Source organism: Entelurus aequoreus, linkage group LG10 (assembly GCF_033978785.1).
Source record: "Entelurus aequoreus isolate RoL-2023_Sb linkage group LG10, RoL_Eaeq_v1.1, whole genome shotgun sequence".
NCBI classification, from domain to species: domain Eukaryota; kingdom Metazoa; phylum Chordata; class Actinopteri; order Syngnathiformes; family Syngnathidae; genus Entelurus; species Entelurus aequoreus.
The window spans coordinates 34,389,586-34,461,674 of record NC_084740.1 but is presented as its reverse complement, the minus strand read 5'-3'; the positions used below and the strand labels follow the sequence as shown (position 1 = coordinate 34,461,674).

At 39.5% G+C, this 72,089-nt stretch overlaps 3 protein-coding genes across 3 annotated transcripts; 1 reads left to right on the top strand and 2 right to left on the bottom strand.

The window, feature by feature from the left end:
• Positions 1-11,042: 11,042 nt before the first annotated feature.
• Positions 11,043-14,230, bottom strand: LOC133659357 (cytochrome c oxidase subunit 7A2, mitochondrial). The gene is made up of 4 exons (XM_062062117.1): positions 14,125-14,230; positions 13,794-13,880; positions 11,287-11,371; positions 11,043-11,218 (listed from the first exon to the last, which is right to left on the bottom strand). The coding sequence occupies exons 1-4, from the start codon at positions 14,137-14,139 to the stop codon at positions 11,160-11,162; spliced, it is 246 nt and encodes an 81-aa protein (XP_061918101.1). The 5' UTR covers positions 14,140-14,230; the 3' UTR covers positions 11,043-11,159.
• A 3,564-nt stretch (positions 14,231-17,794) lies between these two features.
• Positions 17,795-26,143, top strand: rnaset2l (ribonuclease T2, like). The gene is made up of 9 exons (XM_062060583.1): positions 17,795-17,836; positions 20,649-20,851; positions 20,985-21,052; positions 21,126-21,183; positions 21,245-21,312; positions 21,467-21,580; positions 21,654-21,702; positions 23,156-23,230; positions 25,605-26,143. Exons 2-9 carry the CDS (start codon positions 20,654-20,656, stop codon positions 25,782-25,784), a joined length of 810 nt encoding a protein of 269 aa, XP_061916567.1. The 5' UTR covers positions 17,795-17,836; positions 20,649-20,653; the 3' UTR covers positions 25,785-26,143.
• Positions 25,936-65,133, bottom strand: supt5h (SPT5 homolog, DSIF elongation factor subunit). The gene is made up of 30 exons (XM_062060582.1): positions 64,950-65,133; positions 64,664-64,762; positions 50,862-51,015; positions 50,714-50,782; positions 45,372-45,383; positions 45,220-45,289; positions 45,078-45,146; positions 40,936-41,001; positions 40,828-40,858; positions 40,694-40,762; positions 40,365-40,616; positions 40,176-40,265; positions 40,046-40,116; positions 39,835-39,940; positions 37,343-37,433; positions 37,136-37,272; positions 36,890-37,045; positions 33,619-33,765; positions 33,387-33,533; positions 33,192-33,317; positions 32,996-33,080; positions 32,803-32,910; positions 29,884-29,986; positions 29,697-29,803; positions 27,331-27,436; positions 27,090-27,248; positions 26,846-27,014; positions 26,562-26,759; positions 26,347-26,442; positions 25,936-26,271 (listed from the first exon to the last, which is right to left on the bottom strand). The coding sequence occupies exons 2-30, from the start codon at positions 64,742-64,744 to the stop codon at positions 26,131-26,133; spliced, it is 3,216 nt and encodes a 1,071-aa protein (XP_061916566.1). The 5' UTR covers positions 64,745-64,762; positions 64,950-65,133; the 3' UTR covers positions 25,936-26,130.
• Between the last annotated feature and the right edge of the window lie 6,956 nt (positions 65,134-72,089).

Here is a 72,089-nt window from a genome sequence, read left to right as displayed (position 1 = left end):
ATGCTTTTACAAATGTATCAAATTATGAGGCGGTGAATAAAAGCATTTTTTTTTAAATGATAAAAAAATGTATCATGAATTCATCTAATTTGCTTTGCTCCCTGTAACACAAACACATAGATGTTTCCTTCTCATAGCTTACAAAATATTGTACTGCTTTTAGTATCTTTCATGTGCAAAATGTATCAAAATGTGTGGACCCCCCCTGTACTAACCTCGTTGTTAACCACCGTCTGAAATGGACTTATACGGTCTTTAATCCAGTAGAGGTGGAGTCGTAATTGTATTTAGAGACACCTAGTGGCCATAAAAGTTCATTAAGTTGAGCTCGTGATGACGGCGATAAATGATGCGAACACTGTTGTTACTGGATACTTTCTGATATGCAACTTAGACAAACTTGAATGATCCACAAGGGAAATTGTTCTACACAGTAGCTCAGTTACAATGGATGGAAAGGGTAAGGACGGAAAGGATAATGCAGGTATAAAATAGACAACAAATGTATCGTAGTAGCAATATAAAATATATGTAATATTTACATAATATATATACAGTATATGATATATACTGATATATTATATAATATGTTTATATAATATATACATTACTTATTATATACGTTATTTGATACTTGTTTGCATTGACAAATGTGCTGTTATACACTGCAATATTATGTCTAGTTTGTGTGCTATTGTGAGCTTAGCTGTTGCGTAGCCGCTGGCTCCTGGTAGCGTATAGCCTAGCATGTTTACCTTTTGTAAATGACTTTAGTGCAGGCCTGGGCAATTATTTTGACTCCGGGGCCAAATTAAGAGAAAAAAAATGTGTCTGGGGGCCGGTGTATCTATTTTTAGGAACACTAATACAAAACCTCACAATAATTGTCTGATTGAATGCTAATAACGTTATGACAGACCGCCTTTAAAAAAGGATTGGAATTTTAAATTTTTTTTACTGAATGAGACACCCAGAATGTACATGAAAATAAAGAATGTGGGATTTACAATATTAACTATGAAACACTGAATATTGACAACATATGAACGTCACACCCACTCTCCGTCGACATATTTTTAAAAAATGCAACAAAACAGCGAAATATGAACGCGAAAGGTAAAAATAAACCCACCTACAATCTAATATATCACTAAGCTTTAGAACTTTGTTGTGAAAATCTCCTTCCGCGTCTGTCCCTGACACCGCATTTCAGGCTGACACTCTGTGGAAACGCTCCTCCACCCACACTGCTTGGTACCTGCTGTGACTTAGATTACCATAGTAACTAGTATATCATGCAAAAGCGCAGATTCCAACCATTGAAATACTTAGTATAGTTGAAGACTTACGGTCATTAGAAAACATCACTGCACATCATAATGGCAGCTACACTTTCCATCTTAACAATCTATTAAAGTTATTTGGGAATGTCCGGCGGGCCAGATTGAAAATCTTAACGGGCCGCATGTGGCCCCCGGGCCTTAATTTGCCCAGGTCTGCTTTAGTGGACTAGAAGGGACTGTGTGTGTGATGGAGGACAGGACTATGTTTACACTGCAGGCCAAAGCGGCACAAATCTGATTTTTTTATTTATTTTTTAAATCAGATTTTTGTCAAAACCTGATTTTTTTCCAGCTGACTGTTTACACCGCAAGTAAAATGTGATTTTGCAATTTGACTTAGAAGACGTAGCGAAGTGGCCGTGGATGTGTGGTAGGACTACTTCTGTGGACTTGCACTGCAGGTGTGCAGAAGGCGGCGTCACCTCTCATTAGTCTGCGCAAACAATGGCGCTTATGTAAGAACATTCCAGACATATTTGCACACAACTAAATGGCGGGAGTGAGGGTGCACGCAGGAAGTGTCCACTTGGATTTGCACTTCCTGCTCGGGCGACATGAACCGCGCGGGCTGCTGAACACACTGCAGAGGGGTCAAAGGTCACACATCGAGGAAAATGTCATGCCTTGAAATACTTTCACTTTGGATGGCTGACATTGTTGTCTTGGGAGCCCAAACAGAATTTATGTTGACCCTAAAACTCTTTTCTAAGCACGTCTGGCACTCATTTGGAAGCCTGACCTGACCTTGGCCTTCAGCCAGATCCACAGTGGGACTTCCTGGCTACGAACACCAACCATAAGAAAAGAAGAAAGCTTACATTTGAAAGTGAATCGCTCATTAATGGAGGAGATAACATAATTGTGTGAGGCCTGATAACTCACTTCCACATCCCAATTAGGGAAAATTATTATTATTATTATTTATATCATCATTTTTAAGATACTAACCTTTACAGAGACTGCTGAGAACACTTCTGACTCTTGGACAAATGAAACTGACTGCACAACTCAAATAGCATTCACTTGTACTTCATTTTTAATAAGTGCTATCATCAATTGATCATTTTTGTCATATTGTAAATTTATAATTGTAGTCCTATCATACATTCATAATTTTAGTCCTATTATAAATTCATCATTTTAGTCCTATTATAAATTCATCATTTTAATCCCATCATAAATTCATCATTTTAGTCCCATTATAAATAAATTATTTTAATCCTATTATAAATTCAGCATTTTAGTCATATTATAAATTCATAATTTTAGTCCCATTATAAATTCATCTTTTTAGTCCCATTATAAATTCATCATTTTAGTCCCGTTATAAATTCATCTTTTTAGTCCTATTGTAAATTCATAATTTTAGTCCTATAATAAATTCATCATTTTAGTCCTATTATAAATTAACCATTTGTCAGATTATAAATTCATCATTTCAGTCGTATTATAAATTCTTAATTTGATTTCTATTATAAATTCTTAATTTTAGTCCTATTATAAATTCTTAATTTGAGTCCTATTATAAATTCATCATTTTATTCCCATTATAAATTCATCATTTGTCCTATTATAAATTCATAATTTTAGTCCTATTATAAATTCTTAATTTGAGTCCTATTATAAATTCTTAATTTGAGTCCTAGTATAAATTCATCATTTTAGTCATTATAAATTCATCATTTTATTCCCATTATAAATTCATCATTATCGTCCTGTTATAAATTCATAATTTTAGCCCTATTCTAAATTCATCATTTTAGTCCTATTCCAAATTAATCATTTTGGTCCTATTATAAATTCATCATTTTAGTCCCATTATAAATTCATCATTTTAATCGTATCATAAATTCATCATTTTAGTCCTATTATAAATTCCTCATTTTAACCCTATCATAAATTCACCATTTTAGTCCTATTATAAATTCATCATTTTAGTCCCATTATAAATTCATCATTTTAGTCCTATTGTAAATTAATCATTTTAGTCCTATTATAAATTAATCATTTTAGTTCCATTATAAATTAATCATTTTAGTCCTATTATAAATTAATAATTTGTCCTATTATAAATTAATGATTGTAGTCCTATTATAAATTAATCATTTTAGTCCTATTATAAAATCATAATTTTAGTCCTATTATAAATTCATCATTTTAACCCCATCATAAATTCATCATTTTAGTCCTATTATAAATTCATGATTTTAATCCTATTATAAATTCATAATTTTAGTCCTATTATAAATTCATAATTTTAGTCCAATTATAAATTCTTAATTTTAGTCCCATCATAAATTGTATAGTCATTGAGTCATTAATTTCAGACCCAGGGGGATCCATATCACAGAAGAAAAAACATACTACAACGATAAAACACAAATAAAAGAATTACAAGCAGAAATAAAATAAATAATTGTTTTTATAAAAAAACAAACAAAAACACTCCACAATATTCAATGTCCAGTATTCAGGCTTGCTCGCCAATAGTTCCAAATTCATCATTTTAGTCATATTATAAATTCATAATTTTAGTCCTATCATAAATTATCCTATTTTTATCATACATGTTTCATTTTAGTTCCATCATATATTCATCTTTAATTTTTATGTAACGTGAAGAAAGCTTGAGAGGCATTTCTCCAGTCTATGTGCAAACGCCGCCCTCTAGTGTACAAGTGGTGTTACTACAGTTATATGGTGTTAAATGGTGAGTTGAATCGTCTCTTAAAACTGTCAATAATGTGACGTCACACTTCAGCGCATCAACATTTATTCTGCTTCAAAACGTTTGCAAACATGTTAGCTGCTTGAAAAACAAAAGTTGAACGCAAACAAGTGATTACAAGTCCGTCTTTAAGGAACTTTCTTGTCAGAGCACACACTTCCGGTTGGAATGTTGGGCGATACTAATAGTCGATACCAGACTGATACTTTTCTACCTAAAATGTCATAATTAAATAATTTTTTGCAAAATAACGACAAATATCGAATATATTTTGTGTAAAGAGTCATTATAACAAAGTTTGTGGTGTGTGAAAGTTAGAATCTATTTATGAAAATGCAACAAATACATGTTTAGGCATGTAGACCACATTAGTCCAGGTCCAGTTTAAAAATCACTGCATTGAAAATTCTAAAATCCGGACGAGATTATTCTACATAATCCGACGGTTCATAAAAGCAGTTTGAGATTTGTGAAAATGCAATAAAGACATATTTAACCCCATGCTAAATATTATTAACTTATCACTTCCCTCTGGCACTGTTCCCCTAGCATTCAAAAAAGCGATTATTCATCCTCTGCTTAAAAGACCTAAAATCGATCCTGACCTCATGGTAAACTACCGGCCGGTGTCCCACCTTCCCTTTATCTCGAAAATCCTCAAAAAAAATTTTTGCACAGCAGCTAAATGAACACTTAGTGTCTAACAATCTCTGTGAACCCTGTCAGGCCGGGTTCAGGGCAAATCACTCTTTGGAGACAGCCCTCGCAAAAATGACTAATGGTCTATTGCTAACGATGGATGCTGATGCGTCATCCATGTTGATATTAGTGCTGCTTTCGATATTTTATTAGAACGTATCAAAACAGACTTAGACTTTTCTTGGTTTATCTCCTATCTAACTGACAGGATGCAGTGCGTCTCCCATAACAATGTGACCTGAGAGTATGTTCAGGTAACGTGCAGAGTTCCACAGGGTTCGGTTCTTGGCTCTGCACTCTTCAGCATCTAGATGCTGCCGCTAGGTGACATCATACACAAATACGCTGTTAGCTTTCACTGGTATGCTGATGACACCCAACTCTACATGCCCCTAAAGATGACCAGATTGTAGTCAGCTGGAGGTGTGTCTTAATGAAATTAAACAATGGATGTCCGCTAACTTTTTGCAACTCAACGCTAAGAAAACGGAAATGTTGATTATTGGCCCTGCTAGACACCGACACCTATTTAATAATACCACCTTAACATTTGACAACCAAACAATTACACAAAGTGACTCGGTAAAGAATCTGGGTATTATCTTCGACCCAACTCTCTCGTTTGAGTCACACATTAAGAGTGTTACTAAAACAGCCTTCCTTCATCTCCGTATTATCGCTCAAATTCTTCCCATTTTGTCCACCACCGACGCTGAGATCATTATTCATGCCTTTGTTACGTCTCGTCTCCATTACTGTAACGTGTTATTTTCACGTCTCCCTATGTCAGGGGTCGGCAACCTTTAGCACTCAAAGAGCCATTTTAGCAAGTTTCACAAATCAAAGAAAGTAATGGGAGCCACAAAAAAAAATTTAAATGAAAAACACCGCATACAAAGCTTAAATGCTATGTTAACCAGGGGTCTCCGACACACGCACCGGCACGCTCTTCAATGTGGAAATTTGATGTTAGTGCAGACCGCGAGTTTCGAATGAATGGTGCTTGATAGGGTCACACTTGCCAACCCTTCTCATTTTTCCCGGGAGACTCCTGAATATCAGAGCGTGATGACACCGCATTTGGCGCCCTCTACAGTCTGCCCTAACAGTGTACCTGCTCGATTACATGTAGACTGCAATTTCGGCTTGCTCACGTAAGTGACAGCAAGGCGTACTACCTCAGCAGCCACACATCTTACACTGACGGTACCAATACCCAGAATCCCATGCAGCCCTAACTCTTCCGCTCAACCAACTCACGGAGAGGGGGGGGGGGGGTTGATGTGTGGGGGGATTTGGTGGTAGCGGGGGTGTATAATGTAGACCGGAAGAGTTGGGCTGCATGGGATTCTGGGTAATGGTTGTGTTATGTTTATGTTGTGTTACGGTGGGATGTTCTCCAGAAATGTGTTTTTCATTCTTTTTTGGTGTGGGTTCACAGTGTGGCGCATATTTGTAACGTAACAATGTTAAAGTTGTTTGATATGGCTACCGTCAGTGTAAGCTGGGTGGCTGATGAGTAAGTATGCTTTGCTGTCTCCTGTGTGTGCAAGTAATAACAACATGCAACATGTGGCTGGACTGGTACGCTGTATGTAAATGCTATAGAGGACAATTACTGCAGTGCGAGTAGGGCGTGCCCTTTATTTGGTAATTAGGGTGTAAATAGGATTATTTTTTCCCTGGGAGTAATATATGTATGAGAGGCACTGAGATCCATAAATCTCCTGGGAAAATCAGGGGGGTCGGCATGTTTATAGCTGAGCCGCATCAGAGTGGTCAAGGAGCCGCGGGTTGCCGACCCCTGCCCTATGTCTAGCAATAAAAGATTACAGTTGGTACAAAATCAGGCTGCTAGACTTTTGAACAAGAAAGTTTGATCATATTACACTACCTTTATATACATATATACCTATACTGTATATACCTTTATATACATATATATATACATATATATATACATATATATATATATATATATATATACATATATATATATATATATACCCATATACAGGTAAAAGCCAGTAAATTAGAATATTTTGAAAAACTTGATTTATTTCAGTAATTGCATTCAAAAGGTGTAACTTGTACATTATATTTATTCATTGCACACAGACTGATGCATTCAAATGTTTATTTCATTTAATTTTGATGATTTGAAGTGGCAACAAATGAAAATCCAAAATTCCGTGTGTCACAAAATTAGAATATTACTTAAGGCTAATACAAAAAAGGGATTTTTAGAAATGTTGGCCAACTGAAAAGTATGAAAATGAAAAATATGAGCATGTACAATACTCAATACTTGGTTGGAGCTCCTTTTGCCTCAATTACTGCGTTAATGCGGCGTGGCATGGAGTCGATGAGTTTCTGGCACTGCTCAGGTGTTATGAGAGCCCAGGTTGCTCTGATAGTGGCCTTCAACTCTTCTGCATTTTTGGGTCTGGCATTCTGCATCTTCCTTTTCACAATACCCCACAGATTTTCTATGGGGCTAAGGTCAGGGGAGTTGGAGGGCCAATTTAGAACAGAAATACCATGGTCCGTAAACCAGGCACGGGTAGATTTTGCGCTGTGTGCAGGCGCCAAGTCCTGTTGGAACTTGAAATCTCCATCTCCATAGAGCAGGTCAGCAGCAGGAAGCATGAAGTGCTCTAAAACTTGCTGGTAGACGGCTGCATTGACCCTGGATCTCAGGAAACAGAGTGGACCGACACCAGCAGATGACATGGCACCCCAAACCATCACTGATGGTGGAAACTTTACACTAGACTTCAGGCAACGTGGATCCTGTGCCTCTCCTGTCTTCCTCCAGACTCTGGGACCTCGATTTCCAAAGGATATGCAAAATTTGCTTTCGTTTCCACCATCAGTGATGGTTTGGGGTGCCATGTCATCTGCTGGTGTCGGTCAACTCTGTTTCCTGAGATCCAGGGTCAATGCAGCCGTCTACCAGCAAGTTTTAGAGCACTTCATGCTTCCTGCTGCTGACCTGCTCTATGGAGATGGAGATTTCAAGTTCCAACAGGACTTGGCGCCTGCACACAGGGCAAAATCTACCCGTGCCTGGTTTACGGACCATGGTATTTCTGTTCTAAATTGGCCCGCCAACTCCCCTGACCTTAGCCCCATAGAAAATCTGTGGGGTATTGTGAAAAGGAAGATGCAGAATGCCAGACCCAAAAACGCAGAAGAGTTGAAGGCCACTATCAGAGCAACCTGGGCTCTCATAACACCTGAGCAGTGCCAGAAACTCATCGACTCCATGCCACGCCGCATAAACGCAGTAATTGAGGCAAAAGGAGCTCCAACCAAGTATTGAGTATTGTACATGCTCATATTTTTCATTTTCATACTTTTCAGTTGGCCAACATTTCTAAAAATCCCTTTTTTGTATTAGCCTTAAGTAATATTCAAATTTTGTGACACACGGAATTTTGGATTTTTATTTGTTGCCACTTCAAATCATCAAAATTAAATGAAATAAACATTTGAATGCATCAGTCTGTGTGCAATGAATAAATATAATGTACAAGTTACACCTTTTGAATGCAATTACTGAAATAAATCAAGTTTTTCAAAATATTCTAACTTACTGGCTTTTACCTGTATACCCATATATATATATATATATATATATATATATATATATATATATATATATATATATATATATATATATATATATATATATATATATATATATACCTATACTGTATATACCTTTGTATACCTGTATATGCGCCTGGCTCACTTGCACTGGCTTCCTGTGCACTTAAGATGTGACTTTAAGGTTTTACTACTTACGTATAAAATTCTTAACGGTCTAGTTCCATCCTATCTTGCTGATTGTATTGTACCACATGTCCCGGTCAGAAATCTGCGTTCAAAGAACTCCGGCTTATTAAAGATTCCCAGAGCCCAAAAAACGTCTGCGGGCTTTAGAGCGTTTTCTTTTCAGGCTCCAGTACTCTGGAATGCCCTCCCGGTAACAGTGAGAAATGCTAGCTCAGTAGAAGCATTAAAGTCCCATCTTAAAACTCATTTGTATACTCTAGCCTTTAAATAGACCCCTTTTTAGGCCAGTTGATCTGCCGTCTCTCTTTTATGCTCTGCCCCCCTCTCCTTCGTGGAGAGGTAACCAGGTGACCACGGATCAGCCTCCACGGACGACGCGCTAGCTGTTCCAAGTCGGGACCCAGGAAGGACCACTCCTTATACATCAGTTGGTGACGTCTCAGCGAGATGTCATAAGCATTATTATTATATTATATGTAAGCATGTGTTAATCACAAATATTATTATTTATTTTATTTTTAAGCATTATTCATATTGTATATGGAAGCATGTGTTAATCAGAACAAATATTATTTATTTTATTTGTAAGCATTATTATTATTTTATATGTAAGCATGTGTTCATCACAAAGATTATTTATTAGATTTTTAAGTATTATTACTATTTTTTTATGTAAGCATGTGTTAATCACAAATACTATTAATTTGTATGCATTATTATTATTTTTTATGTAAGCAATTGTTAATCAAATATTTAATTTTATTTGTAAGCATTATTATTATTGATATGTAAGCATGTGTTAATCACAAAGATTTATTTTATTTTTAAGCATTATTCATATTTTATATGAAAGCATGTCTTAATCAGAACAAATATTTATTTCATTTGTAAGCATTATTATTTAATATGTAAGCATGGGTTCATCGTAAAGATTATCATTTATTTTATTTTTAAGCATTATTATTATCTTATATGTAAGGATGTGTTAATCACAAATATTTTTTATTTGTAAGCATTATTATAATTTTATATGTAAGCAATTGTTAATCAAATATTTATTTTATTTGTAAGCATTATTATTATTTGATATGTAAGCATGTGTTAATAACAAAGATTTATTTTATTTTTAAGCATTATTCATATTTTATATGAAAGCATGTCTTAATCAGAACAAATATTTATTTTATTTGTAAGCATTAATATTATTTAATATGTAAGCATGGGTTAATATAAAGATTATTATTTATTTTATTTTTAAGCATTATTATTATTATTATCTTATATGTAAGCATGTGTTAATCACAAATATTATTTATTTGTAAGCATTATTATTATTTTATATGTAAGCAATTGTTAATCAAATATTTATTTTATTTGTAAGCATTATCATTATTCTATATGAAAGCATGTCTTCATCACAAAGATTATTATTTATCACACACATAAGCCTTAGGTCAGGCTGTTTCGAAAAATAAATATTAATCAAATATACTGCATAAAAAGGACTCATAAATAAATACAGAAAAATGGTGTGATAATTTTTTTTACAAAATTAATAAGGTTTATGTTTCTTAACTCAACTTTTAATAAAGTGCAAATAAAAATACAGCATAACGAATTTAGTTATAATTTTTGCGCTAAATAAACTTCTCTATGGCTGGGGACGGCGTGGAGAAGTTGGTAGAGTGGCCGTGCCAGCAATCGGCGGGTTGCTGGTTACTGGGGTTCAATCCCCACCTTCTACCATCCTAGTCACGTCCGTTGTGTCCTTGGGCAAGACACTTCACCCTTGCTCCTGATGGCTGTTGGTTAGCGCCTTGCATGGCAGCTCCCGCCATCAGTGTGTGAATGTGTGAATGTGGAAATACTGTCAAAGCGCTTTGAGTACCTTGAAGGTAGAAAAGCGCTATACAAGTATAACCCATTTATCATTTAGCTTCAGACGTCTTCTGTTTGTTTGGTATTATCATTACTGCTACAAGTGGTGGTAAAGTGTATTACAACTGAGGACCACAGCTGAGAAACAGATATTTTTTTGGTGGCCCTCTCAGAAGCGCCCTATGGTTAAGAAACACTGCATTGATGCATTTTATTCTTACTTATTATTTGTGTATTTTTATCTAAATTTTTTTAGGTGAGGGAAAATTCAAACTAGCGACGTCACTGTCAGAGCATGGAAATATGGCACCACCTTATGGAATGTTTATAACAGAAAAACAAAATTATAGCCAATATTTCCAAATAATTACCATGCGTAAATTAAATTAATCTGATCTGCATCTTATCGTATAACTGATTTTTTTCCTTAATGAAAAAAACCTAATTTTAATAAAGAAGCTGTTTTCAGCCCGGTGGTCCTGGATTAGCAAGATAGCTAAATAAAGTGGTATTAAATGATGCAATGGCGCCCCCTTTCGCCACCCCGGGTCATAGCTAGAACCGAGGACTATCAGTAACATTTCTTTTAGGAAAAAAACACAAGACTGCAGCCTTAATGCTACTTTATACACGTCTGGAAGTGAACCAACCTAATAAAAGCACGACGACAATGACCAGGAGTCTTGTGCAGGAAGTAGACGCAGCCCAGCCTAGGCCTTCTTGCGAGGCATGGCGGCCACCAGCAGCCAGTAGAGGGAGTAACAACTTCCTGTCAAGACAACAATGAAGTACTTTCAAGTAAACGACATCATTGCTGGTTGACAAAAAAGTGCCGACCTGCAATAGTCAGCGTCATGGTGGCTCGGTACAGGAGGACGTCGACGACCCCTCCTTTGATGTGCACTGGCAGGCCGTTGTCCTCCTATTGCCATAGAAACCAGTGTCGTGTTTTAGACAAACATGGCCGCTGGAGGGAAGTGTGGCACACGTGACCTTATGGCAGGGGTGTCCAAACTTTTTCGGGCGAGGGCCGCATGAATGAAAGTGGAAGGCTTTCATACATTTTTCAAATCAAAGATACTAAAAACTAGGGGCAATATGGACGAAAAAGTATATCTCGATATATTTTTACTTAAACCCGATATTCGATATATTTTTCGGCAAAAGTATACATATAAAGATATTCATTTTTGAGCGATATTCAGTAAAAATTTAAGTGAATGAAAACTGTACTGTAAACAGTCAGTGGCACTTTTATTAACCCAGTTAGTCAAGATGGGTATTAACAGCACAGAAAACAAACTGTTTAAGTAGCACATAATTACATAACATAAATAAAATAGAAAAATATTATTTCTACGTATAATACATAACATAGCCGTGCAAATAATACAAAATGTATCAAACTCTGATAAAAAAGACATTTGCATGCAGGCACTTTGTGATTTCCCTTCCTGGTTCGATGACCCGCCCTATCTTGCCTCTGATTGGCCTGTCCCTAACCAATCGTGACTCATCATAGTAAAGAACCAACCAATCATGAATGTTCTTATACGTGCAAGCACGTCTTGGAAGGAGGAAGGGGAGGGGTTTAGTCGCCCATGGAGGGGGAGAACAAGGAACACAACAGATAAGCGGCGTTTGGTATTTTTAACACAAAATAAATTACATCGATATTACGATATTTTCTTAATTCAGATCCTGTTTAAAAATTCGATACATCTTACAAACTCGATATATCGCCCAGCCCTACTAAAAACAATACAATTTAGGTCAATCAATATATGCTATGTTGTTATCGTTAACAAAACAAATTCTACACAATTGTGCCTTAAATTAAGCATTTCAAGCATAAAAATGGCTAAATTAATATTAATACTAGAGTAGTATGGCCACTAGAAGAGACCAAACCAATGGGATTATGAAGTTCAGTATCATGGCCGCTGATTGGCTCAGCCTCAGCAGCATTAGGCATGCTAACTTTTGAAGCCAATTTTGCAGCCGAACGCCTCTGACTCATATAACTTGGTACTTCACATATGTTAATTGTTAGCATGCTAACTCTAGCATACTAACAAACTTTGTAAGCCAATTTTGCAGCCAAACCCCACTCATCGTTTTCTACCGCTTGACCCCTCAGAGTCATATAACTTGGTAATCGACACATGCTAACTGGTAGCAATCTAGTGTGCTAAAGTTTTTAACCAATTTTACAGCCGAACACCTCTGACTCGTATAATTTGGCACTTCACATGTTAACTGTTAGCTTGCTAATTAGCATTCTAGCATACTAACATTAAAAAGCTAACTTTTTTTAGCCAATTTTGCAGCCAAACCCCACCCATCGTTTTCTACCGCTTGTCTCCTCAGAGTCATATAACTTGGTACTTGACACACGCTAACTTTTAGCATGCTAAAATTTTTAAAGATAGTTTTACATGCAGTTTGCATGCTAAAATTAGCATACTAATTTTTTGTTAGTTTTTTTGCTAATTTTACAACCGTTTACATCAGAGTGATCTAACTTGGTACTTTACATACACTAACTGTTAGCATGCTAATATTAGCATTTTAGACACGTGCTAACCGTTGATACAAAAATTGCATATTTGTGTAATGTTCTAATTCGGGATGTTTTTATTTTGAATGGGGATTTTCTAAGTTCAACAACTCCCACAACCCACACACTCCACTCACCCTGGACATTTAAGACAGTGCCGTTTCCCGGTTCCGAAAATTCCCAGATTACCCACACTGACCAGGATTTTTTCACCATTAAAAATGAATGGGCGATATACAAACTTATACATATCCCACATTTCTCAACGGATTTTAAAGGTTCTGAAGTCAACATGCTCCTTGCTCTTGTTGGTCAACTGCTAGCATTCTAACGTCAGCATGCTTGAATGTTAATATTATCAAGCTAACTTTTTTTTTTTTTTTTTTTTTTTTTTTTTTTTTAAGCTACTTTTCCACCTACTTTCGCTGCCATACTCCTTAGACATATAACTCGGTACGTGACAGATGCTAACTTGTTTTGCTAATTTTACAACTGTTTACCTCAGAGTGATATAACTTGGTACTTTACATATGCTAAACGTTAGCATGCTAACTTTAGCATGTTAACTTTTTTGTGGGCGTACACCTCACAATCATTAAACATGGTATATGATGCATGTTAACTTTTAGCATGCTAAAGTGCTAACCGTTACTCCAAAAATGGCGTAAAAATTGTGTAATCTTCTAAACCCGGGATGTTTTTATGTCTTTAGAATGTGTCAGGAGCCAATAAAAAACAAGCTGCAGGCCACACTTTGGACACCCCTGCCTTAAGGGAAATTTACCTGGAAAAGTTTCTGGGCTTCCGGAACTTTGTTCCTCAGATGTCTGCTGGAGGTGCTGAAGGTCCGACCGAGCAGAACCGGAACTCTCTGGAAGCACAGAGAAGAAATATGCAACAATAAACACACAAACATTATTATTCAGTCATGAAAGTCATGTATAAAACGTGAATGTAGCTTTGTTAGCGTCACATTCTATTTTAAACAGGTGCCCCAGTGCAAAGGTCAACTGTCTCCTGTGTCGCCAAAACCTCATTTGACCTTCGTCAGATGTTTCTAGAAACATTCCACATTAGCCGCATGCACAAGGAGGAGCAAAATAAAGACGATTTACCCGGAAATTATTCATGTCTGCTAGTCTCAGTTGCTGTCTTTGCTTCACCCTATCAAGGACACACGCACACACACACACGCACACACACACACACACACGCACACACACACACACACACACACACACGTAGACAGAAGTGAATGTGAGACAGTGAACTAAGGTCCGTTGCAGAGGACAAACAACAACACAACTTCCTCTTATGTTGGTTTCCCTTTCATGAGAAAGCAATGTTTCAAGTTGTTTACAAGGTAGAATTATGGTATCCTCAATCTTATTATACTATATTACACCAACTTTTGTATTTATTAAACAACGTTTGTTAGTTAGTACATTCACTTTTGATTCTTTAATTTCCCTAAGACGGGGCAAACAATGAATTAATTGAACAATATATTATGAACACAACAAAATAGCTAGAAATATTTCCTTTTATTACACAGCAAAATAAGTCCAAACTAATATTGGCTGCCCTTAATCAAACAAACAAACAAAAAACAAATATTTGTGAAAATAAAAGAGCCAATATGGATATTTAGATGTGATGCAGGGGTGTTCCAACTGTTTCCAGCAGGGGCCGCATACCTAAATATTTAAAGATGCAGGCGCCTTTTAAATACATTTTGTACATGAAAAATATCAAAACCAGAACAATGTAGGTCAATATAAGAACAAAATATCCACATCTTAGCTTTGTGTTACAGGTAACAATGTAAATCAAATTAATTAATGATTATTTTTTATTACATTTTTCAATGATTTTAGTCACCTTCTCGTAATTTTATACATTTGTAAAGCATTTGGAATTGTCTTGCATATTAATTGTGCTCTAAAATGACCTTGACTTGCCTAATCTGACCCCCTTAAAATATACAATTTTTTTGTCTTTAATTATTCTTTACTAATACATATACTAATAGTCTCGAAGGACTTCCCAGTCAGCAATGGAGTGAAGCATGGCTGTGTTCTAGCACCAACCCTGTTCTCACTCTACCTATCAGCCATGTTCGAGGTTGCTTTCAAGGACACATCAAAGGGGGTCTACATCCGAACAAGAAAAGATGCAGACCTGTTCAAGGTTGCTCACCTTCGAGCAAAGAGCAAGACAACAGTAAAGGTTGTGAGAGAATTGCTGTTTGCGGACGACAGTGCTATAGTTGCGCACAATGTAGAAGACATACAAGATCTTGTGAACTAGTTTGCAGCAACAGCTAGTCAGTTCAGCCTCAAAATAAACTTTAAGACGAAATGCTTGTACCAGCAACCCAACTATGAGCCCACATCATCCCTACAAGGGGGGTTCTGTGTCATGGGAGACCCACTTGTGCAATGCCGGACATTCAAGTACCTCGGAAGCACAGTGACAGAAAATGCCAAGCTTGATGATGAGATCAGACTCAGGATGGGGAGAGCGAGTGCTGTGTTTGGGAAATTAAGGGAAAGACTCTGGAACAACAGGCATGTCTCTATTTGCGTCAAGTGCAAGGTGTACAGAGCAACTGTGCTAGCTACACTTTTGTACGGTGCTGAAACTTGGATCCTCTACAGGTTGCAAGTCAGAAAACTTCACCCCTACATGATGCGCCACCTTCGGACCTGAGATTGGTCGGGCATGTAGAGAGAATGAGTCACACATCGGCTCCCTCTGCATCTGCTCTACTCACAGCTGGAGGAAGGGAAACGAAACCGAGGGAGGCCAAGGCTACGGTACAAGGACACTGTTAAACGGAATTTAAGGGAACTGAAGATCGACACTGCAACCTGGCAGCTGAAGGCAAAACACAGGGCTGAGTGGAGGTCTATGATCCGACCGAAATGAAACCGTCATTGTCGCGCCTGACAGACTGCTATGATAAGATAATATAACTAATATTATTAATATACCCCCAAGTACATTTTAGCACACCCAAAAACTTCCCATATCTTGTAAGAAATGTGTAGACCTGATCATAACAGGGCGCGTGGTAATCATCAAAGATCGTACACAATGGTCGGTCATTTTGGTTTTCAGGTCCTGTTTTGGGGGGAGAATTGGTCCAGTTTTATTGTTTCTTAGTTTGCTTTTGTTAATGTTCTGATCTGGGGAAGTGTTTATTTTGTATTTAGAATACACCATACTGGCAAAAGTATTTGGCCACCTGCCTTGACTCACATATGAACTTGAAGTGCCATCCCATTCCTAACCCATAGGGTTCAATATGATGTCGGTTCACCTTTTGCAGCTATTACAGCTTCAACTCCTCTGGGAAGGCTGTGTTTATAGAGCGTGTTTATAGGAATGTTCCACCATTCTTCCAAAATCGCATCACACACTGATGTTGGTCGAGAAGGCCTGGCTCTCAGTCTCTGTTCTAATTCATCCCAAAGGTGTTTTATCAGTTTCAGGTCAGGACTCTGTGCAGGCCAGTCAAGTTCATCCACACCAGACTCTGTCATCCATGTCTTTATGGACCTTGCTTTGTGCACTGGTGCGCAGTCATGTTGGAAGAGGAAGGGGCCCGCTCCAAACTGTTCCCACAAGGTTGGGAGCATGGAATTGTCCAACATTTTTTGCTATCCTGGAGCATTCAAAGTTCATTTCACTGGAACTAAGGGGCCAAGCCCAATTCCTGAAAAACAAGCCCACACCATAATTCCTCCTTCACCAAATTTCACACTTAATGCAGTCCGAAATGTACCGTTCTCCTGGCAACCTCCAAACCCAGACTGGTCCATCAGATTGCCAGTTGGAAAAGCGTGATTCATCACTCCAGAGAAGGCGTCTCCACTGCTCTAGAGTCCAATGGCGACGTGCTTTACACCACTGCATCCCACGCTTTGCATTTGACTTAGTGATGTATGGCTTAGATGCAGCTGCTCGGCCATGGAAACCCATTCCATGAAGCTCCCTGCATACTGTACGTTCGCTAATTGGAAAGTCACATGAATTTTGGAGCTCTGTAGCAACTGACTGTGCAGAAAGTCTTTGCACTATGCGCTTCAGCATCCTCTGACCCGTCTGTCAGTTTACGTGGCCTACCACTTTGTGGCTGAGTTGCTGTTGTTCCCAAACTCCATTTTCTTATAATAAAGCCGACAGTTGGCTTTGGAATATTTAGGAGCGAGGAAATTTCACGACTGGATTTGTTGCACGGGGGGGATCCTATGACAGTTCCACGCTGGAAATCACTGAGCTCCTGAGAGCGGCCCATTCTTTCACAAATGTTTGTAGAAACAGTCTCCATGCCTAAGTGCTTGATTTCATACACCTGTGATTAGGACACCTGATTCTGATCATTTGGATGTGTGGCCAAATACTTTTGGCAATATAGTGTATGTTGAAGGCCAACAAAAAACAAGCTCCCGCCCTGATGTGACATACTTTAAATGTACAGTAACCTTGTTCCAAACTGGTCAAGTACTATCATACTTTATACTTATAAACACTAGAGAAAAAGCGCTATATAAATATAATTCACTTCACTTCACTAGTGTGAAACTGTGACCTTCATATTTACAAGCATAAAATCAATAGAAATACTTCCTGCTGTTTCTACTCTAAAGCGCTGCTAGATTAGTGTCTTCTTTTGTGAGAGTGCTCATTTCTGCCATGAAACATAATTCACAATAAAAAAGAGTGAGTATAGTCTCGATATTTTCCACTTCCCTTTTTTTCCTCGGAAGTGAAGCCAGTGTAAACCGGCACAAAGATCAGTGCATCAACGCCACATTTCTGGTAAGCCTGCTATTTCTTTGTCGTTTCATCTCGTCTTCATCAGACTTATTTCATTCTTTTTAGTGCTTCAAAACATGATTGTGCTGTTCTACATTTAACCCTTGTGCAACCCGAGGGCTCAAAACTATGGTCAAGGTTTATTGAATTATATAACACACTTTTAAAACAGTCACGAAAGAGCTGTACAGATTAAAAACAGAAAGGTAAAAATGAATAATAAAATTTTTTTTTTAAATAAAAAAAATAAAAAAATCACTATAAAATATAAAATAAAACAAGGACTTTCCATAAAAAAAAACATAAAAATGTCCAGCTCAGCTTGTGTTAAACACCAGCGCAAATACATGTGTTTTTAAGGTCAAAGTTTATTTATATATATATAGCACAATTTTAAACAGCACAACTAGTTCCTTTTGTAATACGACTGTTCATTTTGAAGAATATCGCCTGAAATTTTGTAATTTTTTTTTTTTTTAAATTGCATTTTTGATTCCCGCATTGTTAAAATAGGATATAAACAAAGTATACACACTTTCTCTTAGGAACTCCTTTGGCCCCATTGACTACCTTATAACTGCTATTTCTAAACATACTTTAATCCTGGTGTATTACTATGCTTTTTCCATGAAGCTCATTCATGCCAGTTGAAGAACAAGAAAATATGTTTTGGGTGTAATTGTGCCCCTCTCCCACCAGAAAACCATGATGCATAAGTGTCAGAGCTTTGATAAGCATAAATGAGTTCAACGGCCATTAAACCCCTGAAATGCAATGAAAATTATCTTGGTCATTTATATACTACATGGCTGATAGATATAAAAGACTTGCATAGCTTTCAGAGTTCCTCCTAGTTAGGTGGGACTTTTCTAAGCGACCAGGAACCTTTTCGGGGGCGGGCTGTGCTGTCGAACACTGATTGGTTGAACACAATTCGGAGCATTTCTAAAACTTCTCTTTCAAATACACAAACACCATTGGAACATTCGCGGCAACTTGTTTATTTGTTATTTCTTGTGTATTTCTATTACAACAAACTTGACAACGGAGAAAAAGAAGAACGAAAAGAGCTTTCAAAATGGAATAATTTTTGTGGGGCATCTTTGTGCTGAAGAACGCTGATTAGTAGAACTATCCTGCAGTGTTTTTACTCAGCTGTAATCTTTAAACTATATGCAGTTTATTGTTGTTTATTAGTTTAACAAACTTCATTTCCATATGCAAAGTTACGAGAAGTGGACACTCTTTTAAACGTATTTACCGAGGAGTATGAAGCCGAACTCAAAACGGTGACCTCAGCTGCTTACTACTCTCACTTTGTTGGATATATGTGGAAAAAAGGAGGCAGTACATGAGTGGAACGAAGGTAAATAACATCAAATTTTGACTTTATTACATGTTGTAAAAATAGTCAGTGACACTCCATTTGTGTCGTTATTAGCCTCAACCTGAGGGAACAGAATGCTAATGCTAACAATCTAACGCTAAAGCCGATGTGTTTGTGTTGTCGGCGTGAGATAAACCCTGACATTTATTATTTATATATTGTTATTTACGGATAAACACTGATATGTATAATTTATATATTGTTAATTACAGATAAACACTGACATACATTATTTATATATTGTTAATGACAGATAAACACTGAAATGTATTACTTATATTTTGTTATTTACAGATAAACACTGACATTTATCATCTATATATTGTTATTTACAGCTGAAATGGACCAAAAGGAATCGCCTGACCCTCATGAATTCATAATTTACCGAGAGGATAACTTTCTGACTGTTTGACATTGTGGACAAAAGCCTGACTTTTTATGAAACATTCGATAAACTTTATTTTTAAAATCATATCATCTTGTATATGATTGTTTTGTATTTCATTCACTTACTTTTTAGTAAAAGAACTGTGACTTAATATTGTCTGTTTATTTACATGGCATCAGTATAGATATATAGTAAACCTCTACTCCATACATAACCATACATAATTGTATAAACTACCCTGAATTGTGAAATGCAGTGGAAACACAAACCACATACTTTTACAGGAACCTACAGATCCAAGTATAAGAGGTTCCAGGAAACAAAAGTTCCTGAGAAGGAAAAGGGCCTTTTTAGACATTTTAAGGCAGGGGTGTCCAAACTACGGCCTGCGGGTCAAATATTGCTCTCGTTTGGCCTGCGAGACGTCATGAGTTTAATAAAGAATTTTACCCAGCGGGAGATTGCATTAATTTTATTATTCTGACACTTTTGATACTGCTATTATGTTGCCATCTAGTGGACAATGTGAGAAATACAGGTCAATGACCTTGAAATTGTGCGCAGCATTTACTTATATGACCCAATGGAAACAACCTTCTCTCATCATGGTGCCGGAAAATAAAATCCAACCAACACAAAATGTCAACAGACATTTCACTCATAACACAACGCATATGTACACATATTTGGCCCACTACCAATTTTTTTTTAGCCCAATGCGGCCCCCAAGTCAAAAAGTTTGGACACCCCTGTTTTAAGGCCTTAAATTGTTGGATTTAAGATTTTTTAAAACTTTTTAAGACCCTGCGGATACCCTGAATCAGAAATGGCAATAAATGCACATGCATCCTCCGTTGTCGCCATTTGTAATACATATTTGCGCATCGTTCAAACTTATATCTGTCAGTAGATTCCATTTAACATGGCTAACGTTGAGCAGATGCAGTCGATGACTGTTACGAAAAAAAATAGGACCCTTTGAGAAGGAATTTATGATGTAACAGTTTTTAAAATGTACCTTTTTCAAACTTTTGGAGTAGAGCCAATGAAGATGTTCTGCGCGCTGCTGCCTCTGCTGGTGTGTCTGAGTCCTGCAGCTCTGCTGTCTGACGTCACTGCCGCGCGGGAGGACCACGTGGAGGACTACAAACATGGCCGACCATACGAAGAGCTGAGCAACAAGACGCAGTGTTCATGGAAGTGTTTAATTTTCGCGCTGCAGTGGCCTGGTGGCTTCTGTCAGGTGAAGCGTTTGATCCTCGCTGCTAAACATAGATTTATAGCAAGTGTCGTGATGGCAGAGAAGATGTGATGTGTGAGGAAAGATGCATTTAAGATTTTTTTTAACCTTCCAGTGTTTTTTCTCCTGCTGATAGTCTCTAGACAACATCTCTCGCTGCAAGATTCCCCCAAGTGTCAACACCTGGTTGATTCACGGCTTGTGGTAAACATCACTTAGTCAAGGCCTCCCCTTTGACCTCCCCGGCTGACCCCGTGTTGTCGCGCTGCGCTTTCAGGCCCATGAAGACGTTAAGATGCTGCAACTGCTGGCCCTTCTTCATGTCCGACATCCAGGTGAGACGCTACCACTCCATGTTGACGTGCTGACAGACGACCGCTTCATGTCGTCCTCCAGGACGTGGAGAATCTGCTGGAAGAATATTGGCCAAGTTTAGTCAAAAACAGGTCCAACTTCCATTTCTGGTACGAGCCACCAGGCAAGATGCAGTGGGACACCTGGTGGCCATGTTTTTAGGAAGCATGTGACCACAGAGACAGGAAGTCACTTTGTGATGCACAAAGCCCACTGTGTGTGTGTGTGTGTGTGTGTGTGTGTGTGTGTGTGTGCGTGCACCAGGAGGGACGAATGGGAGAAACATGGAGTGTGTGCGGCGTGCGTGGAGGGATTGAATTCTCCGCTCAGATACTTCCAGACCAGCCTGAAACTGGGGCAACACTTTGACCTGCAAAAGTTAACACACGCACACAAGTTACCATGACAACTGCTGGACATGTCTTTTTAAAGGTGTGTGTGTGTGTTGCAGAGCACTGGACGATGGTGGGATCAAACCATCCTGTGATCGACCATATAAGGTGACTACAATGATCAGGGGCCTCATATGTCTTAAGCGTACAAATACCTGGCGTACACACTTTTTCACGGCAAAGTTGAGATGTATCAAGAGTGAACTGAATGAGGAAATGTGCGGTGGCTCACGCCAACTTCATGCTTCACGTTTCTAAATACTGCGGATAGCTTGGCGACACACAGACGTGGTCCTTCGGGCTTTGCCAACATTTGATTTCAACAATGTGAAAAGATCGATGCCAGGACACAAAATGTACTTTTTCACCAATGCATGTAATGCTTCATATTCCTTTTGATATGATATGATTTTCTCTAAAAAGGCTCAAAAAATGAATACTTACTAATTAATAACAACAGTTTTGTTTTAAACGTACATCCATCCATTTTACAATATAATTACAACACTTTATGTACATATTTATATACAGATTTGAACAATAAGTTATTCACTGAAATATATGTATTAATTGTGGTTCTTACAAAAAATATATCATGTAAAAATATAAAAGCTAAAATGTCTCTTAAAGCTCTGCCCCTTTAATTAGTGCATACTAAATAATTTAACTTTAGCCTACTACTACAACCATATTATTTACCAGCAACATAAAGTGAAACAAAAGCAGAGGTGTCCTGCCACAGTCAGTAACAAATAAACAGAAAACAGTCGTGGTGGTGGTAGATAGACACAAAGCTTCATCAAACATCTGATCCACTGAACAAAGAGCTCCAAAAATCTTGATCCTACACTTCTCTTTTGTAAAGTAAATCTGAACAGCCGATATGGGCATCTACATCAACTATATGATTTGCCCGAGAAGCTGGATACATTTATATACTTATACATATATAAAAATACACTTATTTACACATACACATATATACACACACACATATATACAGTCATGGTCAAAAGTTTACATACACTTGTGAACGATATTGTCGTTCCAATAATTTCTACAACTCTTTTTTTTTTGTGATAGAGTGATTGGAGCACATACTTGTTTGCCACAAAAAACATTCATGAAGTTTGGTTCTTTTATGAATTTCTTTTGAAAATGTGACCAAATCTGCTGGGTCAAAAGTATACATACAGCAATGTTAATATTTGGTTACATGTCCCTTGGCAAGTTTCACTGCAATAAGGCGCTTTTGGTAGCCATCCACAAGCTTCTGGTTGAATTTTTGACCACTCCTCTTGACAAAATTGGTGCAGTTCAGCTAAATTTGTTGGTTTTCTGACATGGACTTTTTTCTTCAGCATTGTCCACACGTTTAAGTCAGGACTTTGGGAAGGCCATTCTAAAACCTTAATTCTAGCCTGATTTAGCCATTCCTTTAGCAGTAGTTTAGACACCTCTGGGCTAAGATATTGCTGAATTAGTATTCCTTAGGGCTAAGAAATTGCTGAATTAGTATTCCTTTAAAGGCAGGTGTGTGTGTGTGTGTGTGTGTTGACAGGTGTCTGAGGTGTTGAATGTCCTGGTTCCTCTAATTGGCGACAAATGTGAGATCCAGTGTGTCAAAGACGAGAAGGTAAATTACATCTAATGTAATCCAATGATGCAAATAGCCTTCCTGTACAGCAGTGATTCCTAACCACTTTTCCGCGCCGCATTAGTGTACTGCGGGAAGTTACCCAATTTACTTAATTGGTCCCAAAATGACCATTTACGACAAATAATTTCTCTATGCCAGAGTAATAGCGACAGGCAGAACAATTAAATGCTCTTACACAAGATGGAAAAAACCCCACCTGCTAGCTAATATTATCATTAGTGCTTTATCAGAACATATATATTTTTTTAAGTTTTCACAATGACTAATTCTAGTGAAAAAAAATTGCTTGTCGGTCCCAGGTATTTATTTGGCGTTCAGGCTTGTCACTCACGCCATACGTACGTGCAGGGAGCGTGTGCACGCGCACAAAATCAGTCCCAGAAAAGCAAATAATTTGCAGTCATGTTACAGTGGGTTTGGGTTAGTTTTTGTCTTCTTAAAGGGTGAGTGAGGAATGCACTACCAACTTGCTAAAACCTGATAAGTCTGAAAGACAAAGATATGATACAGTATTATTTTCTCACAAATGCTACCTGGTTGTTGTTTGAGCACGCTGCAGCTAGTCCTGGATTGTCCCACTCCTTAATGCTTCAATCATGCGCAGGATTCTAACATGTATGAGGCAAAAATACTACATAAGCTACTGTATAATCAAGCCATACATTCAATGAATCCTCATTGCTAAGGTTACATATATTATGTAAATATTACATATACACTACCGTTCAAAAGTTTGGGGTCACCCAAACAATTTTGTGGAATAGCTTTCATTTCTAAGAACAAGAATAGACTGTCGAGTTTCAGATGAAAGTTCTCTTTTTCTGGCCATTTTGAGCGTTTAATTGACCCCACAAATATGATGCTCCAGAAACTCAATCTGCTCAAAGGAAGGTCAGTTTTGTAGCTTCAGTAATGAGCTAAAATGTTTTCAGATGTGTGAACATGATTGCACAAGGGTTTTCTAATCATCAATTAGCCTTCTGAGCCAATGAGCAAACACATTGTACCATTAGCACACTGGAGTGATAGTTGCTGGAAATGGGCCTCTATACACCTATGTAGATATTGCACCAAAAACCAGACATTTACAGCTAGAATAGTCATTTACCACATTAGCAATGTATAGAGTGTATTTCTTTAAAGTTAAAACTAGTTTAAAGTTATCTTCATTGAAAAGTACAGTGCTTTTCCTTTAAAAATAAGGACATTTCAATGTGACCCCGAACTTTTGAACGGTAGTGTATATGTTATATTTTATATTGCTTTAAGTCTATTTTATACCTGCATTGTCCTTTCCATCTTTTCCATCATTTGTAACTGAGCTACTGTGTGGAACAATTTCCCTTGTGGATCCTTAAAGTTTGTCTAAGTCTAAGTTAGCGGACAACACACACACTGCCGTGTTACGCAGGGGCGCATTTACATCAACAAAAATCCTTTTTAAACCTTGTGCAACTTTATGATACACACTCACATCCAAAACGGATGCGCTCAAAAAAAGTATTTTTATCTATTTTTGTAACTTTCAACTCTTGAAAAACAACTTCAGATCTATCTATTGATATAAAGTTTTTATTATTTGTTATGTTTTATGGCTAACCCTTCATCAAAAATAATTGTATAATGGAAAACATTAAATATTTCTAAAAATAAGTTGCAGAGTGGAATATTTGAGATGTGCGATACCACTGATTTTCTTTCTAATCAGATACCGAATAAAATTCAGGCTGGTAACGGCGATTTTATGGAAAGAGCATAGTATTATACCAGTATTAGTCTGTTAAAAAACAGCAGTTATAATGAGAGTCAATGGGACCTTTTTAAGAGAAAGTGTGTATACTTTTATATGCTATTCTAACAACATTGGAATCAATCAAAATGTATTTATACAGCCCTAAATCACAAGTGTCTTACAGTCTACAAACTCAAGACATCCCTTGAACTAAACCCACATTCGGGCAAGAAAGACTCAAACCCTAGCTGGGGAAAACAAAGAAACCTTGAGAAGGGACTGAAGATGTAGGGACCACCCTCTCAGTGATCAGCTGCAATGGATGTCCAGTGGGTAAGATTATTGAATTTAATCTTATTTTTAAAAACTTATAAAAAAACCCCAAAAAAAACTTCTCAGGCAAATTTTCAGACCTTTAAACTGAAAATCATATCACAGACATGCAATGCCTGTTTTGGGCCCTAGGAGTGCACAAAGGTTAACCTGTGAATCTACGGGTTGCCATTCATACATTCTGCCCTTGGCTGGAAGGTTGGGAAACACTGCTGTACAGTATTGAACAGGGGTAGTCCACGAGGATGTAGAAGAAACGTTGCTCACGTGGGATCCTCCCGTCAGGATCGAGAGGTGTGGTTTCAGTTGAAGATCTATCTGTCTCGCAACATGACACTGGGCTGTGATCACCATGACGACAACACGGGGGTCCAGCCCATGCCCAAAGGACACCCCTGCCCGGATGACGGGTCCTTCTACTTCTTCCCTATCGACCACCAGCGGCCGCTGCAACCCTGCGGATGACAACAGAACGCCAGGAGCCGCTTGCACATCGCCGCAACCTCGCAAGCGTGGTCAATACTTACACTAGCCTGATGCCCACCGGGTCACGTGACACATCAGTCACCTGACTTTTTGGTTCCTGTAGCAAGCTGATTAAAAAGATGACAATACGTGTTGGCCTACTGACAGTTTATTGAAGTCATGTCAGGTAACTAAAACCAACTGAGCTGGTAAGAGTTGAGTCAAACAAAACAAAACAAAACAAAAATAGAAAGATTCATAAAGTTTATATTGGTGGTAAAATGCTGATGAGCCACAAGAATCCATGTGACGCGTGAAAGGGAGGACACGACAAAGTGTGCGGACATCAGTGGCCCAGACATCCCAGGAACCTCAGGTTGAGGATCATCAGCTGCTGGTCCAGTACTTTGCGTACAATGCCGTCGTCGCCATCGATGCTCAACAGGATCCCTGTCGCCTCGCGATGTTCTCCCAGAATCACTTTCACCTGCAGCCACACAAACATCCCACACCCGTTACATGACACTTTCAAAAGGAGAATAGTTTGTCTGCGAGCACCAACTTTGTCGTTCTTGGTGGGGGTGACTGGCTCCAGGTGGTCACTGCTGACGCTGACCACCTTCTCAGACTCCTGCATGAACACGGAGCACATCCCGCCCTGCAAGACAAGACAAGTCCACTACTCAGTGATGCTGGTATTTATTCATCTCCTCCAGATATAATCAATGTTTTGCTGGGAAAACCGCTGGAACACTAAAACAGGAAGATGTTTCTCACTGTCACACTCCTGATGACGCCGGTCTGTCCCATCAGGTCCATGAAGGAGTCCTTGACTCGGACCAGGATGTCGGTGGTCACCCAGTCGCTGCCGCCCTGCTCGATGTTGGAACCTGGAGTGTGAGGGTTGTAGCCACCAGGAGAGGGCGCTCCGGGGGTCATGGGGCTGTAGCCGACTGGACTGGGACTCGGACTGGCCTGTGGAACAAGGGTTCCGTACGTGCACGGTCATCCTCTTGATGACATCAGCAGTCATTCAGACAACGGGTAAGGAAGGACATTACCTGGTAGGCCATGGGCGACGGCGTTGGGTGGTAGCTGGCTGGAGAGTGCGTGTTCTGGTAGCCTACGGGCGACGGCGCCACCTGGTGGTAGCTCTGAGGACTAGGACTGGGCTGGTAGGAGCCTTGAGGGGAAGGGGCAGCGTAAGGGGAATATTGCTCCGTGTTGTACCTGCATGGGCACATGATGACAGCTGTTTGGTTAGAGAGAAGGAATCCGAGCCAGTGTCCATCAGACAGTACTCACATAGCAGGTGTGCCAGGTGTCTGAGGGTTGTACTGATTGTTGACCTGTGGGGAGGGGACTTCTGGGTAACCTGGCGTCTGCGGGTTGGGCGTACCCCCATAGCCCTGAGGGGAGGGCGAGGGTTCGTCATCATAGCCAAAGTCGTACTCCTCATCGTTCCTGAAGGAACAAGAACAGGAAATCTTTGCATTCAAGCATTTTCAATCAGCCGTGAGAAGCTTAACCTGTGAGGTTACTTTACCTGGACGGCGTGTTGGGGTTGGTGGGGTCCCAGGCTCCGCTCTGACCAGGCGTCCTGCTCCCATCATGCAGTGGCGTCTGCGAGCCGCTGTGAGGTGTGCGGCTTCCTGACAGGGAGGAAAAGAGGGGATCATGCTATGCCTTTGTAGGGTCATATAATGTTGCGCAATAACAATATACAATATAAATGACACTAGAGCTTTTAATACTATAGTTATATAGTGAAAATGCACGTTGATAACACATTCTGTGTCCTGCAAATTTGACAACTACAAACGCGTCTTCAACGCAATATAATGTCATTGCTAGCAAGCAAGGGGCTAATGTCGCTCCATAGCGTAAAGCCGTTTCCAAATCACTAATCCTCATCTCAAAAGGCGGTAAGTAAAGGGTTTCTTACATGTATCATTATCACTGGAGGACGAGGAATAGCAAAAACATGCTACACTACTGTAGGAGGATGGATGAAGCCATGCTAAAGCTAGAGCTCTTGCATATAAACAGTGGTGGGCCGATCGTCGGTACAAATATCGACAGTGACATTATCAATCTAGTATAATAGCAGTATATGGTCGATACCACATGGATTATTTTTTTATATCACAACATCTTTTTTGGTCTTTATTTGGAGGTGTTCAAGGGCAAAAACCAAAAGATTTAAGTCAGAGCCAATAGTATTTTCTCATGTTTAGTTATTTTGCACTTTGGACTTTATTTTTTACAAAATATAGTACGTAATAAAAGAGAATAAGGAAACTATATAAATATTTAATTGATATATGGTTACACCGCCATCCTGTGTTATTGTCTGATTACAATTGTGATAAAAAATGTAATCCTTCAATGATCCTGAAAATTTGAAGTATCAGCATTGGTGTGATTGGTACTGGCCCTGTTGGATCAATACCCGCATTTGTGGTATCGGCCAAAACTAATGTGAAGTACTCAAACTACAGAAGAATAAGTGCGTATTACGTTTTAACAAAAGTGTAGATAGAAAAATCTAATGAAATTAGTAACCAGATATTAACATTATATTAGCGAGTAGATTAGTAATAGTTTTGAGAAAATAATACAACTGGAAATGATGCAATATTGTACTGCAAAACTAAATTAGGAGGCTCTGTAACCCATTTTGAAATGGTTCTATTATCATTTACATACCAACTAATATATTGTTATAGCAAGAGGCTGTAATATACAGTACAGTATATTGGGATTATTTTAGACCATATCCACAGCCACAATCACTTATGTGATTACTGTGATATTTTTCTTTTCTTAGTGTGCAATACAGGTGTTAAGATTGTTTTTATTTATATCTATGCATAGTGCAATCAGCAGAGCGCAATACGTACTATTTAATTTTTTTAGTTTTTAAATTACATTTTACCTCTGTTACTGTATTGAAAACCTGCACTGCAACATATAATTTCCTCATTGTGGGATGAATAAAAACTATCTATCCCTCTATATTACCCATTTCTAGGATCATATTAGCGTAAATCCTGGACTACAAAACGCTACTTTTTTCCTACGCTTTGGACCCGGCAGCTTATAAGACGGAGCTGCTAATGTATGGATTTTTCTTCGCCAACGGCAATGATAAAAATGATTTTATTAAAAAAACAGGCAAAAACACTGACAGGGTGTTATATTGTTTGTGCTATGGCACCATCATTTGGACGAATTCACTCACTGTTGCAGTGTCTTTCTATTTATCTATTTGGTTTTTTATAACCAGTCTTCTCGCCGTCCATAATGTTACTACTCGTATGGATTTTTCAATCATCACTCCAAACAACGTTTGTAAATTTTACATTATAACAAACTGTTTATACTTACTAAACCGTCCCATGTGTGATGTCTGTAGGAGTGTTTTCATGCATATTTGTACGTGCTATCGTAATGTAATGATGCTAGCATTGTTAGCATTAGCTAACATGCTAACATGTTTATGAGTGTATGTGTTTGTATTATTAACTTACAATGGCATTCTTTTTGTATTGTTTCAGTTTCACAAATTCCTCAGTAAACTCACCAAGACGTCACCGTAGAGTTATTGAGCATGCTAAGCTGATTGGAGAGCAAGCTTTCGCAGCTAGTGGGTCCATGACAATGACTTCTGTTTTGTTTGATCAGCCGTTTTACAGGCACCGTTTGGAAACAACTAAGGTATGTCAATAAACATTTACAGAATCTTACTGTGTAAATAACTCATGTCGCAACCTATATATCTGCAGCTTATAGTCTGTTGCGGATAATATATGGGAAAACCTTTTTTGTCTAAAATTTAGTGGGTGTGGCTTATATCCCAGTGCGCTCTGTAGTCCAGAAAATACGGTACTCACAATGAGAGTGTCTTACCGTCATGCAGCGGCGTCTGAGAGCCACACATAGGTGTCCTGGAGCCTGAGCCGTACATGGGGGTGCGCCCGTGAGCGGAGGTCATTCCAGTGTGTTTCTGTGCGCCCCTGAGGACAAGAGGACAGTAGATCAGTGTTAGAACATTCTGTTGCAAATGGACAAAAGAGGAAAAAAAAAGGTGACTCACATGGTGGTTAAGCGTTGTCTGTCAACTGAGATGGTCTGACAGGTGGAGTGAAGCTCCACTCTGGCTGTGGACTCTGTGGCATCCTTCACCACACCGATGTAACCTGAGACATGTCAACATCCGACATTGGATACGAAATCCAGACATCAAGGCTGTGTTATAGGGCTTGAAAGTGTGACGTAATAAACGCAATGCATTGTGGGTTTTACGGGCCTCTGAACAGCTTATTTACATGGCTGAATGCAAGACTCTGTGCTTAAAGGCCTACTGAAATGAATTTTTTTTATTTAAACGGGGATAGCAGATCTATTCTATGTGTCATACTTGATCATTTCGCGATATTGCCATATTTTTGCTGAAAGGATTTAGTATAGAACAACGACGATAAAGATTGCAACTTTTGGTATCTGATAAAAAAAAGGCTTGCACCTACCGGAAGTAGCGTGACGTAGTCAGTTGAACATATACGCAAAGTTCCCTATTGTTTACAATGATGGCCGCATGAAGTGAGAGAGATTCGGACCGAGAAAGCGACAATTTCCCCATTAATTTGAGCGAGGATGAAAGATTTGTGGATGAGTAAAGTGCAAGTGAAGGACTAGTGGGGAGTTGAAGCTATTCAGATAGGGAAGATGCTGTGAGAGCCGGGGGTGACCTGATATTCAGCTGGGAATGACTACAACAGTAAATAAACACAAGACATATATATACTCTATTAGCCACAACACAACCAGGCTTATATTTAATATGCCACAAATTAATCCTGCATAAAAACACCTGCGTGTTTGTTATGCTAGCTCCTAGCTCCTCTGCTAGCTCCTAGCTCCATAGAACACGCCAATACAATTCAAACACCTGATCAACACACACAATCACTCAGCCCAAAAGACCGTTTACCTAACCCAAGGTTCATAAAGCTTATATATTTTTAAAAAGTTACGTACGTGACGCGCACATACGGTCAAGTTATCGAATGTTTAGCAGCCAAGGCTGCATACTCACGGTACCTGATATTCAGCTGGGAATGACTACAACAGTAAATAAACACAAGACATATATATACTCTATTAGCCACAACACAACCAGGCTTATATTTAATATGCCACAAATTAATCCTGCAGAATAACACCTGCGTGTTTGTTATGCTAGCTCCTAGCTCCTCTGCTAGCTCCTAGCTCCATAGAACACGCCAATACAATTCAAACACCCGATCAACACACACAATCACTCAGCCCAAAAGACCGTTCACCTAACCCAAGGTTCATAAAGCTTATATATTTTTAAAAAGTTACGTACGTGACGCGCACATACGGTACGGTACGTGTTATGCTAGCTCCTAGCTCCTCTGCTAGCTCCTAGCTCCATAGAACACGCCAATACAATTCAAACACATGATCAACACACACAATCACTCAGCCCAAAAGACCGTTCACCTAACCCAAGGTTCATAAAGCTTATATATTTTAAAAAAGTTACGTACATACGCAAAAAAAAGCCAAAGCTGCATACTCACAGTAGCACGTCTGCGTCTTTGTCATCCAAATCAAAGTAATCCTGGTAAGAGTCTGTGTTGTCCCAGTTCTCTACAGGCGTCTGTGTATCCAAATCAAAAGTCCTCCTGGTTAGAGTCTCTGTTATCCGAGTTCTTCCATCTTGACTGCATCTTTCGGGAATGTAAACAAAGAAGCGCCGGCTGTGTACTGTTGTGGCTGACTACGTTCGAAAAATACGTCCATTTCGCACCGACAACTTTCTTCTTTGCTTGCTCGGCTTCCTTCTCCATAATGCAATGAACATGATTGAAACAGATTCACGAACACAGATGTCCAGAATACTGTGGAATTATGAAATGAAAACAGAGCTTTTTCGTATCGACTTCAATGTGGAAGGCATACCCGTGTTCGCCGGGCTACGTCACACGCATACGTCACACGCAGAGGCGTTTCGAACCGGAAGTTTAGCGGCAAATTTAAAATGTCACTTTATAAGTTAACCCGGCCGTATTGGCATGTGTTATAATGTTAAGATTTCATCATTGATATATAAACTATCAGACTGCGTGGTCGGTAGTAGTGGGTTTCAGTAGGCCTTTAAGTTTTGTTCTTTTCTTTACCAAGTTCAAAACATGGCGCGAACGTGCAGCATCATTTACTGCCACAATTATTGTCATAATCGCTTCAGGGGAAAAAAACTTGAAAACCGTGAAAGCAAAACCAAGGAACTCAGGTAGAGAGCTAATAAAGAGACGGAAAATAGCCTGGATAGCAGCCGTGAGACGCTCAAACATCACTATTAACGCCATCACCTGGTACATCTTGGTGTGTTCACTGCATTTTCACACTTCTAAATTTGAACTAAAGCATGTTGTATTTAGTTTCACACGTAGCATTTAGTAGGCTGTTAGCGTTAGCCAAGCTAGCTGCGGGTTACAAACAACGTACAGTATTTTGGGAAAAAAGCCTGTCTGTTTACTTTAAGTCATGAGTAAGCACACAAATTAATGAGTATTATTTTCGGGAGAATAGCGCAGTGATCAACGTATTTAAAAGTAAAAGTTGTTTAAGGGAACTTATAAAATAAAGCTGGGCACTATCACTCAATCTCGGAAGCATAAGTGTTGAAAGCCGCAGATTAGCCTCACAGACTTTGCGTTCTGAAATTCTTCACTGGTAGAAAAACTGACTCCCTTGACCGAAATCTCTTGTTCATTGGACATGCTCATATGGCTCAATTCCACCAATTTTACTTATCCTTTCCAAGTAGCGAACCTTTGGAATAGGGCATGACCCATTTTAATACAGTTTTTTGCTCTTTCACATTACCGCAAGTAGAGTACAGCCATGTAAACAAATGCTTTAGCCAACAACAATGCATTGCGAAATCACGCGCCCTTTCGAGCCTGATTGTGACCCTTGTTACCTTTATAAGGACCCTGAGAGATGCGAACCGTCTGACCAATCAGCTCGTTGTCTCTTCGACCTCGGCCACGCCCCATGCCGCCTCCCCCTCCCCCTCGCTGCTGTGCACCTGCAGGGTGACAAACCTCCCTTCAAACACTCAAAATGTGAAAACTGATGCTCCTCTGTTAACCAGCCAGAAGGGGGCCCCTTACCACCGCCGCCATGATGCATGGGGCTGCTGATGCGTGGGCTCATGGGAGCGAAGCTTCCCACTGTGAAGTTGGTCACGTCTCTGGGCTGAAAGACACAACCAACTGTGTCAACACGTGCACAAACTGAGTAAAGTCAGTCTTTCAAGAGATGGCGGCGTGCACGCGAGTGAATTAATGTCAGCAAATGACAGCTGACCTTGGAGCCACCGGCTAACACGAGGTGGCGGGTCTTGCAGACAAACATTCCTCCGTTCTCCACAAGCTTCTTACAGTGCAGGAAGGCGAATCCTCGGAAAAGATGGCGAATCTCACCTTCTCGGCCCTGCAGGGGGCACACACTTTGAGTGTTAGTGTGAACGTGACCTTAGCGAGAAGACATCAACGTTCTTACCGAGTGCGGGCCGTCAATAACCTTCACGATGTCTTTGACATGGATGTTGTTCTGCTCAGAGTCCAGTGCCACTGCAAAACGGTTGTCCTTTTTGCGGTTGACCGCCTGGTGGCGCACCGTCAGCACTTTCCCGTGCATGTTCAACACCTGTGAGAGGGAGGGCCAAGTGGCATCATTCGCTCAAGTTTTTTAGGCTATTAGATTTAATAAAAATAAATAAATAAAAAATCACCTGAAACGTCTCTCTCTCCAGCCGCACGATGACTCCCACCGTCTGCGGGTCTAGCTGCACCAGCTCCCCCCACTCGTGCTGGCCCCCTGCGTCAACGCCAGACGCTGTTTCTGAGCAGAGCTGCAGATCTCTGGGTAACACCTTCAGCTGCAGGCAGGAAACAAGCAACCAAGGATCACCAGGCTGACTCTGCTCTCCGTTTACAGCTGATATCATAAAAGGATATCAATATATATCGCCATAGACACGTGACCAACTAGCACTACAAATTGTGTTCGATAAAACGTTCGATGTATTTTCTTTCTTCCTCGGAAGAAACAGGACGTTGTGAAGCAAGGTTGTTTGGACAAACAAAGGCAGTCGCTAACCGAGCAACGCAGGAAGTGATCACTGATCAGTGGGAGTGACACGCTAACAGCCAATCAGGTAACAGTATCAACTATCGAGTTTGGTTGTGCCATCTTGTTGTCTCGCGGTTGACTCTTTGCATGGAGTGAGAAGAGAAAGTAAAATAGAGTGCTGCAGAAAGCCAAGAAATTGTCAATAATACAGGAAAAGTCGCATTGACCAAGGCGCTTGTAATCAGTAATACAGGGATCCCAGTGAGGTAAAGAAACAATGATTTGAAAAACATCAGCTGGGGGTCTAGGGGGTGCCCTTTTTGGCATAAATATGTTAACGAATATTGTAATTACAAAAACTTAAATATTTTGTTGAACTTGTGAGTCAGTAAAGTCATGGATGTAAGATTGTATTCATGGTATCTGTATCAAGTTTGTACTTGTTCAAATAACATGAAGCTTTTTATTACATGTAATCTTAATAATTTCATTATTATACTTTATAGTACTTTTTAAACAACTTTGGCCATGCAGCACTGGCTGTAATGCAAGTTAGTGAGTTTACTATTTTAAATCATGATGCCAACAGCAATATGCCATACAGTACTGACTGCAGCCCTGATTTACTAAAGGTTTGCATGCACTAAAACACGTGCAAACCTAGTAGCACACGCAAAGCTGATCTACTAAACATGTGCAAAGTGGATTGCATCGGTTAAATGAGCAGAAAAAGGCGTGCCATTCATTTAGCGTCTCTGTCTTCATTATTATGCAACATATATGCTGATCATCAAAACGGCTACAATACTGGGAAGAGAAAAAAGAAATATAATCATACAGCACACGCTATGTGATTTATCAGCACTCATTATCATTTTGCATGCACGATTTGCCGTTTTATTTAGCACGTGTCAGAAAGACATGCATCCTGACAGTTCAAACCACGGCTATAGGGTCAGTTCTCCCGCTGCAAAGAGACGATGGACAGAAATTTTGTGTGTGTCCACATTTTGGCGGACGGTCAGAAATAAAAATATTAGACATATCGTCTCTTCGGTAATTTCATTTGATATTTTTATTGCTGCTGGATGACTTATGGAGCTGATTAAAATTAATTCAATTGATGCATTTTGTTTTCTGCTGGCGTTTTCTTTTAAATGTTGTTAATTTTTTTTCATTTAGGAAATATATTACTATAAAAAGCCTCTTACATGACAATAAGTCTTTCATTGTGCATTTTTTTTGCGTTCTTGTCATTCCAGACGCTTCTGAATGCACTGGTGATGCGATCCACAGCCTTGCGCATTGAATGTGAAAGTGAAAGAAAAGTGTCAGAAAATGTCCGTGTGCGTATGTTTGTGTTGTCTAGATTGCTAATCAGAAAAGGTGTTACAGATTATCGATGCTTCAACACATCGCAAACAGGTAGGAGCATGGTAACATGAATGTGAAGAAAATGATCGAGTGTCTCCGTGGTAAAAGCCCCATATGGACGCAAAATCCTCATTTAAATAAGACTGTCTGCACCACCTTTTAATTGCACACGCATTGTTATTAGAGCACATGCAACACGCCGACTCATACTACACGCTATTTTATTTTTTTGCATACGCTGTCTAACGCGTGGTATCTGGAGCTTAGTAAATCAGGCTCTGAGAGGAGAAACTTGTGAAAATAACTAACCAGGCAGTTTGAAATTCTCTTTTCTCAATCTTTTCTTCTCTGCATGTTTGGTTCCCTCGCAATGCTGTTTCACCAACATTCAACCTTTGCCACCATATTTGACCACTTTCCCGTCGCAAAGACTGCAAAGTGCTTTCTCCAAATCTTTACGTTTAAAAATGAATTCCAAAAGCTGGGGTCCGTTGCCGTCACGACCAAGTCCAAGAATTCTTTATCCCCAGCCAACCGAGACACAGTTCCACGACATGTTGAAAAAGTTGTGAGATCGCCATAGCGAGCAATTACAAAACATGTATGTGTTATTTCAAAACAAAATGAATACACAAAATTTACCAATCCAACACAATGACATTAACACACATGTACTTAACCATGCGCAGATGTTAAGGACATGTATGCTAAAAAAAATGCAGCATTTATGCTTCTTCCTTGGACAATATATCACTTCCGAACGTTCCCTAATGTCAACGAAAGCACCCGACAGTGACCAAAACATACTGTAATGTTCCAAGAATGGAAGCTCAGACAAATTCCCGGTTTGTCTTCATTTATTTGACAAAAGCCACACTCTCGTACAACAGGCTTAATGTACGTCTCCTTCTTTTTCCAGCAACACTCGCACCAGCGCTTACCCCACATCAGCACACCACTTCCCCATCCTCACCCCGGACGTCCCGCCCCCCAGTCAAAGCCATTGGCTAGAAACCCGTAGCCAGCCGCCACGCCACGGAAGCAACCCGACTCGATCAATACGCATTGTTTTAGCAGTTTTATATGGGCATCGGAAAAAATGTCCACTTTGGCTAGAAACATAGTGAAATTCCACTAAATAGAGGGCATCTGGAAACCCTGATAATAGTACACCACCTAACCACTATCATTCTTGAGCACAACTGGTAATAAATCTGCAGAAAATAGTAGTCAGGTTTTTCCATGTTTACATTTTCACACTTAGCACTAATTTGTTAAATTTCTTATGTATTCCTTTATTTTGCCCCTTCATTTTAAGAGGTTATTGTCAAATGTTTAACATGATTTTAGAATTTTTTTTATATTGCTTGAGTGTTTTCCATGGTTGTGTTGACATTTCCTTTCTGCCTTGATAGTTGAGGGGATTAAAATCGAAAAAAGGTTATATTTCAAGTAAAAAACTTTCTTCGTTAGGTCCTTATTTCCGATAGTACATAAAAAATATCAGTAATTGTCGACACACAAACACTTATATCGTGACAGTTTTCAGCAGGTACCTCGTGCATGGTGAGGTCGGAGAAGAGGATGACAAAGTTCTCCTCCACTCGTACAATGAGACCCGTGTCACCTTCATAACGCCCGGCGATCACCTTCACGTGGTCACCCATTCGGAAATATTTCTTTAACTCGTGAGCCGGGAACTCCAAGGGGTCCTGCAGGGGGAGTCATATTGTTGGCACTGATTATTGTGAAGAACGTGTTATGTTTGGCGTGGACGGCATACATGTGGTAAATGTGTGTACCTTCAGGTCTTCATGTTTGGGCATGATGGTGATTTTGTTGCCATCCACACTCAGGATCTTTCCCTGCAGGTTGATCAGCTCCCCCTCACACACCTCCACGTTGTCACCGGCTTGCAGGTTGTGTTCACGCTCCTTACCTGCAAACACACACGGTTGTAGCCAGCAGACATTTGCAGGGGCAGGTCTTACACTGACCGCCTCACACACCTGACTCTGTGACCACCTCAAGGTCAATTCCTTCCGGTTGGTCTTCAAACTTCTCCAACTCTGACAGAGTGGGCTTCACGCCATCTGTGATCTGTCTCAAAGGACACAAATATTGCATCAGAGCTTCACACACATTTATATACTTGTGGCGGGTTGCCAAACGAAAAAATCTAAATACACATTTTTACTTTTAAGCAATACAGGATAGTAACACTTCACCTTCCAGGGCTGCCATCTTCTGCCAATTGTGTGCCACAAACCATTGACTACGTTATTTGTTTCAGAATTTCAGTTTGAGGTTGAAGCAAAAGGCGCCCAGAGTTAGTCAGCACAAAGTGCCAAGCAGCTGATTGGCCAATTCAAAGTTAACGGTCAATCTTTGAAGTTAATGCTTGTAAGTAGAAATGCATTTGCTGTTTTATGTCAGTTTTGTTCCATTAAAATCGCATTGGTGAAATGTTTGCAAAAGATTAAAATGATTGCAATTCTGCTGTTTTCCCAATTTGCTGCTGTTGTTTTTACTAAGGTGCCTAGGGCCAATGACAATCGAGTCACGGGCCACAGATGGCCCCTGTGCCTCACTTTGGGCACCACTGCTGTAGAAGCTAGCTGTTTCTGGCCACTATAGTCTTAGTACCGTAGTATATTTGTTCTGGTCACATATGGGACGCGAGTCACACGGTTCTAACGTCAGCACTCGAATTAGTAAAATAAGCTGTTCACTTTGCAGGGTTTTCCTGTGGGATAAAAGATTGCATAAACGGAGGAGTCCTTAATTAGCTGTCGCCCTGTTTTATCATATATTACTGCCTTTGCGCATGTCAACATTTAGTTTTGTATTCACAATAAATCAACACAAAATCCGTACTTGGGCACAATGTTCACGGAGTCTCGTATGCTTCCCGTCGCAGGTGAGTCATGAAATCGTGGTTGAGGGAAAGGTTGTTTGATGTTAGATGCTAGAAAATGTCCTATTTGTCGCAACAGTCAGACATTCAATCATTGTTGCAGCGTAATGATTTATGATCACGTCATTAAATGCGCGTTTGCAAAACGCTAGGGGGTTGTGGCTGTGGTGTTGAGAGCCGCGGGATCTGAGGCTAAAGAGAGCGAGGCAGAGGCGTGCGGGCGAGTTCAGGAGTTAAAATGCATGCCTGTTTGCGGGTCTGTTGGTCATTCTCTGGGTCGGGGTGTCATTGATGTCATATTGATACTTTTTTTCAAATATTTTCGCGATTGACCGGTAGGGTCCCAAAGATCGACTGGTTGATAGCGATCGACGAGTTGGCAACACCTGCTTTATACTGTATGGTTGGATTGCTTTTTTCCAGTTTATACTAAAACGTATAGTCAATTTAACATTGTTCCTATATATAGTATATGTGCACTTTTAATTTTAAATCTAAATTGATTCATTATTTTCGAGAGTGTATATATATATATACACACACACACATATATATATATATATATATATATAGGGACGGCGTGGCGAAGTTGGTAGAGTGGCTGTGCCAGCAATCGGAGTGTTGCTGGTTACTGGGGTTCAATTCCCACCTTCTATCTTCCTAGTCACGTCCGTTGTGTCCTTGGGCAAGACACTTCACCCTTTGCCTCTGATGGCTGCTGGTTAGCGCCTTGCATGGCAGCTCCTTCTTTCTTCTCCCAAGTATCTTAACAAAAACGATTTTTTTAGGCAATCTCTGCGCTTACTCGATGTCATATGTCATACGCCAGCAGCCAAGAGGAGCTTTTGTAATCTGTATTTTGAAAAGGTTTTATTATATATTTTACGTCAAATAATATAGTGCAAAAAATTATTCTGAATCAAATTGTCATAATTAGAATCGGAATTGAAGTGTTGGTGTAAAATTCCCATTCCGAGTGCAGATCGTGTGCATATCATTGTGCTGTATTTTTTGTGTGTTTAGTTTTACAGTAATTTAATCGTAGAGATTTTCAATAAACAACTTCATGTAGGAAGTTTTTTAATCTCAGATTTAAAAGGACTGTATATCTGTATATCCGCCAGACTAAATTCTAGCCTTCAGGGAGGGCAGAATAATATTTGTAAATAAACCAGGGGTGTCCTAAGTGCAGCCTGTTATTGATTGTATTAATCAAATAAGCAGCAGAAATATAATGAAACATTAAATATATTGATATTAATAACATCCATCCATCCATTTTCTACCGCTTGTCCCGTTCGGGGTCGCTGTTTAAATATATGTATACCTTTTTTAAAGCCTTTTACATTACACATGTCAAACAATACAGTGTCATTTTGACAGCCCCTATTCACACTACCACCACACCTCTGGCCACCACAAATGTATTGCCTGTCTGTGGGGAAAACTGTGCATCGTGAGATTTACAAATTACAAATTATTAAGGGTGTGGTGGACTTAGTGGACATATTATGTGCATGTGCTACAGGACACCTTACTAAAAAATGCTTTAGTGAGAAAATCATCAGAAGACTTCCTGCTCACCACAGCAGACATGGCGAAGCTCTTGAACAGGAAACCTTTGCGACTGTATCGGTTTGCCTCGAAGATCATAAAGTCTCCATCATGGCTGACATCCCCTCCCAGCGACCTGCCAAATCAAATCTTGCCATGTTAGTCAAAACATACCGTCAAACTACGTGGCTTTATGGTGCGGATTTTAGACGATATGAGCAGACTACCTTTGTGTGCCTACCTGATCTTCTCTGCATCAAACAGCCTCTGAGCAGGTCTCTTAAACTTCTTCCTCTTAGCAAACCAGTCTTTCTGCATAAACAAAAAGGAGGTGTAAGTCATGAACCCCTGTGTGTGAGATCTTGACCCACCAAGCTCATTTTGGCCTTGATGCGGTCCAGGTCGATGCGAGGGATCATCTTCAGGGAGATTGTATTCTGGCTGGGCTCGACGTAGTCCACCTGGAGGATAAGCGACAGAACACCACTGACGTTAAAACAACTTCTATCTTCCTCACTAACTAATGTGTTGCCAAGGTGACCGGGTGTTGCAATGAGCACCTGTGCGATGTCGTCTTTGTACAGGCCTCGTTTCAGCCTGACCCAGGATTTTGGCTTCAGGTTGGTGACTTCTTTCACCACCTTGAGGACGTCCGTCATTTCCTTGATGGGAACCATCTGCTGGTTCCACAAGCCCATCCGAAGGTTTCCGATGCCCTCGATGGCCGCTTTGACGTGCGTCTGCTTGTAGGACTCCACGTAGATGTAGCCCTTCACGTGGTCCGGGGCCACCACAGACTTAATCTGGAGCGGCTGTGGGCGCGACAGTGGAACATATTAGCGACACACCGTTTTTACACAATGGATAATGAGCATTCACAGCTTCTTACGGTGTCAGTGAACTGATAGGCGATAAACTTCCGCATCAGCGCAATGGCTGTGGCCCTCTCCTCCCCTATCTGAAAAGACATGACACTGTGAGTTTGAGTGCGTTTAAGGAAATAAGGGGTTGCAGGGTTCCCACCTTGCACTTGACTGTCCACAGATTAGGATCTCTGACGTTGACAAACACAGATCAAGAGTCAAACAAGTTGTTTTCTTGATTCTGATTGGTGGGTCGGCGTTTACATACTTGACTCCAGGAAGTAGCTGCTGCTGTGTGATGTCATCAGAGAGCTCTTCGGACCCACCAGAGGAGCTACACACCACCGCAGAGGAAGAAAAGAGAAACTGAATGTATCTGAATTTGGAATACTGATTCTGTTTTTGGTGGTTATTTATTTACAAAACACCTTTCAATCAGACGCTTTTTGAATTGGCTAATGTTAATTTCTTTTTAGCAGTTTTGAGTAGGGTTGGGAACCGAATTCAGTACTTTTACAGGCACTGACCAAATTCTGTCGGTACTACCGGGTATCGATTAACGTAAAATCAAACGGTGCCATATTTCAATACCTTTGTTGCACGTGACGTCATGTCCGGGTAAAGCTCACTTAATCACTCAAACAGAGCTCAGGGCGGATTCAGCCAAACTCCCTCTAAATACCGTAATTTCCGGACTATAAGCCGCTACGTTTTCCCCTCGTTCTGGTCCCTGCGGCTTATACAACGGTGCGGCTTATTTACGGCCTGTTCTTCTCAGACACCGACGAAGAGGATTTAGGTGGTTTTAGTACGCAGGAGGAAGACGATGACACAATGATTAAAGACTGACTTTTCATATACCGGTAGGCTGGTTATTTTGATAACGTACAGGCGAGCACATTGTATTACTTTGCACCGTTGTATTATTTGTACTCTGCACGAATGCTGTTCGCCATGTCAAAGATGTGAAAGTTTGATTGAATGATTGAAAGATTTATTGTTAATAAATGGGACGCTTTGCGTTCCCAAACAGTCATCTCTGTCCCGACAATCCCCTCCGTGGTAGCAGGAACCCCTATATACTACGGTAATTACACATCAAAACCCTGCGGCTTATAGTCGGGTGCGGCTTATATATGGAGCAATCTGTATTTTCCCCTAAATTTAGCTGGTGCGGCTTATAGTCCGGAAATTACGGTAATGTTGCTATTTTCAATACAAATAAAGAAAAGCTCAAACGTAAAGTAAGGCTCCACTCTTCCATAACACGCTAGTTTGATACTAATTTACATTGGATTTGCTGTCGACAGGCTACTATTAGCATTAGCAATTTTACATGGCGATTTCAACACCTCCAAATTTAGTAAAAGAAACTACAACTAAGATGAATGTTACAAACAGCTGGTGTGTCATTAGCGCTATACTTACAGTTTAAACACTTTATAGGGTGCAACATAACATTTATCTCCCTAGAAAAAAGTTATTTCCCAGTTAGACAACAAATCAGGGTTTCCCCAAAACTGCCAAAATACCTGTGGTGGTGGGGGCTTGGTTATGGGCGTGTCACCATGACATCATCGAGTAATTAGCATAATTTTCTATGATATGATTTTCTTTAAAAAGGCTCAAAAAATGTATATACATTTAAAACAAATATGTTATTAATTAGTATAAAAAAATGTTTTCATCGTTTTGCCATATTTTCAATTGTTGCTGCTTTTTGTACAATGGACTTTGTTGAGATTTTTTCAAGCGTTTACAGACTTTTAATGACTTTTTTAATTAAAAACAACTAGCAAAAAATCTAGCATCTTCTTCTGGTGTTATTTTAAATGTACTCGTGCTTAGAGACTACTTCTGTCCCTCGATGTTCCTGACGAAAGAAGAGAGCTGCAGACTTTCTCTTCTTGAAAGCCGCCACTGTCCTCTTAATATTTGCAAATTTCCTAGGCTGTCCGTGGGTATATCTGCATGTTATATAAAAATGACATCCACATCGCAGACATGCTGATAACGCTCCAGACAATGGCGTGAATTTTGTTTCCATCCGGTTTCAGCAGCGCGGTTTTTGGTGATCAAATACTTTTTCCGGTGGTCAAGTTTTCGGCACGTCACTTGTCAATAGTGCGCAAATTATAGGCTATATATATCAAATCATACTGTAACGACCAGCTAATGGTAATGTTTTATGTTTGTGTGGTTTGAATTTAATGTCAACTTTCCCCATGTTTGCAAACACACCGTCCTTGCCAGAAAGGTGATTGGCGTAAAATGAGGAAGTATTGTTGCATGTCCGGGGAAACGCGGACTCACATGATGAAAGTGTTTGCACGGGAGGTATAACCTGTTGGAATTGCGCCGTTTATTATCATAAGATTGGTAATAAAACTTAAAAACAACTTCAGATTTTGTGTGATTTCTTCTGGGGGCTACAATATACAATATTACTTTAATTTGTTTACAAGTAAAGAAAACAAATCTATTTTTAAAGGTGAGCCAGTAATAAAAATGCTGTGACGGTTCATCACATTATATTAAGGGGAAACCCTGCAAATATTAACATTGAATTAGTAAGCGTACTCTTGATTTTAATCAATTTCAGTACTTATATCTAACCTACTGAGAGTTTACAACCATGTCAAACTATATGAAAGCATGTGTTTATCACAAATATTATTGTTTATTTAACACATTATTGTTAAACTTAGGTAAGGCAAGGCAAGGCAAGGCAACTTTATTTGTATAGCGCTTTTCATACACAAGGCAGACTCAAAGTGCTTAGGTAAGGTTAAATACAAAAATAAGTACTAACCAAATATACTGTAAAAGGGACTCAAATAACTGACAAAAACACACACTTACATGCAACAACAAACTAAATTAAAATTAAAGTGCAAATTAAAATGAAGCTTCACCACTGTAGTCATAACATGTACCTTTAAGCAACTTCTCTATGATATTGAAAAACACTTTTCCAAGATGGCGCCGCTTTAGTGGCTGATGTTGGCAGGAGCTCTGTACTCTTGTGTCATCCTTTTGTTTTTCCCTCTTGTTTTCATGTGTTTATATATATATATATATATATATATATATATATATATTTTTTAATTTATTTAAATTTTTTAATTTTTTTTATTTTATTGCCTTTAGGTTCGGGACCCTTTGGGACTGTGTGACAAGGGGTGGCACTTTCGTGACTTCTGTGGTGCTTTTTTGTGGACTTCTGGATATGCCTCCCGGGAGCCTTTTGGTCATGGAGACCAGCTGCTGGGTCTCTGCCACACCAGAGTCCGTTTGGAGAGACTGGAGGAGAGGAGGTGCGGATGAAGAGACAAGGCTGTGGCGCTAGCACTGAGCGCCGGGACGGACAGGCTTCACAGTGTCTTGGCTGAATGAGCAGGTATCGGACACCTCGGTCTCTGTAGACGCATCCTCGCTCATCCATGCAGACTGGACACTGGCCGAGAGTTGGTGGGCGGCCGAGGGGGGAGTTGGCTCTCTTGGTTGCTTTGTTGGGTCTGCTCCTGTCTCTGGCCATGCTCCCTCTACCCCAGCAGACGATGGCGTGGAACACCGCAGAGGCCACCACAGTGTATATGTTTCTTTTACTTTTTATTCATAGCTGTATGTAGAAGTGGCTGGTTGCGTCAGCTCTGCTCTTTTAATGTCTTTAATGTCCTTTGTGTTCTTTGATGTTTCCCTCTTACACACATGTAAGAGGGATGTGTGCTATGGCTATGAGTTGTTTTTTCCCTTTTGTAAGGGGCGCCGAAAGTTGGCAGACCCGTCAGCGATCCTGTTCTGTCTCCCTGTAATGTTTGTCTGCTCTTGAATGGGATTGTGCTGAAAATTTTAATTTCCCCTCAGGGATTAATAAAGTATATCTGATTCTGAAATGGTTAGTAAAGTTGATTACATTTGAGTACTGCTGTGGCCCATACAGAACACAGCTGAGAAACACAATTTGCTGGCAGCCCTCTAGGGGATGCTTGCAGTCCAACAATGGCCGGCACTATGGTTATGAAACACTGGCCTATACAGTACTGCAATCTAATGTATTGGAAGTGCAACTGCATTGCAAATGAGATTCAAATGTGTAAGAAAACAAGTACACATAATCAGCTCATTTTTAATGTTACATTAAAACATTTTATTTGATAAACAATTAACATTTATTTTAATTTACTAACAGACACAAAAGTTAAAAAAAAAGAGTACCCATCCCTAGTTTTCAGTGACTGATTTAACTGTTAAATATCAAAAACTGACCAATAACCAGAAAATAGCGATGAAAAGTGTCACTTACAGAGCAAAGTCATAAGTGTTTGCACGTAATACTTTTTGCCGGGAAGTTTTTAGGACATTGTCAGTAGCTCACCAACAAACCCAAGTAAAAGCAAAAATACTCACTGCTCCCTTCCTGAGGAGTTGGCGTACTTCCTCATGTAGTATTCCCCCAGCGCCTCCTCTCGTGAGTCCCTGTGCATCACAAACATATTTTTTTAAGAGTAAAGTTAGCGTCCTGTTTGAATGTAAGTCAAGTTATGGTCACCTCCAGAGGTTCTGCAGCCTTCTGGAACCAGAATGATCTTCATCCAGCACCATGTGGTCGATGTTGGACACTTAAAAAGAAGGCGGGGAAAAAGAGGTTGAACACACTGACGTGTAAACAAGAGTTTTGGGCGCGATGAAGAGCGGACTCACCTTCAGCCTCCTCTGTGCAGCACGGCCAGCGAGGAAGAGGAGGGCGGATGATGGTGAGGAGCAGGGGAGAGACATGAAAGGTGAGGGGTAACGGAAGAAAAAGATGCATCACAAAAGCAGAAGAAGGCGTAAAAATGGAAGAAGAAGTCGGTAGTGAGGTTGGAGAATGTTGAGTGAGGCAAAGAGAAAATCATCAGGGTGGAGTCAGGCAGCGGAACAACAAAGCATGATGGGAGAAAAACAAAGCAGACATTAATGATGACTGATAGTATCTAGTCAGTGCATGAAGCTAGGGCTGCGTGATATGGCAAAATAAATGATGGTAATTATTTTTTTCATATAATCTGATTTCGATTTACATCACAATTTTCACATTGTTTTTAACCTGCCAGTTTTAAAGCATGCATACTAAAACAACTAAATATTAGTTATATTTGTTTTTTAATAAAACCTACAGAGTAAATGAAGCAAATTAAATAAGATGAACATAGACAAATATTTGTCATTTTTCCTCAACAGTCAAACAAAGAGAAAAACAAAATACCGGTAACAGAATGACCTATTTTACATTTCTGAGTATTGGTGCAAGGATGCAAAACCCAAAACAAACAAATTTCCATAAAGTTTTAAAATATAAACAATACCATTTTAAATTATGATGCTACATATGCTGCTACAGATATATTTTCAATCTAAAATATTTGTCCGGTGGCCAGACATGCCACGTGTAGCGTTAGCAGTTCAGCAGTGGCAAGCTGTGCAAAGTCTGCTAGCATTTTCACACTTTCCATAAAATCACTTGAACTGTACTTTATCCAATGATTAAACAAATGTGTTGTACTGCCATTTGTGTTGTACATACCGTATTTCCTTGAATAGCCGCCGGGGCGCTAATGAATTTAAAACCTCTTCTCACTCCTGCGCTTACCAAAAGCATGCGGGATAGGCAACCATGCGCTAATTATTTTAAAACCTCTTCTCACTCCGGTGCTTACCTTATCATGAAAAGCACATTTAATAAAAAAAACTTTATTATGGTCTTACCTTTACTTTTAAATGAGTCCATGCGCAGCAAAAGCATTATTTATCTTTCTTCAGTTTTAAAAGTCTCTCTGTCTCGATGGAGATATTCCTTTAATTATCACCTCCTGCTTCGATTGAAAGTCCAGTTTAGAAAACTGTTTTATTTTAGATATGTAATCCTCCATGTTAAAAGTGCAAGCAAACGATCGCCTCCTTGTTGCTGCTTGTTGTCTTCTTCTGCAGCACCGGTCTTCTGCAGTACCGGTAGTCGCAAGAAGGATCACTAGCGCCCTCTACCACCAGAACGTGGGAGTCATTTAATGACTCATATTTGACACACGCAGCTACGGTATATTAATAAAACATACGGTAGCTGCTTACTGTTATTTTTAGCATATTCAATAGCTTGGACCTTAAATCCTACTGAATAGCTCTGTATCTTCTTCCCTTTATGCGATTTTAAATTATTGAAATTAGCCTCCATTTTGGAAAATGATGCCTTGAAAGGTGAAGTGTCACTCGTGACGTGACGAGTTTGACCCGGCGGTGAAACGAGGCATACCGGTTTTTCAAAATAAAGCGCTTTGAAAGACGCAACTCCAACAACAAAAAGTCAGCTCTCCACCACTACAAACTAACATTATTAATAATAAGAATTGCAATTACCGGTATATAATAACACAATGTTGATATTTTTCTTCCCTTTATGCGATTTCAAATTACTGAAATCAGCTTCCTCCATTTTGAAAATGATGACAGGGGAAGTGTCACTCGTGACGTGACGAGTTTGACCCGGCTGAAATTCTAGGCATATGCTAATTATTTTGCGAAACGAGTTTGACCCGGCGGAAGTGCCAAGCATGCGCTAATTATTTTGCGAAACGAGTTTGACCCGGCTGTAATTCTAGGCAGGCGAATACTATATTCCCGGCGGCAATTCAAGGAAATACGGTACTTTGTACGGTGGCTTGATTTGCTGCCCTCAGCTGCACGTTTAGCTGCAAGTTAGGCAATTCTGTTTACTATGGAAGTAGAGCGGGGGAAAGTCAACTGATGGGCTGTCGTCTTGAACATTTCCGCCATGTTTAGATTGAGTTATGATGCTCACAGCTGATCTCTGTAATCGACCTGAAATGTATCCTGACTATGTTATCGCCCAGCCCTACACAAAACTGCTAAAAAATGTTATTCTAGTGCTCCAGCTTTCACAAATGAAATATGTGCACATAACTAGGAGTTGGCTGTTAGCATGTCGGCAAGATGAGCGATTAAGACGTTACTGCCAAGGTTGACCACCTGTGGAAAGTCTATGAAAAGTCTTATATCTGGCCAAATGACCACGATAACCAGAGGAGACGCATGGGGAGATATTTCATCGTGTTCATATGTTGAATCAAAAGACAAGATGTAAACCTCACTTTAGCCAACAGATGTTTTGTGTCGTTTGGTCATGAAAAGGCTTGTTAAAGGGCGGGAGTTGTGTTTCAAACTTGGGATGGGCATTCATCAAATGAGTCGATCAGAAGAGAACTGTTTGACTTAACAGAGACCAGTAGGGGGCACAATTAATTTCCCAGAGGAAACCTGCCCATGGTATCAAAGTTCTGAATCTGAATTAGATTGAAACTGAGCCAAATTTGGTGCTACAATTTGCGGTATTCATTATTTCCTTTAAAGAGCTGTGTAAAGTGAAGTACACTTTTAGCCTGTCAATAACTTTCATGACTATTTTTCCTAGGCTTGGTTTGTTAAAATATCAAGATATTTAGATAGAAGCCTTGAACTGTTCCATCTATCCTGCCTTTTATTTTATTTTAGGGCTGGACAATCATATTTCAACCACAATTTTGGCTCCTCACGATCATTAAATTATTATAATCTGAAAATAAATGATTAATGTGCCGCACAATGTGCATGCAAATTCCTAAACTTGCAGCGGTGAAATGGATGAGTGAGCGTATGAGTGAAAGAAAAATCTAGTCTTTTAGAAGTTTGAGATCTTCCCATGGTTGCTATTTTTTATTTGACACAACTAATCAATAATCACTAAACCCCCTCCCATAAAAAGTTAAATGCATATGATTTCCGCATTCATGTAACCGCGCATGGAATCACAGAACAGGCCAATAAAACACAATCCGCTGTTAAACGCAGAGTATCACAGAAATTGACATAAATGTAACTGAAATGCTGTCTTTAGCCATGTGCACCACATGGACTCATTCTGATTAAAAGCCTAACCGGAATAAAAATGGTTCATGTAAACACTCCATTCGGACTTTCTGACCCGATCACACACGTTCGGATCCAAATTTTGCTCAGATCGAGAAGAGTGGTTTATGCCAATAGTCTTCCGAAGTTCGGCTTGAAATTATCCTTACTGCGCATGTCTTTGACGGCATGGATGGGGGACTACCGTACATTTAATAGTCTCGTAATGAAGCGATTGTCTTGCTGCTGTCTCCCCCCATTCAACATGTACAGAAGTAGCATTATTTACTGTTGACTTTGTTTCCCTAAAACCGAGACTAGCAAAAACAAAAAGTATGGTCTGGAGTGTCTTGTGTCGATATAACAATAGAAGGGGGGATCCAGTTGTCTCAACGAGCTGTTTTATTCACGACCTTACAGATACTCCAAAGTGCTAACTGCTAGCATGGAGAACACAGAACAGATCCATTTCAAAAAGAGAGGAAAAAAAAAAAAAGAGTAGTGAACAGATGGAAAAATAAATAACGTGACAACTTCGGACACGCAGAAATGCAAAAAGCCACCTTTGTTTACAGCGGAAGTCACTGCTTCTTCTACAGCACATGCAGTGAGCAAACTCGTCCAAAAGATGGTGCCACAGCACATAACATACCTTTGATTTTTTTGGCGTAAGCTGCGCATGTCAAAGTATTCCGATTTGAGGTGTGATGCATAAAAATGTATGTCATAATCGGATCATTTTTTTAAGGGTCCATGTACACAGTAACCTTCTAATCCGAATTATGATCAGATTAAATATGTTTTGCTTATGTACACACGTACGTGGTTATAGTGAGGAGAAGGACCATTTGTTTGGGAAAATCCAATGTCCCCACAATGTACGGTATCGCTCATTTATCCCCGAAACACTTAACCGCCCCATTCTGAACTAAACAATGTGGAGACGGCCACTTGAAACAACAATGACTGACCTACGTGGCTAAAGCTAGCAAGAACAATACAAACACCCACAACACATCTCATCTGTAAGATATTATTAGATCAATGTACAAACAGGTCAGCAGTCGCAAATTGAGGCTTTTTTCTTTTCTTTTTCATGCAAAGGCCCAAGTCGCCTCCACACTGTCAAGCTCAGAACAACTGCGCTATGCGCAACATCCGGTCTGACTGCGCTAACAAAATGAAGGTTTAAAAAAAAGTACCTTACACAAGCATAATGTACTTTAGGCACTTATTGATACATTTACACGATTATCATGCTTTGACATTAAGTAGTGGTCAAAATTGTCCAAAGATGTATTTGCGCCAATAAATGTAATGATTTTTGCATTTAATGAAACATTTCATTAAACTTTATGTATGACACAAAAAGCACACACACTATGGCGGTAAAATAAATGTAAAAGGTAAAAACCGAATTTAAAAATATATTAAAACTGAAAAAGAGATTTTTTTTAAAAATATCTTTTGTTATTTAAATGTATTGATATATTTGTTTTACTTGTTGTGGTTTATTCGTTACTATTTCATATCCAGTTCTTTTAAATTACATTTAAAGTTGTGTTTTGGTGGTACAACATATACTCATGTTTTCAAATTAATGAATAATCGTGTTATCAATATCCATCAAAGTAATCGTCCAGCCCTACTTTATTGTGTATGTGGAAACACTCTCCAATTTGTTGTTTTTTTTTCTGCCATCTTAAAGCAATATCAAGCCTGTCGAATGCCCGTCCCTAGTTGAGACGCAGAGATGGAGCTGCCGGGCTGGCCATACAATCACTAGTGTGCTGAGAACGTTGGGACGTAAACCGTGCATAGATGAAACATGGAGGGAAGTGATGGTCCATTCTCGTTCAAACACAAATGGCGTGAGTTCAGAAGGAAGAAGAATATGTCAATTACCGTTAACTGAAGAGGACATGCACGACAGAGAGGGACACCAACGACACAAAGAGAGTTCAGAGGTCAGACAACACGCAGGCTTAACAGACAGTTTTAACTCACTTTACTGCTGTCGTCAAAAACAAAGCTCATGTTCATTCTTGGAAACATGAATGTTTGTCACCTTCATTCAGATATTTATCTTTACTTATTTAATTCCTCACCCTTCTCCAGGATGTCCTCTGCTCCGTCCTCCAGTTGCTCTTCCTCGTCCTCGTACTCATCATCCACGTCTGGAAAAAGAGGGCGGAGTTTAGAGACAAAACAACAACAAGACAAAACAGAAGAAGGAGGTGGATGGCCTTTTCTTACCAGCTTCGTCCAGGATGAACCCTCCATGTCGAGGCTTCTTCCTGGGACGGTCGTCATCTTCCTCCTCCTCCTCTTCATCGTACTCGTCCTCATCCAGGTCCTCGCCCTCCTCCTCGGCTGCCTTGTCACTGCCCACTGGACTGGCTGTCTCCTCCTAAAGACCGGGACACACTCTAAATGGTTATACTTGTATAGCACTTTTTTACCTTTTTAAGGAACACAAAGCGCTTTGACACTATTTCCACATTCACCCATTCACCCACACATTCACACACTGATGGCGGGAGCTGCCATGCAAGGCGCTAACCAGGACCCATCAGGAGCAAGGGAGAAGTGTCTTGCTCAAGGACACAACGGACGTGACTAGGATGGTAGAAGGTGGGGATTGAACCAGTAACCCTCAGATTGCTGGCACGGTCACTCTCCAACTTCGCCACGCCGTCCCCTACTCTGGTGGTGACTGCAGCTCCTATTGGCTGGATTACTCACTAGAGCTTGGCTATAAAACGATATCAATATATATCGCGATAGACATCAATATCATTAAAAAAGGTGTTCAAATATAATAATTTGTGTTTATTTTTCGTCGGAAGAAACCGGAAAAAGAATTGGTTGCATGAAGAAAGGCACTTGCTCTCGGTGATCAATGATCAGTTGGAGTGACACGCTAACAGCCAATAGGGTAACAGTATAGACTATCAAATTTGGTTGCGGCATCTTGGTGTCTCACGGTTGATTCTTGAGTGAAACTAAAAATGAGCGCTGCAGATAGCGAAGAAATTGTGGATAAAAGAGGAAAAGTCATCTAACAGCATGGCATTTTTTTCCTTTAAAACAGACCGTAGTCAGACCAATGTGGTCTTTAAACGATGCAAGGCGATCGTCCCCGGTAATACCACATCACCTTAGTCGTGCTCACCCTTTAGAGCACAGCTGTAACTTCCTGGCACTAAACCTGCAGAAAATAGTTCTCAGGTTACTCAATATTTACAATTTTACACTTTTCACTATTTTGTTACACTTTATTAAGCATTTCTTACATATTTTTTTATTTTTGCACCTTCATTTAAAGAGGTTATTGTTAAGTGTTCAATGTGATTTTAGAATTTTGTTTACGTTGACTGAGTGTTTTCCATGGTTGTGTTGACATTTCCTTTCCTTTCTGCCCTAATAGCTGAGATAATTATAATCAGAGGAAGGTTAATTACATTTGAAATAAAAATGTTGACATTTAATAGATTTTCCTCCTGGTCCTTATTTTCCATAGGTCATAAAAAACATCATTAGCAATTTTGACCGATATAAAACATAGTGATACAGTTTTCAGCCAAATTGCCAGCCCAATGACTCACCTCCTTTTTCTTACAACGCTGCATCCATGTCAGGGATGCATTGTAATGGAAATTTTAACCGATACTGATAATTTGCAGACCTCTACAACCGAGAACGTTCAATGATATTTGTACAAGATTTTGTGAAAATAAATAAATTTAACAATTCAAACTTTTGCCCAAAATGTATACACTAGGGATGCAACGATAAATTGTATAATGATAAACCGCGGTACAACTTCCGATGGTTACTATAGGTGTTTTGAATTAAAAATGATTGTAAAACCATGGTTGACAACCACACTTTGATAAACTCACGGACTGCTCATTGCACTGCTCATTTATTGGAGACGCAAGCTGGCGCAGGCACGCTTAAAGGCTAACATGAATTCAGACGGCATTAAAGTATTTCCCCATTAAAAAAACGACATCCCCCCATCTTAAAAAAAACCAAAACACATTACTGTCTGAGCAACTAAGCTATTGAATTGTGCACATTGAACCAACAGGCTGTGCTCTCTTCACACAAAGCGATCGATCAATACTTGATGAAATAACGACAACAGGAAGTGAACTCGCGTCACGTCACAAACTGGAAGTGAAGCGCCCCAACACCCGCCTTTTTCTTTCACATAAAAACCCCTACTAAAACTGCAACAAATTAAAACAGAAGAAGATCAACATATTTAAAAACTCCAATGGGAAAAAAAAAGGCTCTTAAGAAGCCAGAACATAATTATTTAATGTTTCTTCTGCCAAGAAAGTATATTACGTGCCAAATTTGGTGTGTGTATAAGTACTTTTTGAGCAGAGTCAACAACATCGTAATAATAATGATAACTGTGGTATGAGATGTTCTTAACGTTACATTCATAGTATACAAAAAACATACAAATCTATTGTAGGGATAAGGATTATGTCAACTGATATTTATAGACTTAATTTACTATACTTTAAGTGCAAATACACGTCCTTCTATATTACTGACCCGTGCAAATAATTATAATTATTGCGTACGGCAAATTTTTTTACTCTAATTTATTGACATTTCAACCTTTCAGCAAACAATGTCAAAATACACTATACAAAATCCACAGCATTCATTTTTGTGGTCTTTTTATACTGGCAATTTGCATTATATAATATAAACTAATGGTATGTTTATAATTTGTCAGCTTGCAAAAAAGTGCCCTCTTTTCTTTTAATCAAAATAAAAGGGGAACTGCACTTTGTTTGCCTATCATTCACAAAGACAAGAACACATGTTTTTTCCTTTTTTATGCATTCTAAAAAGTAAATACATGCGATCGAAAGTCTGATAACATGTAAGTCGCTGTGTTATGCTTATAAGTCGCATACAAAAAAACATCCAAACACCCCCATTAAGGTTATATATGCATGCTGTAAGTATATGTGTAATGTAGAAACGGTCACATTTATAGTAACATGTACTATTCACATATTTTTCTCATTTTAAGCATATGGCGTAGAATTAATTTGACAGACATCACTACATACGCTTTTTCCTTCGACAAAATCACTGATTACTACTCACTGCAAACATCATGAGAGCCAACCAACATGATAAAACATCACTTACTGTACAATGTCTGCTGTTATTAGGATGCCGACTGCTAGGATGTTGATATATTCCCATTTGGATAAAGACTGACTCATAATCCTCGCAAAGAAAAAGGGAGGTGCAGGGTTTCCCCTTAACTGCCACGATGTGAAAAAAGCAATACAATTATGCAGGATGAAGGTTGAGCTGTAATGCCACTAGCTTAATGCTAATGTACAATGGACTAGTTTATTGACAAGCTCAAAAATTAGCATTGCCAATCGCAGGGCACAGATAGACAATCATTCACACTCACATTCATAACTATGGACAATTTACTGTCTCGAAGTTTTTGGAATTTGGGAAGAAACTGGAGCGCCCGGAGAAAACCCACACACAGCGTAAAGTTAGACGTTAATGTCAAAAGACTTCAGGTAGTTTACAATGGCTTGATCAAGAAATGCATGAAATAGCTTAAAATACCCCTCTCTTCAACTTTCTCTCCTTACTTTTGCCGGGTGTCAACTCGTTTAGGTGCGCGACCAGCTGACGCATTTCTGACAGGCGATTTAGATGCACGTTCCCCCCCCCAAAATAAAGCAATGAGGAACGTTTTTATGATACTTGAGCTGTTTTTCAAACTTATTATAGCCAACAGTACGTAAATAATAGACTGTATACGGTACATCTATTCATAAATCATTTAAATTTGCTTTCATGTTTAAAAAAACACGTTTTCATGGGGAAAAAAAGAACAAATATTTTGAAGGTGTGGCGGCAGTAATCTTGCTGATCGTTTACATGTAGGCCATTTCCGAGTCTAAATTGGATGCCAAAATTGACCAACTTGACAAATTATGTCCTCAACCTTCTACTACCAAGGTAAGGAGGCATTATTTATGATCCAGAATAAACTTTCATGACCATCGAGGCGAGAAAGCAGCTCACCAGCTGGTGACGTCAATATAACAGCAACAAGCTTGTTAGCTTTACCTGTGACCATGCGCCACTAAAATATATTTGTCTGCCTTAGCGCTTATAATAACAATATCACTGATACTTGGTTAATATTCAGGTTAGGAGATGTAAATGGAGTATTGTTGGCCCTTTTTGGATGGTTATTTTAATAGAAGACCTCCCATAACTTCATTGTAAGCGGGCTTCTATTTACGGGTTGGAGTGCATTACAAAATATATATACGTCTTCTTGGTTCTCATTGTGAACGATAGGCAAAATTCCCCCCGAAAATGCAGTTCACCTTTAAGTTAAATATATTAAGTTATTCAAAGTTTTAATGTTGTGCTTGCTGTTATTTTGATGTTTTTATGTATAATATAAAACGATATACAGTATATATAAAATACAAACAGTGTCCAATTGGGCGGCCTCTGTTTAAGGTCATGTCCACACGAAAACAGATACTTAATAAACGCATACTTATCTCTGCGTTTAGGCCTCTTGTCCACACGCAGACGCATGCTTTTGTCTTTAAAAACACAGATTTTTGCAAACGCTGGCCAAAGTGAAAAGATCCAAACTCTCCGCTTAGCGTATGCGTGTACACCGCACAAACGGAGACTTGTGATGACGTCATGGTTGTGAGCTGTCATTTCCAAGCTCAACAACACTGCCTTGCTGCCTTTAAACACACTATAAGAGGACTTACTGTATGATTGAACTTAAACATGCTGCTATTTTCACTCAACACTAATAAAAAAAAGACACATCAAAATGGGCTTTGCGACAATCCCGCCGGCGCTAATGACAGTCAGCTGTTTTGGATACGATCGCTGTCAAACACCCACCTGATGGGACAACTTTGACAAGCAAGACTTTTTGCTATGTGTCATAAGAAAGGTGCAACATTATCTTATGTTTTTATTCCTTGTTTAACAACAAATCATGAAGTTAACTTACGTGTCTTGCTTCCATTTTTGTAGATTGAGCCGGCGGCGCGACCGTGCTCTCGCATAAAAAGCAAACAATCAACTAAACAAAAACAATGTAGCGTCCTCCTTGTAGTGTGTAATGATGTTGAATACAATATACACTTCATTGCACATGTGCTATATCACTATGTGGATGATTAAATGCTTTATAATTCCATGAGAGTTTTGCAGCGGCACACGCACGTCCACGTGCTTTATATAGACCAGCGTTTCTCAAAGTTTGGGGCGCGCCCCACTGGTAGGGAATAAAGACATGACAGGTGGGGCGCGAGGAACGGGAGGAAATTTCACTTTAAATTTTTTTTTAAATTATTATATTCTTAGATTTTTTTTTTTACTATGCTTTCATTTTCTATACACACTGTAAATCACTTTGTGATTCTGTCTGTGAAATCCGCTACATAAATAAATGTAAATGACTTATTTTTCCTGTAGGCTTTAAATTTCTAGGTAGGAGCGAAAGTTTGACAGACATAGCAACAGTAACTAATGGGGGCGGGGCTAAGCGGAAAAAACTTTCACGCGGATGGGTAGCAGGCTAATGTGTGGACCACAATTACACAAAATGGATAAATTAGTGACTCGCACCTCAAAGGTCGTCGAGCCAGAGCCAGCGCCTGCAGAGAAACATAAATCTGACGGGCCTAATCAACCAAAAAGCCAACCGAAAAGAAAATATGATGAAGGGTATCTTGCTCTTGGATTCACGGCAGCGGTGGTGGGGGCAGAGGAGAGACCCCTGTGTGTTCTGTGTCTAAAACCGCTAGCAGCAGACGCCATTATATCCAACAAATTAAAGAGACACCTCGAGACCACACACCCCAATCACGTCAATAAGCCACTTGATTTCTTTCAAAGAAAACTGGCAGAGTACCGTCAACAGGAGAAGCGCATGGTAAAAGCTGCATCAGTAAACAGTAACGCTCAAATGGCTTCATATAGAGTTGCATACAGAATTGCACAATGCAAAAAACCACACACAATTGCTGAGCAGCTCATTCTCCCCGCTGCAATAGACATGGTGTCAGTCATGCTTGACGAGACAAGCGCAGCAAAATTAAAAGCTGTCCACTGTCAAACGACACAGTTGCGAGACATATATGCGACATTGCAAGTGATCTTGAGGAACTGTGCAGTGCAAAACAGGCTCATTGCAGCCACTAATGCTGGAGTACTGTAAAACTCATGTTCACTTTCCCTGTCTTGCCAAATGCATAGCTCCTCCTTTTTTTTTGCAAAGATTGCAAAGTGGCACTTTTATTTGATTTATTATTGAACTTGATGCTAGTTATTTGATTTATTATTGAACTTGATGCAAGTTATAACATTTTTATTTGATTTATTATTGATCTTAATGCAAGTTATAACACTTTTTTTGATTTATTATTGAACTTGATGCAAGTTATAACACTTTTTAAAAAATGTATTATTGAACTTGATGCAAGTTATTTAATTTATTATTGAACTTGATGCAAGTTATACCACAGCTGCACAGTTATTTTATTTATTATTGAACTTGATGTTATTTTATGTTATTGAGTTTGAATGTATACAACTTGATGTTACTTGATGTTCAATATTTTGAAAATGTTAAGCTTGGCATTAGCGTTCTGTTGGGGCGATGGGGGGAGGTGGGGCTTGAAAACTCCCCCTTGTCCAAAGTGGGGGATGACAAAAAAAGTTTGAGAATCACTGATATAGACACATATAGAATGTTTTAATGTAGACACATAGAATCATCATACTGGTGTGATTATATGCATCAAGTGTTCATTCAAGACTAAGGCAAAATATCGAGATACTGTATATATTGTGTATCGTAGGGCTGGGCGATATATCGATATACTCGATATATCGCGGGTTTGTCTCCGTGCGATATAGAAAATTACTATATCGTGATATTCGAGTATACGTTCTCACGCAGTTGCTTTTAGCTGCGGGGCATTAAACTGCATGCGTTTCTCACTCTTTCCTGCCTCTCCTTCTCACAGATACTTAAAACAAGCGCACCTTCTTACATACGTCACATACTGTCACTTGAGCAACGTCACACGCTCCCGCGGAGCAGACAGGTAGCGACATGTTAACGTTACAGCTAACGGTGTGGTTTGAGTGGTAATACGAGAGAAAGAAGGTGCGAATCTGGTAACAAATGGAGGAATAATTAATTCCCAAGAAAAACAGCACGGGGTCTATCGTCTGACGGGAATATGTCTTTACATCATGTCAAAATCTCAGTTCGGTGCCACACCAACTAAATGCCGAAGCAACTATTTCCACATCAACACCGTAGGACATATACTATTTGATATGCAGCTCATTTTTATGTGACACTTATTGAATTATCTTGTGTGACATCATGCACAAAAGTGCACTTTCTTTGTTTTAAACTATTGTAGTGGCGTTCTGTACAAAAAGTGCACTTTAATTTAGTGTTGTTTTGATAAGTCATCTTAGTGACATCATGCACAAAAGTGCACTAATAACTTGTTTTAAAATGTCTCTGACAATCTTGCACTTTCTGTTTTTGAAATGACATGAATGTTTGTGCCACTGCTTAATAACTGTTTAATAAATACAGTTTTAGTAAATTGACTTAGTTGTGATTTCCCTCTCTGAATGAAAGTTTAAAATGAGCATATATTAATGCAGTATGAAGAAGAATGTTTTATTCATAGAATCATCATACTGCTGTGATTATATGCATCAAGTGCTCATTCAAGGCTAAGGCAAAATATCGAGATATATATCGTGTATCATAACATGGCCTAACAATATCGAGATATTAAAAAAAGGCCATATCGCACAGCCCTACTAATAGGAGGTGTAATGGCACCACGTCAGCTATTGCTGCTTTTTTCAGGCTTCTGATTGGACAAAATGTGCATGACAGCAGGTGTATGCGTTTGTGTGTAGACATAGACGGTTTTGAAACTACACTTGTGTGGATGGAGATTGTTTTAACCCCAAACATGTGTTTTTGAAACTCTCCGTGTTCGTGTGGACATGGCCTAACACAGACCTGGGCAAATTAAGGCCCGGGGGCCCATGAAGCCCGATAAGCTTTTCAATCTGGCCCTCCCGACATTCCTAAATATTTTTTTTAGATCTTTAAGATGGAAAGTGTAGCTGCCATTATGATGTGCAGTGATGTTGTCTAATGACCGTAAGTCTTGAACTATACAAAGTATTTCAATGGTTGGAATCTGCACTTTTGCATGATATACTAGTTACTATGGTAATCGAATTAGTTACTATGCTAATCTAATTAGTTACTATGGTCATCTAAGTCACAGCAGCTCAAACGAGGCACCAAGCAGTGTGGGTGGGGAGCGTTTCCACAGCAGCCAGCCTGAAATGTGGGTGTCAGGGACAGACGCGGAAAGAGATTTTTTACAACAATATCTAAAGCTTAGTGATATATCAGATTGTAGGTGGGTTTTTTTTTACCCTTTGCGTTCATATTTTGCTGTGTTTGTTGCATTTTTGCTGCGTTTCGCTTGATTGTATAATATGTGGATGGAGAGGGGGTGTGACGTTCATATGTTGTCATTATTCAGTGTTTTATCATTCATAGTTAATATTGTAAATCCCACATTATTTCATGTACATTCTGGGTGTCTTGTACAGTAAAAAAAAAAAATTGTTTGCGGATGACTCCGCCCTACTGGTATCAGACAAGGACAAGTCACAGGTGGAGAAAATCCTCAGTGCTGAACTCTGTAGAACATGCACCTGGCTCGCTGACAACAAGCTATCCATACACTTGGGTAAAACGTAATGCATCCTGTTTGGGTCCCACATCAACCTTAAGAAAGTCAATGACTTCACTATAAAAGTAGGTGACATTGTTATCACCAGGAAAGATGAGGTCACCTACATAGGTTCCATTCTAGAGGCTAATCTTTCCTGTAATATCAACAGCCGAGATCAAAAAGGTCAACCAATGAACGAGATTTCTCTATAGAATCTCCTCTCTGGTCAACAAAAGCACCATGAAGATTCTAGCGGGAACTCTCGTTCAACCCTTTTTCGATTACGCATGCACCTCCTGGTACCCTAGCGCCTCCAAAACCCTCAAATCTAAACTCCAAACATCCCAGAACAAGCTAGTCAGATTACTTCTAGACCTCCACCCCAGATCACACCTCACTCCTACCCACTTTTTCAAAATGGGCTGGCTCAGGGTGGAGGACAGAGTAAAACAACTTGCACTGAGCCTAGTCTAAGGCTGCAGCTAACGATTATTTTTCTATCGATTAATCTACAGATTATTTTTTCGATTAATCGGTTAATCTATAGATTATTTTTTCGATTCATCTATAGATTATTTTTCCTTTTACCGATTATTTTTTATTTTATTTTATTTAAAATGAAGATGAAAAAATAAAAGTAGGCCAGTTTTTTCAAAAGGCATGGCTTTTATTTACAAAAAAAAAAGTATGGCCACTCAGTCAACATTGACAACAACATGACAAAATATTCTGTAACAATGTAAACATTTAAAACTTTTAACATTTAACAAAATTAAAAGTATCTTATTTGCTTTTTAATGTGCAAATATAAAAGTAAACATCTAGTGCAAATCTTAAGCATTTCAAAAGTAAAAGTATTGCTTATTTTGCTTTAAAATGTGCAAAAATAAAGATAAACATCCAATACAAAAAAGTGCAAAACGAAATATTCTGTAACAAAAGTGTAAACATTTCAACAAAAGTGAAAGTATTGCTTATTTGCTAAAATGTGCAAAAATAAAGATAAACATCAATACAAAAAAGTGCCAATCTAAATATTCTGGAGCACTGTAAACATTAAGTATTGCTTTTAAAATGTGCAAAATAAACATCCAGTCCAACACAGTACACAATAACCAATTCTACTCATTCCAGTGAGTGACTAACAGTTGTAATGAAGAAAGGTTAGCATGTCTACTTGCTTTGCTTCTTTTCTTGTTTACAATATTCCCAGCAGCTGAAAATAGGCGCTCAGAAGGGGTCGATGTGGCTGGAACTGAGAGGTAATTAGCCTTCACCTCAAGCCAGGACTGCGAGTGAGCTGAGCTGCAGTTTAAGTTTCTAGTAGGTCAACGGGCTCATAGTGATGTTACTAGTAGTTGACTGGGAGGTGTTTATTATCATTTGGGGAGAGTCCGCTGCCTGATGCTCACCTGCTAAACACCTATCTGCTCCACGCTGAAGCGCTGACTACATGCGCTCTGAATACGCACTGCTGATTGGCTGATAATGCTTCGTGTGTACCAATCAGATGTTGTGTGGGTGGGACAATGCTGCGTGTGTACCAATCAGATGGTTGTATGGGTGGGACAATGCTGCGTGTGTACCAATCAGATGGTTGTGTGGGTGGGACAATGCTGCGTGCTGAGACAGAGGCAGCCGCAGAAGGAGCAAAGCAACTTGTTAAGACTTTAGCAGCTAAAGTTAGCTTTAGCTTAGAAACTCGTTCGGTACACCCCCGTACCGAACCGAAAGCCCCGTACCGAAACGGTTCAATACAAAACACATAACGTTACACCCCTAGCAGATACAAATGACACATTCATGTTTTTGTGTAATGATGACAACGTATGCTAACACGGACGATTGACAAGTTGATGGTTGATGGTTTTCTTTTCAAATGTTCGTTCATAGCCGTTGTGCTGCTATGATAGGCCATTTACGCTCGACACTGTGCATACAACAACATTATTAGGCTGTGTATTGAAATACTCCCACACTTTTGACGACTTTTGGCGTGCGTTTTCCCCTCGCTCGCACAGTCTGCTTTGCGCTCCGCCATGACGGTAGTGTGACGTAATTATGCGACGCGTCGACGCACAAAAACGGCGTCGACGTATTTACATAACCGATGACGTCGACTATGTCGACGCGTCGTTTCAGCCTTAGCCTAGTCTATAAAATCCACTACACCTCCCTGATACCGAAGTACATGTCAAACTACTTCCTCAACGTAAATGACCGCCATAACCACAACACCAGGGGGAGCTCCACTAACCACGTTAAAGGCCTACTGAAAGCCACTACTACCGACCACGCAGTCTGATAGTTTATATATCAATGATGAAATCTTAACATTGCAACACATGCCAATACGGCCGGGTTAACTTATAAAGTGCAATTTTAAATTTCCCGCTAAACTTCCGGTTCGAAACGCCTCTGAGGGTTGACGTATGCGCGTGACGTCAATCATTGAAACGGAAGTATTCGGACACCATTGAAGTCAATACGAAATAGCTCTGTTTTCATCTCATTATTCCACAGTATTCTGGACATCTGTGTTGGTGAATCTGTTGCAATTTGTTCATTGCATTATGGAGAAAGAAGCTGAGCAAGCAAAGAAGAAAGTTGTCGGTGCGAAGTGTCTATTTTGCGAGGGAAGTCAGCAACAACACGTACACAGCCGGCGCTTCTTTGTTTACATTCCCGAAAGATGCAGTCAAGATGGAAGAACTCGGACAACAGAGACTCTTACCAGGAGGACTTTGATTTGGATACACAGTTGCGATAACGTGAGTACACAACTGCGCTTCCAAACATTTGATCGCTTGCTATAACTAGCTCGAGCTAGTAGCTAGGAGCTAGGAGCTAGCATTAGGATTAATTTGTGGCATATTAAATATAAGCCTGGTTGTGTTGTGGCTAATAGAGTATATATATATGTCTTGTGTTTATTTATTGTTGTAGTCATTCCCAGCTGAATATCAGGTCCCACCCGCGCGCTTCCAAACATTTGATTGCTTGCCCGTACGTGCGTGTCATGTACGTAACTTTGATTAAATACATAAGCTTTATGAACCTTGGGTTAGGTGAACGGTTGTTTGGGCTGAGTGAGTGTGTGTGTTATGCAGGTGTTTGAATTGTATTGGCGGGTTATATATACGGGATCCCGTCCATATTACCCGCTCGAGCTATAACTAGCTCGAGCTAGTAGCTAGTAGCTAGGAGCTAGCATAACAAACACCTAGGTGTTTTTATGCGGGATTAATTTGTGGCTTATTAAATATAAGCCTGGTTGTGTTGTGGCTAATAGAGTATATATATGTCTTGTGTTTATTTACTGTTGTAGTCATTCCCAGCTGAATATCAGGTCCCACCCGCGCGCTTCCAAACATTTGATTGCTTGCCAGTACGTGCGTTTCATGTACGTAACTTTGATTAAATATATAAGCTTTATGAACCTTGGGTTAGGTGAACGGTTGTTTGGGCTGAGTGAGTGTGTGTGTTGTGCAGGTGTTTGAATCGTATTGGCGGGTTATATATACAGGATCCCGTCCATATTACCCGCTCGAGCTATAACTAGCTCGAGCTAGTAGCTAGGAGCTAGCATAACAAACACCTAGGTGTTTTTATGCGGGATTAATTTGTGGCATATTAAATATAAGCCTGGTTGTGTTGTGGCTAATAGAGTATATATATGTCTTGTGTTTATTTACTGTTGTAGTCATTTCCAGCTGAATATCAGGTCACCCCCGGCTCTCACAGCATCTTCCACTCCCCACTAGTCCTTCACTTTCACTTTCCTCATTTAAAAATATTTCATCCTCGCTCAAATTAATGGGGAAATCGTCGCTTTCTCGGTCCGAATCTCTCTCACTTCATGCGGCCATCATTGTAAACAATAGGGAACTTTGCGTATATGTTCAATTGACTACGTCACGCTACTTCCGGTAGGGGCAAGCCTTTTTTTATCAGATACCAAAAGTTGCGATCTTTATCGTCGTTGTTCTATACTAAATCCTTTCAGCAAAAATATGGCAATATCGCGAAATGATCAAGTATGACACATAGAATAGATCTGCTATCCCCGTTTAAATAAAAAAAATTCATTTCAGTAGGCCTTTAAACCCAGATTCCAATCTAACACAGGTCTTAACTCATTCTCTTTCTATGCCACATCAATATGGAATGCGCTCCATATAGTGTCACAGTGGCTTACACTTGCATCGCATCTCATAGACTTAACAGACTGTGCCCAATATTTTCACAAAGATAAAATAAGTCATATTTTTGGTTCATTTAATAGTTAAAACAAATTTACATTATTGCAATCAATTGATAAAACATTGTCCTTTACAATTATAAAAGATTTTTACAAAAATCTACTACTCTGCTTGCATGTCAGCAGACTGGGGTAGATTCTGCTGACATCCTATGTATTGAATGAATAGAGAATCGTTTTGAATCGGGAAAATATCGTTTTTGAATCCAATCGTGACCCCAATAATCGATATTGATTCGAATCGTGGGATACCCAAAGATTCGCAGCCATAATAACAAACAAACCTAACCCCCCCTCCACATCCCGGATTGTAAATAATTAAATGTATATACCCTGATGATTATCTTGTGTGATGACTGTATTATGATGATATTATATATCTGTATCATGAATCAATTTAAATGGAACCTGACTTAAACAAGTTGAAAAACTTATTCGAGTGTTACCATTTAGTGGTCAATTGTACTTCACTGTGCAATCTACTAATAAAAGTCTCGATCAATCAAAAAACAACAACATTACATTCCGTTTTTAAGGCGGTCTGTCATAAAGTTTTTAGCATTCAATCAGATATTATTGTGAGGTTTTGTATCAGTGTTCCTAAAAAAAGATATACCGGACCCCAGACACATTTTGTTCTCTTAATTTGGCCCCCCGAGTCAAAATAATTGCCCAGGCCTGGCCTAACACAATGCGGTGGGTTGCCAGTTGGGCTTGTTTATCTCGTTACGTCTGGCAATACCAAATATTTATATCTGCACGAACCGTTTGCAAAGGTACGCCGAAAGAAAGTGGGCTAAAAATGCGATTGTGGGGCAAAACTGAAAGCAAATTATATCAACAACATTCTTATCTAGACCACGAAGAAATGTATTACATGTAGATAATAAGCATAACGAGTCCCCTTTAACTTATTAGTTGCAAGGCGGTTAGCGTGAGACTACCTCTTCCACCTCCTCCGCCTCTCCGTCGCTGCTGCGCTCACTCTGGTTGTCAGAGAGGTCGCTGTCTTCGCTGTCGGACATCTTCTCCACCCGGAATGACTGAAGAAAGGACGAATAAACACAGCAGCCATGACGACAACTTGCATTTTAACGCAGCCTGCTAGGCTAATGCTAAGCTAACAACCCTCGCGAGGCCGAGCTAGGGCCACCATGTTGTGGATGGCGCTATTGTTACTTTCCAGTTCGCTTAAAAAAACGTGCTGTTCACTTGGGAAGTTTTACTTACCGGTTTTAATTATTAGGTTGTATTCGCTGTGTAAAATAGGTGAGAAATGTCGCTTTTTTGAATCACTCAGACGACTCTCGCGTATCCAGTAGACTCGCAAGATTTCCGGGGAACTGGCTAGTCTCGCGTGACTTTGGGTGGCTGATCGCTGGATAGACAGGAGGTCTCACTCCGGTCAACTATTTCTTTTTTTAAAAAGGAAATCAACAAAAAAGACGAACGTCGGGTCAGTGTATGTTTTTAATTAGGGATGTCCGATAATGGCCTTTTTTGCCGATATTACGATATTGTCCAACTCTTAATTACCGATACTGATATCAACCGATACCGATATATACAGTCGTGGAATTAACACATTATGCCTAATTTGGACAACCAGGTAAGGTGAAGATAAGGTCCTTTTTAAAAAAAAAAAAAAAAGATAAATAAATTAAAAACATTTTATTGAATAAAAAAAGAAAGTAAAACAATATAAAAACAGTTACATAGAAACTAGTAATTAATGAAAATGAGTCAAATTAACTGTTAAAGGTTAGTACTATTAGTGGACCAGCAGCACATACAATCATGTGTGCTTACGGACTGTATCCCTTGCAGACTGTATTGATATATAATGTAGGAACCAGAATATTAATAACAGAAAGAAACAAACCTTTTGTGTGAATGAGTGTAAATGGGGGAGGGAGGTTTTTTGGGTTAGTGCACTAATTGTAAGTGTGTCTTGTGTTTTTTATGTTGATTTAATAATAAAAAAATTTAAAAAACGATACCGATAATAAAAAAAACGATACCGAGAATTTCCGATATTACATTTTAAAGCATTTATCGGCCATCGACATCTCAATTTTTAATGATTACATTTTTGTGTATGTATGGTATGTATATGTATATGAAATATACATATATATACATACATACATATACATACATATACATACAGTATATATACATACATATACTGTACATATACATGTATATGTATATGAAAAAACATGTATGTGTATATGAAAAAAATAAAATCTCTGACACGGATCCTGCATGCATGATCTTTTTAAACAATACTTTTTATTATTTTTTTTTTTATTGAACAACAAACATACATTTATAATTCACACAAAACTCAAGGCACTTTCAACATCAAGGAAAGAAAACAAAAGCAAATACAGATAGAGAAATAATACTAAAAAATATGAAAAAAACAAAGACAAAAAGGGCTACCTAAATCACTTTAAATGTTTTTAACAAGGATATCAATTTAAGGGCTTTTTTACTCTTAATCATTCTCCAAGATTTGATTGATAAGTGTAATCCATTAAGCCAATTAGAAAATGTAGGCCTTACTTTCATAAATCGACATTTATGTAGAAACAATTTGGCCTGTAGCATAATAATCCCCTCAATTTCCCCCCCAAAATGGATTAACTGGCTGGAATATAAAGACAATATAACATACATCCATAAACGTGGATGCATATGCAAAAGTGCTATATATTTATCTGTACAGTGATCTATTTATTTATATCTGCACCTTATTGCTTTTTTATCCTGCACTACCATGAGCTAATGCAACAAAATGTTGTTCTTATCTGTACTGTAAAGTTCAAATTTGAATGACAATAAAAAGGAAGTCTAAGTCTAATAATGTTGACAAACATTTCTATGTTACAGTCGTTCACAAAAATACCAAATGTGATCTCTTCTATAGAGAACGGGGACATCTCCACACCCTTGTCTCTCAGCCAATCTCTGATCTCCTCCCAAAACACATGTACACTCTCACATTCCACAAACAGATGATTGACATCCTCTACAGCTCCACAGATATAACAGCCATCAACCTCCATGTTAAATTCAAGTTTCAAAAAACCCTCTGAAGGGTATATTTCATTAATAATTTTAAATTGTATTTCTTTAATTTTGGGAAGAATTGGGTATGTATATATATATATATATATATATATATATATATATATATATATATATATATATATATATATATATATATATATATTGTCCTTATTTTCCTTAGATCAACTTTTGTTATTTTTTAAACAATACTGTTTTTTCCCCAGCAGGCCAGCCCATTGGCTCAACTTTAAATTAACAATTTCCGGTTCCGGTGTCGAGATATGAAAAAAAGTTTAAGTCCCTTGTTTCATGAGGTGCTATTTGGATTTACACTGTATGAAAAAAAAATTTCAAATACATTTTACATTTGCAACCTCATTATAGTATTGGCTAAATTTTGTATTCATAAATGTAAGTTTCTCAATACCCGGTCTGTTTTTTGTGCCTTTAAAAAAAGAATTAGAACTCCACTTTAAAACGCTCTCTACCTCTAACAACCAAAAAGCTGTGAAAACGATGATGCTGAGCTCCAAATTTGGGTTATTTACGGAACTTGTGTGAGCCTATGGCTTTACATTTTGTTACATACAAATATTTTGCATTCTATTTTAGTTACTTTATTGAGTTTACAACCCCCTGGCACTGTTTTGTACTGTTTCTGTACTTGTTTAGACTATTATTATTTCTTGATGGTATGTAAATGTTGCATATTATAAATAAAGGTTAATAAAATAAAAAATAAAATAAAATAATAAAATAAAAAGTCCCTCGTTTCGTTTCTGTTGACTGGTGATTTTAATAGGGATGTCCGATAATGGCTTTTTGCCGATATCCGATATTCTGATATTGTCCAACTCTTTAATTACCAATACCGATATCAACCGATACCGAAATCAACCGATATATGCAGTCGTGGAATTAACACATTATTATGCCTAATTTGGACAACCATGTATGGTGAAGATAAGGTACTTTAAAAAAAAAAAAAAGAAATAAGATAACTAAATTAAAAACATTTTCTTGAATAAAAAAGAAAGTAAAACAATATAAAAACCGTTACATAGAAACTAGTAATTAATGAAAATGAGTAAAATGAACTGTTAAAGGTTAGTACTATTAGTGGACCAGCAGCACGCACAATCATGTGTGCTTACAGACTGTATCCGTTGCAGACTGTATTGATATATATTGATATATAATGTAGGAACCAGAATATTGGTAACAGAAAGAAATGGGGGGAGGGAGGTTTTTTGGGTTGGTGCACTAATTGTAAGTGTATCTTGTGTTTTTTATGTTGATTTAATAAAAAAAATAAAAATAAGAAAACCGATACAGATAATACAAAAACCGATACCGATAATTTCCGATATTACATTTTAACGCATTTATCGGCCGATGATATCGGCAGGCCGATATTATCGGACATCCCTAGATTTTAATTTTTGTATTACAAAATATAAAATGAATCAACCAGTTTCTTAGATATTGTTTATGCTCTTCAACACCGAAAAAGAAATGTATTGTATTTTGTGTGAATGCACCAAAGCATTCACATGTATGGTTTTGTACACCAAAATTCATTTATTTATTACTATTCTTCTTCTCCAGATTTTGGCACGCTCTATCTTCCACATTTTTCACCCAATTCAAACCGTTCCAACTTCAAACTGTTCAGCCTTTTCGGGAATCACGGGCTTTCCCTTGACAAATTCCCAAAATTCCCAGAATTCCAGGTTTTCCCGGACATTTTTCTCATTCAAAATGAATTGGCCATTTTTCAACCTATTCAAACCATTCCAACTTCAACATATTCCACCATTCTGGAAATTCAAATAATTTTTCCAAGTTAAAAAAAATTCCAGGATTTTCCAGAATTCCTGCTTTTCCAAGCCTTATTTCCACCCTTTTTTCTGGCGACTACTCATTCCACATTTTTCAACGCATTTCAACCGTCAAAACTTTCCTCTCAATCAGGACAAAAAACGAAGTTGTTTTTTGGAATGGAAAAATTCCCAGTTTTCCCGAAATTCCAGGAGTTCCGTTATACCATTTCTCATTTTAACATGTTACTACTTCAACATTCCTCGACCAATTTGAAAAATTCCAACACCAACCATTTCAACTCATACAGACGATTCAAGTTGACCATTTTCAAAAAAATTCCCGAAATTCCAACATTTTTTGGAAATTCCCATTGAAATCAATGGGACATTTTTCAAAGTTCCACAATTCCTAGATTTTTCATCTGATTCAAACTGTTCCAACTTTAAAATATTCAGCCTGTTTGGGAATTGTGTGCTCTACTTCAACAATTCAAAAAAATATTCCAGGATTTCAGTTGAACTTCAGCATTGGAGCACGCAATTCCTTCAGGAATTGCCTCATCTAGTTTCATAATATCCATCCATCCATCCATTTCTACCGCTTGTCCCTTTCGGGGGTTGTGGGGGGTGCTGGAGCCTATCTCAGCTGCATTTGGGCGGAAAGCGGGGTACACCAAACCAATCGGGTTTTTTTCAGTTCCCATTCCATCCATCCACCCATTTTCTACCGCTTGTCCCTTTCGGGGTTGCGGGGGGTGCTGGAGCCTATCTCAGCTGCGTTCAACCCTTTTTCGATTACGCTTGCACCTCCTGGTACCCTAGCACCTCCAAAACCCTCAAATCTAGACTCCAAACATCCCAGAACAAGCTAGTCAGATTACTTCTAGACCTCCACCCCAGATCACACCTCACTCCTACCCACTTCTCCAAAGTGGGCTGGCTCAGGGTGGAGGACAGAGTAAAACAACTTGCACTGAGCCTAGTCTATAAAATCCGCTACAGTCTAACCTCCCTGATACCCAAGTACATGTCAAACTACTTCCTTAACGTAAATGACCGCCATAACCGCAATAACCAGAATATGTACTCCACTGTGCAATCTACTAATAAAAGTTTCTGTTGTATCTCAGAGAAGGGAAGGAGGCGACAACCAGGGCAGAACTGCGGTTTACAAGGTTTATTGGAAAAACCTTAGATGAATACGTGGCGTGTGTATGCTACTCAAAGTGAGTGAGTGTTGACTATGTGTAAAATTATAATGTAAATGTTACCAAGGGTTGTTGTCTGTAAATGTTGGTTGTATCTTTCGTCGTATCCAAGGGGGCAAAGGCGAAGAGGCAGTTCATGGACAGGCAAGTGGTCGTGGACAAGAGCAGGGCAGCGTGGTCTGGGTCCGAGCAGGGACGTCGTGGATCGAGGTGGGCAGTTAGGAATCCGGATGGGTGTCGAGTGACAAGGCACGATCACGGAGGTCAGGAGAGTCACTGTGGAAATACAAAAGGGCATGAACCAGGGGGAAACACGGAGAAATAGAGCAAAACAAGGACGAGGAAATCACTGGGAAAAGGAATGCCAGACGTGATGCTTACTGGAAGGTTAGCGACGTTCTGGCAAAGGTTCCTTGGGTCCGCTGGTCTTTATGCCGCTCCCCCTCGTCAAGTCCAGGTGTGCTGATCAGTGATTGCTTGCAGACTTGTTGCGGTGTGGGCGTGTTGTGCTCAGTGTGAGCAGAGGTATGTTTGAGCGTCCTGCCAGCAGAGGTGCCTGCAGCTCCAGCTGCAGTGGAAACCTGGGATCGACTCCGCGTCATGACAGTACCCCCCCCCCCCCCCCCCTTATGCGAGGCCCCCGACGAGCGCCGAGGAGCATCAGGATTGGCACGGTAGAAGTCCCCTAGAAGTGAGGGATCGGCAAGGTAGGAGGCTGGCACCCATGATCTGTCTTCAGGTCCATATCCCTCACAGTCGACCAGATAAACAAGCCCCCTACCTTGTCGACGGACCCTGAGGATCTCCTTGACCGTCCAAACCTGATCTCCATTAGGCAAAAACCTAGAGGGTGGGGGGGGCAGGGACAGGAGGGGACAGAGCGCTCTCCGCTACCGGTTTAATCTGGGAAACATGGACAACAGGATGCCGCTTGACCGAGGGTGGGAGAGCCAATTTAACAGATACAGGGTTTATGATAGAAATGATGGAGAACGGACCAACATAACGGGGAGCCAATTTTCTAGATGGTACCTGGAGACTGAGGTCCTTAGTGAGAAGCATCACTTGTTGTCCTGGTTTATAGGACGGGGCTGGAATACGATGACGGTTGGCGTTGCGACACATTTTCTCAGATGCTCTTTCCAAAGCTGCACGAGCGGCTCTCCACACCCTCTGACACCGTCTAATATGAGCTCTAGTAGAGGGAACAGCGATTTCCAGTTCCTGTTGGGGAAATAAAGGGGGTTGATAACCTAATGAGCACTCAAATGGGGACATACCGGTAGCGGAGCTCTTCAAGGAGTTATAGGAAAACTCCACCCATGGCAAAAACTTGCTCCAGGACGTGGGTTGATGACTGGCGACACATCGGAGCATGGTCTCCAAGCTTTGATTAGTTCTTTCAGCCTGCCCGTTGCTCTGGGGATGGTATCCCGATGTGAGGCTGACCGAGGCCCAGATACCCTTGCAGAAGGCTCTCCATACTTGCGATGTAAACTGAGGGCCTCGGTCAGAAACGATATCCATCGGAATACCATGTTGTTTGACGACGTGAAGTGTGAGGAGGTCAGAAGTCTCTGAGGCAGAAGGTAACTTTCGCAGTGGAACAAAATGGGCTGCTTTGGAGAAACGGTCTACAATAGTAAGGACAGTGGTGTTACCTCTGGAGGCTGGAAATCCTGTGACAAAATCCAGGGCGATGTGTGACCAAGGACGGGCAGGAATGGAGAGAGGGTGAAGAAGACCAGCAGGAGGCCTGTGTGACATCTTACTACGGGCACAAGTTAAACAAGCAGCGATGAACTCACGAGTGTCCTTGGCCATTGATGGCCACCAAAAACGTCTTCGCAGCAGTGATAGGGTTCGTTGAAAGCCAGGATGGCATGAGAACAGGCTAGAGTGCCCCCAATCCAGGACCCTGGGTCGTAACTCCCGATGGACGAACAGTTTGTTGGGAGGTCCACCTCCCGGTCCTGGATTGGAACGCAGTGCAGCCTTAACTAGGTCCTCCACTTTCCAAGTTACCATCCCAATGATACGAGTGGAAGGAAGGATGGGTTCTGCCACTGCCGGACCGGTAGGTTCTTTCAGAAATAACCGGGACAGTGCGTCAGCCTTAGTGTTCTTGGACCCAGGTCTGAAAGAAAGCACGTAATTGAAGCGAGAGAAAAACTGCTGCCACCTTGCCTGGCGGTTGTTGATCCTCTTGGCAGCACGGATGTGTAGAAGGTTACTGTGGTCGGTTAGGATCTGAAACTGGT

Excerpts from the sequence above, each read along its gene's own strand:
- LOC133659357 (XM_062062117.1), bottom strand. Across the intron at positions 11,372-13,793 it reads AAGCCCAGAAACTTTTCCAG|GAGGACAACGGCCTGCCAGT; the intron begins GTAAATTTCCCT and ends CTATGGCAATAG. Across the intron at positions 11,219-11,286 it reads CATGACGCTGACTATTGCAG|GAAGTTGTTACTCCCTCTAC; the intron begins GTCGGCACTTTT and ends TTGTCTTGACAG.
- rnaset2l (XM_062060583.1), top strand. The coding sequence starts at position 20,654 with ATGAAGATGTTCTGCGCGCTGCTGCCTCTGCTGGTGTGTCTGAGTCCT. Across the intron at positions 21,184-21,244 it reads TCTTCATGTCCGACATCCAG|GACGTGGAGAATCTGCTGGA; the intron begins GTGAGACGCTAC and ends GTCGTCCTCCAG. Across the intron at positions 21,581-21,653 it reads CAACACTTTGACCTGCAAAA|AGCACTGGACGATGGTGGGA; the intron begins GTTAACACACGC and ends TGTGTGTTGCAG.
- supt5h (XM_062060582.1), bottom strand. The coding sequence starts at position 64,744 with ATGTCCGACAGCGAAGACAGCGACCTCTCTGACAACCAGAGTGAGCGC. Across the intron at positions 50,783-50,861 it reads GTTCATCCTGGACGAAGCTG|ACGTGGATGATGAGTACGAG; the intron begins GTAAGAAAAGGC and ends CTCTTTTTCCAG. Across the intron at positions 27,015-27,089 it reads ACACCTGGCACACCTGCTAT|GTACAACACGGAGCAATATT; the intron begins GTGAGTACTGTC and ends GTGCCCATGCAG.